General features: G+C 43.8%; 2 protein-coding genes across 2 annotated transcripts; both read left to right on the top strand.

Annotated features, from left to right (window-relative positions):
* Nucleotides 1–14,139: 14,139 nt before the first annotated feature.
* On the top strand, nucleotides 14,140–14,724 carry LOC123042706 (uncharacterized). The gene is made up of 2 exons (XM_044465104.1): nucleotides 14,140–14,504; nucleotides 14,605–14,724. The coding sequence occupies exons 1-2, from the start codon at nucleotides 14,196–14,198 to the stop codon at nucleotides 14,626–14,628; spliced, it is 333 nt and encodes a 110-aa protein (XP_044321039.1). The 5' UTR covers nucleotides 14,140–14,195; the 3' UTR covers nucleotides 14,629–14,724.
* A 23,029-nt stretch (nucleotides 14,725–37,753) lies between these two features.
* Nucleotides 37,754–39,559, top strand: LOC123047377 (chaperone protein dnaJ C76, chloroplastic). The gene is made up of 2 exons (XM_044470914.1): nucleotides 37,754–38,656; nucleotides 38,740–39,559. The coding sequence occupies exons 1-2, from the start codon at nucleotides 37,853–37,855 to the stop codon at nucleotides 39,370–39,372; spliced, it is 1,437 nt and encodes a 478-aa protein (XP_044326849.1). The 5' UTR covers nucleotides 37,754–37,852; the 3' UTR covers nucleotides 39,373–39,559.
* Nucleotides 39,560–72,089: the final 32,530 nt, after the last annotated feature.

The following is a 72,089-nucleotide window of genomic DNA, read 5'->3' as shown; positions in this document are numbered from 1 at the left end:
CCCTTCCGGAGATCAAACACTATTATCCCATATATCAAACTTTATCTCCGGACCATTCCGGAGTTCCTCGTCATGTCCATGATCTCATCCGGGACTGCGAACAACATTCGGTTACCAACATACATAACTCATATAATAATATATCGTCAACGAAACGTTTAAGCGTGCGGACCCTACGGGTTCGAGAACTATGTAGACATGACCGAGACACGTTTCCGGTCAATAACCAATAGCGGGACCTGGATGCCCATATTGGCTCCCACATATTCTACGAAGATCTTTATCGGTCAAACCGCATAACAACATACGTTGTTCCCTTTGTCATCGGTATGTTACTTGCCCGAGATTCGATCGTCGGTATCTCAATACCTAGTTCAATCTCATTACCGACAAGTCTCTTTACTCGTTCCGTAATACATCATCCCGCAACTAACTAATTAGTTGTAATGCTTGCAAGGCTTATAGTGACGTGCATTACCGAGTGGGCCCAGAGATACCTCTCCGACAATCGGAATGACAAATCCTAATCTCGAAATACGCCAACCCAACATGTACCTTCGAAGACACCTGTAGAGCTCCTTTATAATCACCCAGTTACGTTGTGACGTTTGGTAACACACAAAGTGTTCCTCCGGTAAACGGGAGTTGCATAATCTCATAGTCATAGGAACATGTATAAGTCATGAAGAAAGCAATAGCAACATACTAAACGATCAAGTGCTAAGCTAACGGAATGGGTCAAGTCAATCACATCATTCTCTTAATGATGTGATCCCGTTAATCAAATGACAACTCTTTTGTCCATGGCTAGGAAACATAACCATCTTTGATAAACGAGATAGTCAAGTAGAGGCATACTAGTGACACTATGTTTGTCTATGTATTCACACATGCATTATGTTTCTGGTTAATACAATTCTAGCATGAATAATAAACATTTATCATGATATAAGGAAATAAATAATAACTTTATTATTGACTCTAGGGCATATTTCCTTCACCTTGGGGTTAACAGTTTCCTTTTGGGTGATCGCAGGTCAGGGGCCTTTAGCTCGGTCCCTGAGGTGTGCTGGTGGGCAACAACTAGAAAAAATCTATGGGTATTTATATCCACCCTTCTTGTTTCTCCAACCCTAATCTTCTTCTTGAGCTTTCTCCGCCATTTCCAAACACTAAAAGCTTGATTCCACCACTCAAACTTCACCACACTTTGAGCATTGATAGAGAATCACCCGATCTACAGTTCCACCAAACCAATTTGTGATCCCCGTAGTTGTTCATCATTAAACTTATTACTCTTGGATACTTGGGACTCCTAGCAGTAGGCGTCACGCCTAGAAGCTTCCTTGCGTGTGATGTGCTCCAAGAAGTTTGTAAAGGTCTGGCGGTCGCCTTCAGGATTAACCACAAGTGATTTGAAGCTCATCCGCTGGGGGACTCAAAGGAACAAAAGCTGAGCCACTTGGTGGCGCTCCGGAGCTTTGGCTTTTGCATGTCTCCAATGGAGATTACCACTCTCCCAAGAGTGAACTATGGGATACATCGTCATCTCCAACTTGTATGGTTAATTCGTTTCCATACCATTAATTGTTTCGTTTCCTAGCTAGATTACCTAGTTTATTAGCTTGCTTGCCATGTATGTTGTTCTCACCGTAATTGCATATCTAGAGAACTTACTTCATCCACACTATCCCTAAATTGGAAGTTAGTTTAAAAGTTTGTAGTTTCCTATTTACCCCTCTAGTCAGGGTCTCCGATCCTTTCACATGTTCTTATCTATGGTGTCACTAGGGAGGTTGAGTTCAGGAGATCACAATTCTACTTTTTATCATTTCACCAAAGGAAAATAGAAACAGACACGCCCCCTAATTAAATATTTATTGTGCACGCCATGCTAGTGGCATCCGTGATAATCTTGATTGCCACCACGTTGCTACAACAATTGTGACACAAGTGTGTCAACCATCTATGATGGGTCTAATTAGTACGAATTTCTTGATTCTCAGTGTGTTGCACAGAACAAAATATAAATAAACTTGATAAAAAATAATGAAACGTAGTTAGTTTGGTTAACATATTGTTAGCATTGTTGGGTCCTCTTGATCACCATTTTCATCAACAACCTTTGTCAGTTTATTACCGAACCCGTATAACGTATAAGTCACATTTGAGATTTGACTATGAAAAAAAAGTTAATAATTATGTCAACAGTTAAATTTGTACTCTAGAAGTTTGTACACATTTACTTAACTTAATCTAACATTAAAAATGCTATTAACATGTTTGTTGGATCATACACTTTAGAGATCTACCAAGATATTTAGGTATATTAAAAACACACAAAGAAATACATATGCAATATGCAATCTATGCAATTGTAAAAAAATGACTTGATAAGCCATGCTTTATTGTATTATATTTTTCATCACCAAAAATGAGTAAACTAGCACAAAATTTTTTCACAAAATAAAATTCAATTTAGCACAGTGTCAGTGTATTTTTTTAATAATACACGTTAAAATGGTATAACAAAGAACATTATATTAATATTTGGCGGAATTATTGTGTTGTTAATATGCTTACTACATAATATAAAATATGCTCATTAAGTTTGTAATATGATAAGAAAAGTGTAAAAGTTTTGTATAAAGAAGGGGAAAACCCACGCCGCATGACAGGGCAGTAACAAGGACTTTCAGATATATGAGGAATTTCTATATGTTGCTAGCCATCACGACATAATCATGAAGTGGGTCCTCATCATCTTCATCGAGTGGGTCTCATTATCTTCATCATCTTCATCGAGTTGGTCCTCATCATCTTCATCCTCTTCCACCAGATTGATATAAATGACAGCCAACTTGGGTCTTTTTGCTCTGAAGGAGAAGCTGATCAACTCACCACCAGTAAGACGCATGCGGGCGGGGAAACAGACCCATCCATCTCCTCCAATCCGCGACATATTGCGTCCTTTCTCGACCTCCATAGTGTACGCCCCCAGGAGCCTCAAATGTCACAGTGTCTCCTGTCAGCTTGTTGAAGTTCAACCTCACATTGCATGGGATGATCTGTGTAAAATAAGAAAAATGACACAATGCAGTAATGCCAACACTAAAAATAAAATAGTTGTTACATTTCATATAATTTCTTACCACCGCACGACGAAAACTCGGCTGGAAGTATATGCCGAACAACTAGCCAGTTGCAAGGCTGCTGGCGCACCTTGACTTGCACAGTCGACATGGTGGTGGTGGTGGCGGCGCCATTTTCCTAAAGCAATATGAGCAAAGGATTAACGATCCACTTCACAGGAAAGAAAAATAGTAGCATGCGATATTTTTGGTTCTTCTTCAGTTATATTTTCATAGTGGAACCCGATCCCAAAAAGTAAACAACAAGCTCTCAATTTGATGAAGAGATTCTTCCGCGAGAAGCAATTTGATGGACAATTATAATCCTAAGATCTAGTAACATACAAGATGACAAGGTATCACCTACGAAAGCATTTCAGTGGCACCTATTGCCGAAAAAACTATTTCGCCCCTAGCAAAGTGTTGGAAATATGCCCTTGAGGCAATAATAAAAGGATTATTATTATATTTCCTTGTTCATGATAATTGTCTTTTAATCATGCTATAATTGTATTATCCGGAAATCGTAATACACGTGTGAATACATAGACCACAACATGTCCCTAGTGAGCCTCTAGTTGACTAGCTCGTTGATCATCAGATAGTCATGGTTTTCTGACAATGGACATTGGATGTCATTGATAACGAGATCACATCATTAGGAGAATGATGTGATGGACAAGACCCAATCCTAAGCATAGCACAAGATCGTGTAGTTCGTTTGCTAGAGCTTTTCCAATGTCAAGTATCTTTTCCTTAGACCATGAGATTGTGTAACTCCCGGATACCGTAGGAGTGTTTTGGGTGTACCAAACGTCACAACGTAACTGGGTGACTATAAAGGTATACTACGGGTATCTCCGAAAGTGTCTGTTGGGTTGACACGGATCGAGACTGGGATTTGTCACTCCGTATGACGGAGAGGTATCTCTGGGCCCACTCGGTAATGCATCATCATAATGAGCTCAAAGTGACCAAGTGTCTGGTCACGGGATCATGCATTACAGTACGAGTAAAGTGACTTACCGGTAACAAGATTGAACGAGGTATTGGGATACCGACGATCGAATCTCGGGCAAGTAACATACCGATTGACAAAGGGAATTGTATACGGGGTTGCTTGAATCCTCGACATCGTGGTTCATCCGATGAGATCATCGAGGAGCATGTGGGAGCCAACATGGGTATCCAGATCCCGCTGTTGGTTATTGACCGGAGAGCCGTCTCGGTCATGTCTACGTGTCTCCCGAACCCGTAGGGTCTACACACTTAAGGTTCGGTGACGCTAGGGTTGTAGAGATATTAGTATGCAGCAAACCGAAAGTTGTTCGGAGTCCCGGATGAGATCCCGGACATCACGAGGAGTTCCGGAATGGTCCGGAGGTAAAGAATTATATATGGGAAGTCGAGTTTCGGCCATCGGGAAAGTTTCGGGGGTCACCCGTATTGTACCGGGACCACCGGAAGGGTCCCGGGGGGTCCACCGGGTGGGGCCACCTATCCCGGAGGGCCCCATGGGCTGAAGTGGGAGGGGAACCAGCCCCTGGTGGGCTGGTGCGCCCCCCCTACGCCTAGGGTTGGGAACCCTAGGGGAGGGGGCGCCTCCACTTGCCTTGGGGGGCAAGGCACCCCCCCTTGGCCGTCGCCTCCCCTTGGAGATTCAATCTCCTAGGGCCGGCGCCCCCCTGGGGACCCTATATAAAGAGGGGGGGGAGGGCAGCCGCACCCTTGCACTTGGCGCCTCCCTTCCCCCTTGCTACACCCCTCCCTCCCGCAGACGCTTGGCGAAGCCCTGCTGGGATCCCTGCTGCATCCACCACCACGCCGCCGTGCTATTGGATCTTCATCAACCTCTCCTTCCCCCTTGCTGGATCAAGAAGGAGGAGACGTCACGCTGACCGTACGTGTGTTGAACGCGGAGGTGCCGTCCATTCAGCGCTAGGATCTCCGGTGATTTGGATCACAACGAGTACGACTCCCTCAACCCCGTTCTCTTGAACGCTTCTGCTCGATCTACAAGGGTATGTAGATGCACTCCTCTCTCTCGTTGCTAGATGAACTCATAGATTGATCTTGGTGAAACCGTAGAATTTTTTTTATTTTCTGCAACGTTTCTCTAAAGTGGCATCATGAGCTAGGTCTATGTGTAGTTCTCTTTGCATGAGTAGAACACAAATCTGTTATGGGTGTAGATGTTGTCAACTTTCTTGCCACTACTAGTCTTATTTTGCTTCAGCGGTATTGTGGGATGAAGCGGCCCGGACCGACCTTACACGTACGCTTACGTGAGACAGGTTCCACCGACTAACATGCACTAGTTGCATAAGGTGGCTAGCGGGTGTCTGTCTCTCCCATTTTAGTTGGAGCGGATTCGATGAAAAGGGTCCTTATGAAGGGTAAATAGAAGTTGACAAATCACGTTGTGGCTTTTTCGTAGGTAAGAAAACGTTCTTGCTAGAACCCTATTGCAGCCATGTAAAAGATGCAACAACAATTAGAGGACGTCTAACTTGGTTTTGCAGCAATTGCTTTGTGATGTGATATGGCCAAAAGTTGTGATGAATGATGAATGATATATTGTGATGTATGAGATCATGTTCTTGTAATAGGAATCACGACTTGCATGTCGATGAGTATGACAACCGGCAGGAGCCATAGGAGTTGTCTTAATTATTGTATGACCTGCGTGTCAATGATTTAACGCCATGTAATTACTTTACTTTATTGCTAAACCGTTAGCTATAGTAGTAGAAGTAATAGTTGGCGAGCAACTTCATGGAGACACGATGGATGGAGATCATGGTGTCATGCCGGTGACGAAGATGATCATGGAGCCCCGAAGATGGAGATCAAAGGAGCTATATGATATTGGCCATATCATGTCACTACTATTTGATTGCATGTGATGTTTATCATGTTTTTGCATCTTGTTTACTTAGAACGACGGTAGTAAATAAGATGATCCCTCATAATAATTTCAAGAAAGTGTTCCCCCTAACTGTGCGCCGTTGCGACACTTCGTTGTTTCGAAGCACCACGTGATGATCGGGTGTGATAGATTCTAACGTTCACATACAACGGGTGTAAGACAGATTTACACATGCAAAACACTTAGGTTAACTTGACGAGCCTAGCATGTACAGACATGGCCTCGGAACACAGAGACCGAAAGGTCGAACATGAGTCGTATGGAAGATACGATCAACATGGAGATGTTCACCGATGATGACTAGTCCGTCTCACGTGATGATCGGACACGGCATAGTCGACTCAGATCATGTATCACTTAGATGACTAGAGGGATGCCTAATCTGAGTGGGAGTTCATTAAATAATTTGATTAGATGAACTTAATTATCATGAACTTAGTCTAAAATCTTTGCAAAAATGTCTTGTAGATCAAATGGCCAACGCTCATGTCAACATGAACTTCAACGCGTTCCTAGAGAAAACCAAGCTGAAAGATGATGGCAGCAACTATACGGACTGGGTCCGGAACCTGAGGATCATCCTCATAGCTGCCAAGAAAGCATATGTCCTAGAAGGACCGCTAGGTGAAGCACCCATCCCAGAGAACCAAGACGTTATGAACGCTTGGCAGTCACGTGCTGATGATTACTCCCTCGTTCAGTGCGGCATGCTTTACAGCTTAGAACCGGGGCTCCAAAAGCGTTTTGAGCAACACGGAGCATATGAGATGTTCGAGGAGCTGAAAATGGTTTTCCAAGCTCACGCCCGGGTCGAGAGATATGAAGTCTCCGACAAGTTCTATAGTTGTAAGATGGAGGAAAATAGTTCTGTCAGTGAGCACATACTCAAAATGTCTGGGTTGCACAACCGCCTGTCCCAGCTGGACATTAACCTCCCGGACGAGGCGGTCATTGACAGAATCCTTCAGTCGCTCCCACCGAGCTACAAGAGCTTTGTGATGAACTACAATATGCAGGGGATGGTGAAAACTATTCCTGAAGTATTTTCAATGCTGAAGTCAGCAGAGGTAGAAATCAAAAAGGAACATCAAGTGTTGATGGTCAATAAAACCACCAAGTTCAAGAAAGGCAAGGGTAAGAAGAACTTCAAGAAGGACGGCAAGGATGTTGCCGCGCCCGGTAAGCCAGTTGCCGGGAAGAAGTCAAAGAATGGACCCAAGCCTGAGACTGAGTGCTTTTATTGCAAAGGGAAGGGTCACTGGAAGCGGAACTGCCCCAAATACTTAGCGGACAAGAAGGCCGGCAACACTAAAGGTATATGTGATATACATGTAATTGATGTGTACCTTACCAGTGCTCGTAGTAGCTCCTGGGTATTTGATACCGGTGCCGTTGCTCATATTTGTAACTCAAAGCAGGAGCTGCGGAATAAGCGGAGACTGGCGAAGGACGAGGTGACGATGCGCGTCGGGAATGGTTCCAAGGTCGATGTGATCGCCGTCGGCACGCTACCTCTACATTTACCTACGGGATTAGTTTTAAACCTCAATAATTGTTATTTAGTGCCAAGTTTGAGCATGAACATTGTATCTGGATCTCGTTTAATACGAGATGGCTACTCATTTAAATCCGAGAATAATGGTTGTTCTATTTATATGAGAGATATGTTTTATGGTCATGCCCCGATGGTCAATGGTTTATTCTTAATGAATCTCGAACGTAATGTTACACATATTCATAGTGTGAATACCAAAAGATGTAAAGTTGATAACGATAGTCCCACATACTTGTGGCACTGCCGCCTTGGTCACATTGGTGTCAAGCGCATGAAGAAGCTCCATGCTGATGGACTTTTAGAGTCTCTCGATTATGAATCATTTGACACATGCGAACCATGCCTCATGGGCAAAATGACCAAGACTCCGTTCTCCGGAACAATGGAGCGAGCAACCAACTTATTGGAAATCATACATACCGATGTGTGCGGTCCAATGAGCGTTGAGGCTCGCGGAGGATATCGTTATGTTCTCACTCTCACTGATGACTTGAGTAGATATGGGTATGTCTACTTGATGAAACACAAGTCTGAGACCTTTGAAAAGTTCAAGGAATTTCAGAATGAGGTAGAGAATCAACGTGACCGAAAGATAAAGTTCTTACGATCAGATCGTGGAGGAGAATATTTAAGTCACGAATTTGGTACGCACTTAAGGAAATGTGGAATCGTTTCACAACTCACGCCGCCTGGAACACCTCAGCGTAACGGTGTGTCCGAACGTCGTAATCGCACTCTATTGGATATGGTGCGATCTATGATGTCTCTTACCGATTTACCGCTATCATTTTGGGGATACGCTCTAGAGACAGCTACATTCACTTTAAATAGGGCTCCGTCTAAATCCGTTGAGACGACACCGTATGAATTATGGTTTGGGAAGAAACCTAAGCTGTTGTTTCTAAAAGTTTGGGGATGCGATGCTTATGTCAAGAAACTTCAACCTGAAAAGCTCGAACCCAAGTCGGAAAAATGCGTCTTCATAGGATACCCTAAGGAAACCATTGGGTATACCTTCTACCTTAAGATCCGAAGGCAAGATCTTTGTTGCCAAGAACGGATCCTTTCTGGAAAAAGAGTTTCTCTCGAAAGGAGTAAGTGGGAGGAAAGTAGAACTCGATGAAGTACTACCTCTTGAACCGGAAAGTAGTGCAGCTTAGGTAAATGTTCCTGTGGTGCCTACACCGACTGGAGAGGAAATTAATGATGATGATCAAGGTACTTCGGATCAAGTTGCTACTGAACTTCGTAGGTCCACAAGGACATGTTCCACACCAGAGTGGTATGGCAACCCTGTCCTGGAAATCATGTTGTTAGACAACGGTGAACCTTCGAACTATGAAGAAGCGATGGCGGCCCAGATTCCAACAAATGGCTTGAAGCCATGCAATCCGAGATAGAATTCATGTATGAAAACAAAGTATGGACTTTGACAGACTTGCCCGATGATCGGCAAGCGATAGAAATAAATGGATCTTTAAGAAGAAGACGAACGCGGATGGTAATGTTACCATATATAAAGCTCGACTTGTTGCTAAGGGTCATCGACAAGTTCAAGGGGTTGACTACAATGAGACTTTCTCTCCCGTAGCGAAGCTGAAGTCCGTCCGAATCATGTTAGCAATTGCCGCATACTATGATTATGAGATATGGCAGATGGACGTCAAAACGGCATTCCTTAATGGCTATCTTAAGGAAGAACTGTATATGATGCAGCCGGAAGGTTTTGTCGATCCTAAGAATGCTAACAAGGTGTGCAAGCTCCAGCGATCCATTTATGGGCTGGTGCAAGCATCTCGGAGTTGGAACATTCGTTTTGATGAGATGATCAAAGCATTTGGGTTTATGCAGACTTATGGAGAAGCCTGCGTTTACAAGAAAGTGAGTGGGAGCTCTGTAGCATTTCTCATATTATATGTAGATGACATACTTTTGATGGGAAATGATATAGAACTTTTGGACAACATTAAGGCCTACTTGAATAAGTGTTTTTCAATGAAGGACCTTGGAGAAGCTGCTTACATATTAGGCATCAAGATCTATAGGGATAGATCAAGATGCCTCATAGGTCTTTCACAAAGCACATACCTTGATAAGATATTGAAGAAGTTCAATATGGATCAGTCCAAGAAAGGGTTCTTGCCTGTATTGCAAGGTGTGAGATTGATCTCGGCTCAATGCCCGACCATGGCAGAAGATATAGAAGAGATGAGTGTCATCCCATATGCCTCAGCCATAGGATCTATTATGTATGCCATGATGTGTACTAGACCTGATGTAAACCTTGCCGTAAGTTTGGTAGGAAGGTACCAAAGTAATCCCGGCAAGGAACACTGGACAGCGGTCAAGAATATCCTGAAGTACCTGAAAAGGACAAAGGACATGTTTCTCGTTTATGGAGGTGACGAAGAGCTCGTCGTAAAGGGTTACGTCGATGCTAGCTTCGACACAGATCTGGATGACTCTAAGTCACAAACCGGATACGTGTATATGTTGAATCGTGGAGCAGTAAGCTGGTGCAGTTGCAAGCAGAGCGTCGTGGCGGGATCTACATGTGAAATGGAGTACATGGCAGCCTCGGAGGCAGCGCATGAAGCAATATGGATGAAGGAGTTCATCACTGACCTAGGAGTCATACCCAATGCGTCGGGGCCGATCACTCTCTTCTGTGACAACACTGGAGCTATTGCCCTTGCCAAGGAGCCCATGTTTCACAAGAAGACCAGGCACATCAAGCGTCATTTCAACTCCATCCGTGAAAATGTTCAAGATGGAGACATAGATATTTGCAAACTACATAAGGATTTGAATGTGGCAGATCCGTTGACTAAACCTCTTTCGCGAGCAAAACATGATCAACACCAGAACTCTATGGGTGTTCGATTCATCACAATGTAACTAGATTATTGACTCTAGTGCAAGTGGGAGACTGTTGGAAATATGCCCTAGAGGCAATAATAAAGGATTCTTATTATATTTCCTTGTTCATGATAATTGTCTTTTAATCATGCTATAATTGTATTATCCGGAAATCGTAATACACGTGTGAATACATAGACCACAACATGTCCCTAGTGAGCCTCTAGTCGACTAGCTCGTTGATCAACAGATAGTCATGGTTTCCTGACTATGGACATTGGATGTCATTGATAACGAGATCACATCATTAGGAGAATGATGTGATGGACAAGACCCAATCCTAAGCATAGCACAAGATCGTGTAGTTCGTTTGCTAGAGCTTTTCCAATGTCAAGTATCTTTTCCTTAGACCATGAGATTGTGTAACTCCCGGATACCGTAGGAGTGCTTTGGGTGTACCAAACGTCACAACGTAACTGGGTGACTATAAAGGTATACTACGGGTATCTCCGAAAGTGTCTGTTGGGTTGACACGGATCGAGACTGGGATTTGTCACTCCGTATGACGGAGAGGTATCTCTGGGCCCACTCGGTAATGCATCATCATAATGAGCTCAAAGTGACCAAGTGTCTGGTCACGGGATCATGCATTACGGTACGAGTAAAGTGACTTACCGGTAACGAGATTGAACGAGGTATTGGGATACCGACGACCGAATCTCGGGCAAGTAACATACCGATTGACAAAGGGAATTGTATACGGGGTTGCTTGAATCCTCGACATCATGGTTCATCCGATGAGATCATCGAGGAGCATGTGGGAGCCAACATGGGTATCCAGATCCCGTTGTTGGTTATTGGCCGGAGAGCCGTCTCGGTCATGTCTATGTGTCTCCCGAACCCGTAGGGTCTACACACTTAAGGTTCGGTGACGCTAGGGTTGTAGAGATATTAGTATGCAGCAAACCAAAAGTTGTTCGGAGTCCCGGATGAGATCCCGGACGTCACGAGGAGTTCCGGAATGGTCCAGAGATAAAGAATTACATATGGGAAGTCAAGTTTCGGCCATCGGAAAAGTTTTGGGGGTCACCGGTATTGTACCGGGACCACCGGAAGGGTCCCGGGGGTCCACCGGGTGGGGCCACCTATCCCGGAGGGCCCCATGGGCTGAAGTGGGAGGGGAACCAGCCCCTGGTGGGCTGGTGCGCCCCCCCTTGGGCCCCCCTGCGCCTAGGGTTGGGAACCCTAGGGGAGGAGGCGCCTCCACTTGCCTTGGGGGGCAAGGCACCCCCCTTGGCCGCCGCCCCCCTTGGAGATTCAATCTCCTAGGGCCAGCGCCCCCTCCTGGGGACCCTATATAAAGAGGGGGGAAGGAGGGCAGCCGCACCCTTGCACTTGGCGCCTCCCTTCCCCCTTGCTACACCTCTCACTCCCGCAGACGCTTGGCGAAGCCCTGTCGGGATCCCTGCTGCATCCACCACCATGCCGTCGTGCTGCTGGATCTTCATCAACCTCTCATTCGCCCTTGCTGGATCAAGAAGGAGGAGACGTCATGCTGACCGTACGTGTGTTGAACGCGGAGGTGCCGTCCGTTCGGCGCTAGGATCTCCGGTGATTTGGATCACGACGAGTACGGCTCCCTCAACACCGTTCTCTTGAACGCTTCCGCTCGATCTACAAGGGTATGTAGATGCACTCCTCTCTCTCGTTGCTAGATGAACTCATAGATTGATCTTGGTGAAACCGTAGATTTTTTTTCCTGCAACGTTCCCCAACACAAAGGTATAATCCTAAGATCTTAATAAGTTATCTACCAAATCAAGGTACCACCTACCAAGACACATTTCATCTAATTTGGCCCCTATTGCCCAAGATAACTAGTTAAAAAAAACAAGTGGCAAATTTAATTGGGATTAACTTAGCACTTACAAACTAAATACTTGTATCAAAACCAATATCTAGCAGATCACGGTACCACCTACCAAAGCATTTCAACTAAATTGGCACCTACATTTTACAAAAAATAACTTATTACAGAAAAAGAAAAGCATCTAGTTATCCATATGAAATTCGTAAGCCCCCGCTGCATCTAGGTAGGGCACCCTCAGGGGGTGCTGTCGAGGAGGGGGGATGGCATGGTGACCTCGGTCGGGGGTGCTGACGAGGGGAAGGCTGGTGACTTTCCTACGAGAGGGGGCGACGACAGCGGCCTGCGAGGGGATCGAGGGCGGTCGGCCAAAGGCGCCTGGCCAGAGCGCGCGGGCAGCGACATAGTGGGCGACGAGAGGGTGAAGGAGCATCGGAGGTGCGGCAAGAGGGGGAAGGAGCATTACCTGCGGCAGCGGTGGCGGAGGAGAAACCCTAAGCGCAGCTGCCGGCGTTGGGCGGAGGGGGACAATTGAGAGATGAGCGTGCGGGCCGGCCGGGCCGTGTGTTTTGTTTTGCTTTAGCAGTAGCGCGGGTATAGGGAGCGCGCTACTACTAAGACCAATATCAGTAGCGCTTTGTTCAGAAAAAACGCTACTGCTAAGTCTAAGCATGTAAAAACATAAAAAGTATACATTGGTCATCATTGATCTTTTTGTGTAGAATCTAAATAGTCAACATGAATCCTCACCGTACCTGTATAGGTACAGGCGAGGATTCATATTGCAGCCACAAATCCTACACATATAGTTCAATGAAGACCAAGTGCTCGAGATAATTTGAGAAGTAACATATTTAAGATGGTAAACACCTTGTTCACTTAGCAGTATGAGACTAAACTTAATTAGTTGCAAGGGGTGATACTTAGCAGCAGCGAGTTTTGAAGAAAAACACTGCTACTAAGTATTTTAGCAATAGCGTGTCCAGAAAAACGGCGCTACTACTATATCTAGCCTGGTGGCAACGCCGTGGCAATTATAGTAGTAGCACTTGTTTCACCTAGAGCGCTACTGTTACTTCGCTATTAGTAGCGCGGTTTCTTGTAGCCCGCTACTGCTAATTAGCAGTAGCGTTTGTTTTTAAACCACGATGCTGCTAAGATTCTGTGTATAAGGTTTTCCCTAGTAATGATTCTTTGCTCGATGAGCGTGTGTAAATATGAACGCACTAGAAGTCTAGCCCTTGTACAGTACAGCCATTGCGCATTCTACTTTAGTTTAGACTTGGTGCGATGTGACACGATATTGTGATATACTCCTCTATCCGGAAATACTTGTCATCAAAATGGATAAAAGAAGATGTATCTAGATGTGTTTTAGTTGTAGATACATTTTTTTATTCATTTTGATGACAAATATTTTCAGACGGAGAGAGTAGTAATGGTCTTCAGCCTTGTGGGAAAATTCATTCCCGGAGGTTGTAGAAATATGGCTGCGAGGTGCCTAACATTTTCAGGTTTTCTTCAGACTCGTTCGTTGGCTTGCTGCTGAAAGTGTTTGATTTTCTCCTTCCACAGAGTTAATTGCACAAAACCACCACATTAAGGACATCGTTTGCAGAAAACCACGAGGTCACTATTTTTTGCAAAAAAACACCGTACGTTCAGTAAACATTTTGCAAAAAGCATCGATCGAGTGATTTAAGTCGTTTAATCACTTTCTAACACGTGGGACCGAATTGCTACGAGCTGACTTGACAAAACATTTACATATCTCTCCCTAATAATAAAGCACCGGTCGAGCGTGCCGTCGAGGACGTTGATGACGGCAGCACAGGCGAGGCCTGGGAGGAGATCATGGTTGATGCTTTACCGCCTGAAGTTGTTGACCTGGAACAAGAGGGTAAGGTGGATGTGAGAGCGGAAGCGCACGCCGTGGTGCAGGATGTCGTGGTGTCCGAAGCACCTGAGGTGCCGGAACCAGAGGTGAAGAGCGAGGAGGTGGTGGTCCGGGACACAACCAAGGTGCATCCTGCGCATCAACCAGAGACGAAGGCCGATGAGGTGCTGGTCAGGGATACGGACACAGCTGTTGTGGTGCAGGAACCGGAAGCAAAGGGTGAGGTGTCATGGTCTCGTGAGGCAGCTGGTGCGCAGACTACAGAGGTACATAACGTTTCTGCTTGTTTACCATCCATCCCCAACATTTTGAAGTTGTGATGTCTCATTAGGCGGGCTACTTTTGTTGCTGGTGGTACGGGGGCAGGCAGTGGCGGTGGCTGCTGCTTAGATGTCTTTGCTGGTTCAGAGAGATAGATGGAGGTGAGTTTGTTCTGTGCTTATTATGATCGTGTTTGATAATGCCTGTTCAATGAGAGTGCCATTCGGTGTATTGTTTGTATGAATTCTGTAAAAGTTGTGTTACTATGAGTGAACAAAATCTTGTATGCTGCACCTTTGAGTTTGAGATGCAGATTTGTATTCCCCATGAATAACTTAACTCTGACATCATTATACTGTTAACACTGCTTTTCTGCCCCTAATAGTCTGGGGCAGTTAATGATGAGGTTCTCTGTTTAATGAGTTCCCTAAGCAGCAAAAATACCCAGAAGCAGTGAAGCATTACACTGAAGCGCTCAGGAGAAACCTGAAGGATCCGAAGTTAATGATGAAGGCAGTTCTATGTTTAATGAATCACTCGAATATGCCCCGTTGCAACGCACGAGCATCTTTACTAGTACACCTTTAATTAAATCTTAAAAATAAAAGCAATCGATCCCTTCCCCCTCCCCCCGCGGTCACGGCCGTCCTCATCCTCTCCGCTCCGTCAGTCGTCGCATCCGCCTCGTCGGCATCCCGCAACCCCGGCTGGATGAGGAGAACCGTCAGGGCGTCCGGGTGCCCGCGCTGTCGTCGTCCGGCGCCCTGACTCTGCCGGCCGTCGGGATGCCGTGGCGGGGAGCGTGATCCGCGGCAGGGCGGACACGGAGACAAGGAGGAGGTGGAGTAGGGAGGCGATGGGCGGGAGCGACCAGTCAAGTGCGGCGACCGCGTGCCCGCGGCACAGCGCCTCGGCCTCCTGCTCGGCACACCCGTGTCGCGCTTTGAAGCTCCGGCAAGCCATGGACCACACGAGTCGCGCCCTTGTGTACGACCCGACTCGCCTAGGAGCCACACTAGTCAGCGACGGCCATGGCATGGGAGCTGCGCCGAGCAGCCGCAGTGGCGAGGACCGGCGGTGGTGAGCAGCAGCAGCCGCGGGCAGCCGCACCGGCGAGGACCAGCGGTGGCGAGCAGCAGCAGCCGCGGGCAGCCACACCGGCGGGGAGCTGTGGCACCGAGCAACAGCAGGCAGCGGCACGCATCAGCGAGGAGCAGCAACGGCAGGGAGGCAACACGTAGCAGTCGTGCTTAGCTGCTAGTCTGTATGCGCCGTCCGACGACAACCAGCCATGAACAAGGGCTGGATTGCTTTTCTGTTTTTAGATTGAGGGATGTATGTGTAATTTTTTTGTTCAGTCAGCTCCCGACAATTCGGCCCTACTTGTCAGAAGTGATTAAACGATCTAAATCACTTGATCAGTGTTTTTTGCAAAATGTTTACTGAATGTGCGGTGTTTTTTGCAAAAAAATAATGACCTCGTTGGTTTTCTATAAACGATGCCACAAATGTGATGGTTTTGTGCAATTAACTCCTTCCCACAACTAACTCATAAAAACCTCGTTTATTTCCGTCTGACTACATGAAAAGTCTTGTTGCCTTATTTCTGGCGCCTAGCCACGCTCGCCAGTCCAAAATATCAGGGCCCAGCCGCCGTACGTGGGCAGACGGGGAAAAATGCAAAGCAAAAAGTTCCAAAGACGGGGAAAAATGCCCAGCCGCCGTACGTGGGCAGGGAGAAAAATCTCGTTCACAAAAAAAAAAGTAGCAACACACATCAGAAAATAAATATTAACGATTCATCCATCTACCCCTATAAATAAAAGGAACTTAAAATCTGGAGCGTCTAATCACAAATCTAATGGTCTAAAATCTACTAACGAAACGCTAATCCCGCCCATCAACCCATAGAAAAATTCCCACCGATGCAAACAGCCCTCGCTACCGTTTCGTCTCTCACGGTCTCACCCCACTCCGCACGATATGTCGCCGCTGCCGATCGTTCGGCCGCAAGAGACGCCGACCGCAGCTCCTTCTCTCCCCCGTTCACGACCGCGAAGCCAGCGGAAAGCGCAGGCCCCCGCGCACGCCCCGATTCTGCGGACCTAAAAGTACGTATATTAGGATTGTAGATGCATGCATCATCCCTGAAGAATGGAGATGAATGAGGAAGTACTGAGATTGTGAGAGATGAATTCGAACCTGGTAAGGCCACACATATCATTATTTATTTTGTTCATAAAATTGTATATATTGGTTTCTGATCATTTTTGGTTCTGATTGGTTCGAAAAGGGTCCTGGTCCAAGAAAGATGTTACGAAGTGGTACGTCAAAACAAAAGCTAATGCTTCCATTTAGATTATGCAGTTTAGAAGGTATTACGAATTAAGTACAAACTATTGACTTCAAACTATCCCCTTTTAGCCTTGAATTATCGAGTTTGTCTTATTTTAATTATTTTGTCCTTTTACATTCCATTACCAAAATCAGGGAGGACCTTGGCGGGGATGGAATCAAGGAGGAGTATAGCTGCTGGTGGGTTAGGACCACTAGTAGAAAAGAGGGCTTTGGTTCAGTCCGGATCAGCCCATTAGTCCCGGGACCCATGGGGGCATTGGTCCCGGTTCATGAGCCCAGGAGGCCGGCCGGGCCACGTGGGCCATTGTTCCCGGTTCATCTGAACCTTTTGGTCCCGGTTGGTGGGACGAACCGGGACCAATGGGCCTGGCTCCTGGCTCACCACCATTGGTTTCGGTTGGTGGCTTGAATCGGGACAACAGGCTGCCCTTTAGTCCCGGTTCGTGCCACGAACCGGGACCATTGAGGTGCCTATATATACCCCTCGCCTGCGAGCAGAGCACTCCACTGCTCTGTTTTTCTCTGGCCGGGGAGGGGAGGGCTTTGTGGTGCTCTAGCTCACCTCCTATGCACATGAGGTGTTCGATGAAATGCCCGAGCCACACTAGTTAAGCTTTCTTCTCTCAAAGCACAACCTCCGAACTCTATTTTTCCCGAGATTTGTCTAGGTTTATATTAGCGGCCCGTCACGCCCCGTCCCCGTCTTCACTGTCGTCGATCGCCCGCGCCGATCTCGTCGCCGGCACCACCGTGGTGAGCCTCTTGTTCTTATCTTCTTTCTGAAAGAAAAAAATTCTTGCTTTAGATAGATACTTGTCTAATTTTTTTACTGTTTTATTGCTTGTTATTATATAGTGCGATGGTTTTGGTATCCGCCCCCATCGGCCCTCGTCTTGTCTATGATTCGGATGTGGTATATATTATCTTTATAACTATTGCTTCATTTATTGTTTATGAAAATTATGCCGACCAATGTGACATAGATTTTATTTATCTAGGAGGTATGTGAGCCGGAAATTCCAACCGACCCTATTGTCGAGAGGTTAAATTTAGTTGAAGAAGAAAACAATTTCTTGAAGGAAAAAATAAAATAATTGAGGAGGAGAAGATGATATTGGAGTTGCATGTTGTGGATGTCATCGATGATCACAAGATCAAGATGGATGCAATGCGCTTGAAGATTAGAAAGATTAGAAAATATGCCATTCATACCGAGGCTTGGTATCATTATGCCGTTGGATCAATTGTTACCTTGGTTGCGATTATGATCGCATTTGTTTTCGCATTGAAATGTTTTACATAGTTTCAATGTATAGTTTAATTAATTTAGATGCTCTGGAGAGCTTTATGTTGTTAGATGAGAACTATGTATGTACTTTGGTTTTAATGTGATGATGAACTTCTACTAATTTGGTCACTTAATTATCTATTTATGATGTTCTGTAATGGTTTTTGACACAGCCAATGATGTGGCACAGATTATCTATGTGAAGGACATGTCTACCAAACCGAGAAAAAGAAAAGATAAGGAAGCGAATACATCATACGATGAGCCAAAGCGCCACATAGTTCTTTCAGGAAAAAGGGACATCGTGGAAGTGGAGGGCAAGATAGACATGTCTGAAGATTATGAAAAGTTTCATGAAATTCCTCCCTTCAAAGTCAAGGCTGACCCAAGCATCCTGATAAACGATGAAGGTTATCCATGGTTACGGCGCAATAAGCAAATGACACAAGTGAAGAAAAAGTGAAGACTTTCTCCCGCAACTATTATGATGATACCATGCCAACTTTATAACAGACGAGTATGATACCATTGTCCGTTTTGTACATGCACATGCTATGTGGGTGAAATTATGATACCATGTCAACTTTCAACTTTTTCAGAGTTCATTTGAAATGCTTTAATGTCTTATGGTTCGGCCCTCGTAATACCATTACGCCCGGTTCGCTCCTTGTCAACCATGTTCTCACCAAGAACACTCAAGAGGGCAGCCACGTGGGTCATTGGTCCCGGTTTGTCTGGACCTTTTGGTCCCGGTTCCACGCACGAACCGGGACCAATGCGCCTCGCCCCAGGCCCATGACCATTAGTCCCGGTTTGTGCCACAATCCGGGACTAAAGGGTTGGTCCTCGTTGCGGTCAGAGTTTAGTCCCACCTCGCCAATCGAAGGGCGCTCACACCGGTTTATAAGCCCCTCCCTCTCTGCCTTGTTGAGCTCCTCTCAAAGTGAAAATAGATGCCCTTATACAGGGAATTTGACCTAAATTCATACTGAATTTCTCTGAAATTCATAGAAATTTATTATGAATTTAGGTTGAATTTTCTCTATAGACGCATCTATGCTCATTTTTTTAGTAAAGTTAATCACAAACTTGTGATTCACACAAAATTCAAAGAATTCAAATTTTAACTATTCAAATTTGAAAACTAATGGCACTAACAGAAAGTTTATAATTTTTGTGACTTAAAAGAAAAATAATTAAAAATAAACTTTAATAAAATAAATAAAAATACGAACAATAAGTATTTTGTTGTAAGTAGAAACAAAATAAAATAAATAAAGCAACAAATAAAACAAAAAAACAAAATAATTTTTCTAAAACTAATGGCACTAACAGAAAGTTTATAATTTTGCTGACCTAAAAGCAAAAAGAATTAAAAATAAAGCAAAAAACAAAACAAAATAAATAATGCAAAAAACAAAACAAAAAAACTGGAAAAAAAACTTTGAATTTTAAACACAATAATTTTAACTATTCAAATTTGAAAACTAATGGCACTAACAGAAAGTTTATAATTTTTGTGACCTAAAAGAAAAATAATTAAAAATAAACTTTAATAAAATAAATAAAAATAGCAACAATAAGTATTTTGTTGTAAGTAGAAACAAAATAAAATAAATAAAGCAACAAAGAAAACAAAAAAACAAAAAAATGCCACCTACTGGGCCTCCACGGCCTGAATACGACTAGAAACCCTACCATGGGCCAGGATTCAGGCCCGCAGAAGGCCCAGTAGGCCCACAGGCACACATCGTACGGTTAGGCCCGAAAGCCTACAATTGAGAGGAGCTCGAGAGGGTGGGCGCAGGAGCGCTTATAAACCACTCTCGAGCTCTCTCAGCTAGCGAGGTGGTACTAAACTTTTGATGCGGGGCAGCACAAGGCCTTTGGTCCGGGTTGGTGGCACCAACGGGACTAAAGGGGGGCATTGGTACCGGTTCGTGGCACCAACCGGAACCAATGCCCCCCTTTAGTCCCGGTTGGTGCCACCAACCGGGACCAAAGGCCTCTATTTCCCGCCCTTTGAGCTGCTGAAAAGAGACCTTTGGTCCCGATTGGTGGCAGAACCGGGACCAAAGGGGGCATTCGTCCTGGTTTGTGCCATGAACCGGGACCAGTGCGCTGTGTATATAAGCAGGACTTAGCAGTTTCTCCAAAATAAATCACTTTCTCCGCCCGACGCCCCCTGCTCCTCGTCGCCGTTGCCGCCGAGCCTGCCCCGACGCCGTCAGGCTGGTCCGCGCCACCGTCACCGCCGCCGCCCGACACCGTCAGGCTGCTCAAGTTCGCCGCCGCCGACGCCCTCGACGCCATCTGCCCCGACGCCGGCACCACTCCCCATGCCGCTACGCCTGCCCCGACGCCGCTCGCCGTGCCCCGCCACCCCCTGTGAGCACCTGCCTCGCGCCCCTGCCCTGCCTCGCGCACCTGCGCCCCTGCCCTGCCCCGCCCCTAGCTTTCTTTTTTTGTTATATATATATATATATATATATATATGCTATTTGTTTAGATGTTTTTAGATGTTCTTATATGCTGTTTTCAGATGTTTTTAGTTGTTCATAAAAGAAATTTAGATGTAGGTATGTATGTGTGAGGGATCATATATGTATTTTTTAGGTGTTCTTATATGCTGTTTTCTGATGTTTTTTGTATGTATGTATGTATGTATGAGGAATCATATATGTATTTTTAGATGTATTTTTTGTATGTATGTATGTATGAGGGATCATAGATGTATTTTTTCAGAATTTTCTATCGTGCATAGACCGAGAAGGAGAAAGGAAAATAAGAAGAGGAAGGAAGAAGAAGAAGAGGAGAGGAAGAAGAGGAGAAATAAATAAGAAGAGGAAAAAAGAAGAAAAAGAAGAGGAGAAGAAGAAAGGAATAGAAGAGAAGAAAAAAATAGAAACATTCTATTTTCTTCTTCTCCTATTCTATTCCTTTCTTCTTCTCCTATTCTATTTTTTTCTTCTTCTTTTTTTCTTCGATCTTCTCCTCTATTCCTTTCTTCTTCTCCTATTTTTATTTCTTCTTCATTTTCTTATGTTTTATCGGGTCTGTCGTCGTCGATATACCCCTTCCGATAACTTCAACACGAGGGGGGGGGTCGATATACCCCCTCCCTGATAATATTATTTTCCCATGTACGTATGTCGTCGTTGTCGATATAACCCCCTCCCGATAACTTCAACACATGGGGGGGGGGGACAAGCAAAGAAATCGTGCCCCCCGCTCAATGTGTCTAGCGACATCGTCGCTAATGCTCGGGGGACGGTGCCCGGTTATAGCAATCTTAGAGATTACCTGCCTGACGATGTACATTTTGATTTCTTGGAGGTGGACGAACACAGATACGAGTACGGGAAGCCTCTCGTCAAAGATGAAAAATCTCTAACAATGATGATGCGAAGATTCCATAATTGGTACATGAAAACCTGCAGAGAGTCTGGGGGGACAAATACTTTGTATCTGAGAACTAAAGTGGAGCACGACCTCGTTGGAACTGATCTGTTGCCTGTTCCATTTGAGGAATTCTTCGAGTTCTTCAATCAAAAGGCCCTCGATAAATTAACGGTCTTTTGCTACTGTCTATAAGTACTATTTCTGTCATTAAGTCTCTATATATAGCTCAGCTCTTTCATTGCATGTATTTATAATTAATTATCCTCACTATATTATGCAGATTGAAAATCGTCGAGTGCAGAAAACAAGAAATGTATGATATTGGGTTCATTAACACAAATATCATAGATGAATTTCTGGATACAAAGGACGCCGAAGAGGCCGAGGCCTACTTGCTACAATCGTTGATCAAAAATCAAAACAAAGATTTAATACTCTTTCCTTACAACTTCGAGTGAGTGTTACTGTCGTGTGCATATTTGGTTTCCCTTATTACTCGAGCAAGGTTATAGTAATGTAACTGATGAGTTATGCATGCGTGCGCAACTTCTACTATGTTCTTCTGGAGATTAAGCTTGAGCGGGGACTAGTAACCATCTTAGACTCGAGACGAAAAGATACCGAAACCTATGCGGACATGATTAAAATGCTCAACAAGTAAGTTCAATCAATCATTATCGCACCATATTGGCAACTTTTTGTTTATTTTCTGATATCTCAAGTAATAATAATTATTTTCTTTGTCTTGCAGGGTTTGGAAACAGTTCACCGCAGAAGCTCCGGGACTGCCGAAGAAGCTGCGATATACATACCCGAAAGTAAGTACTACTAGCTGGCTAGTTGCGTGCATCTCCCGTTGATTCTATAGCTATACTTTTATCAATGCCATTTATAATGCTTCATTATCAGTTTGATTGACCTCTATTTCTCGTAAAGTGCTTGTGGCAGGAACAAGGGAATGATTATTGTGGATACTACGTGTGCGAGTTCATCTACAACGCGACTTTGAAAATAAGCGGGGCTACTCTAAAAGACAATCTGAAGTGCGTAAGAAATAATATTCACAATTTCATTTTATTACACCATCATTTCCATAGAGTTTCATTCATATATATGTATTAACCCCTTCTTCAAATTAGACGTGGCAGATGCGGAATGAACTCCTACCACAAGATCGCATGAAAGCAATTCAAGAGGAATTGACGGGATTCTTTCTTGACCACGTCATCAATAAAGCCGGAGAATACCATGTGGAAGTTGATTTTAAATGCTAGGGGATTGTAAGAGATCTTACATATTGTATATGTATGTAGCAGCGTGAGATAGATAATACGAAAACTTGTTGTTCGACCAATCTCTCGGAGAAGGAGAAGTCGATCGATCACTTCTCTCGGTATGCATGACGAACTTCTGTACTTAATGGTTTCCTTCATTTTCTTACTAGCTAGCGTGTCGAGGGCCTCTCTATGTATAGTATGTAGCGTCGACCAAGCACGGACATAAGAGAGAACACTTCTCTCTATTAATTAGCTAGCTAACACAATATATGAAACACCTAAATTAACCCCCCAAAACCCCCAACCCCCCCCCCCCCCCTAAAAAACAAAAACTCCAGCCCCTGAAATGCTGACGTGTGGATGCCTTTTGGTCCTGGTTGGTGCCACCAACCGGGACCAAAGGCCCTCCTGCCTGGGCTCGGCGCACCGGCCACGTGGAGGCCCATCTGTCTCGGTTCGTGTTACAACCGGGACTAAAGGTCTAGGGCATTGTTAACGACCCTTTAGTCCAGGTTCAAGAACCGGAACAAAAGGCCCTAACCAACTGGGACGAATGGGGGTTTTTCTACTAGTGGACCTATGAAGCACCGATACATGCAAAATCGGTGTATCCCCGTCCTGTACGTCGTTGATGTGAAAGCCACTGGGAGTTGACGTAGAGCGGTCATCACCGCACACGGAAGCCGTGAGAGGAGTCTTTCGACGGTATTCCGTATATTGATCCCGTCTTGCATAGTTGCTATTCCTAACAGTCGATATGGCTAATACGGCCGCAATATACATACCGCCAGAGTATTGCGTTTTGATTTTATTTTTTAAGAAAAAATGCGGATGCGTACTATTCACCGTCCACGACACGACTAGGATATGACCAGCCCAGTACAAGCCCAATACTAACCATAACTTCTGCCCATAGCTCCTTTGTGCATGGGTTGACTATGGATCTTCCTATTTATGATGTTACCTTAGTGAACTTTTGCTTTATTTGTCTATGGCCATTGAGAATTCAGAACTGAAACTTGTTGGAACAAGGAACTATATATTCATACGGTATGCTACAAGCCAACTTGTTTACTGCTTTCCACTTTTCTTGCTTGTCTATCTCGTATTATCAAGTCTAATATCATGTGATGTATTTTCTATTTTGTATACACCATGAGGAGTTGATGGCATGGATGATCATTGAAGACTAGAAAAGAAAAGAGGCATGGAGGCAATCAGGCAGCCAATGGGGTGGTATTTTGATCTCATCTCACATATTTTTTCATGTTAGTTTTCTATTACACGTCATTTAATATTATTATTTATATATACTTGCCGTATTGCCATATTGCTGTTTCTAGAAATTGGTGTTATCCCGTATTGCCGCGCCCGTATCGCTGTATCAGTGCTTCATAGGTTAGGACGGTGTCAGTCGTTGTTTTCATGTGCTCTGCCTTCAGGTCCTCTCCCGGCAATGTTCTGCACCACCAGGAACCATCATTCTCTCATAGCAATTGTTGGGTTTGTTTAGCTTTTTGCATGATGATTTTTGATTACTTATACATGCAGTATTAGGTTGCGTTTTCTGCAAAGATGTTTATATGAAAGCCTTTTTTCTGGTAGATGTGGTTCATTCCGCTTTTAAGATCTTATAAAGAATTCTTGCATTTTATCCTAATGATTAACCAACTATTGAGGAGTTAGGCATATCTTTATAAAACATAAATTTGCGATCACATTCATCATATGTTCTACCATGTTCTATTATATGCATCAAACGTTGACTAGCACAGTCTCATCTGCTTCCACGTATCCCTTTTGTTACCTTCTCCCAGTTAGGTTGATCCTCAATTCTCTATTCCGGTTTATCCCCTCAACTGTTAAGTTAGTAGTTGTGCTTTGCTCTAAGTTCTTATAAGGTTACAGAATGTAGGTTCATTTAGTCGGCGAGGTAGATTCAGGAAACAAGTATCTAATCCATTTGTTTATATCATTGCTTAGAAAATTGTCCTAGCCAACCTGAATTTCCACCAACCATTTAGATATTGGAGTGCTGTCTCCTGAGGTATATCATGGTTCCTTTGCTTAATATCTCTGTGTGAGCCATTACTCCATTTTCCTACTGAAAGATCTTGTAGTCATGGTCATATTATGCTTTTCGCAGCCACCAAAACTGGAAAGAACGGCAAGAATTGTTTCTGACCTTGAGTGCTTCCGGCCATGGTGTGGAATCTTCTTGTTGTATATTTTCTATAAAACTCTCTCCCATTGCATTTGAGAAATAGGCTCAAGCATAGCCATCGGCACCCACTCCACTGCAATCCAGCCGTGACCGATCAGTTCGTGTCCTACACGGCGCTGCACTAGGAGAGTCCAGAAGAGAAACAAGAGGAGAAGCTACTCGGCATCCCTACAGATTTTGTAACCTAGCTTAGAAAAGAAGATAACATTAGGGAGGAGAAAAACTGAAAGCGTATTTTGATTTTTAGGATACTTTCTCATCGGCTATGCATTTATTGTCTTCATGTGTTGTTTGTTTTCTTCCATAAGTTAAATAGTTTATTGGTGTTATTTTTTTATTATTATGAAGTGGGTATGACAGAGTAGCCAAGTAGTTAATCATTTATCTTGTCTTGGAAGAAATATATGTACTATGTCAATGGTTTATATGATTGACCCAGTCCCAAACTTGTATTTGAATTCAATATGGTTTGTTAGATACTATATTTTCTAAAAAGGTGTCAGACAAAGAATTGGCTTTATTTTGTTAAGCTAGCTCCGTTACATGTGCAATGTTCATGTCACCTCATGCCATTACAGTCACTATTTTTTTAAATGGGGTGATACGGTTGCCCAAAACGGCACGACCAACATCATGGGACAGTGTGTCATTTAGTTTGCCAAAGTGCAGGGGTTCGCACCTTAAACATCATGTGGCACATGTACAAATGCAACTTGAAATTGTCAATACTGCCAGCGTCTTAGGTTGCTGCATGATCATGATCGTTTTCTTAGTATGGTGTTGTCCTTTCAAATAACATCTTTTTCATCTCAATATTTACTGTAAATGAACTGTTGTTAACCTGGGTTGGAGAAGCAAAAAGAGAAACTTAAATAGCATGTGCAAATGCGCTTACAGAAAGAAGAATGTCAACCTGTATTTCACACCTTATCGTCGATCTTCTGTCTACTTGCCAATCCATTCATGTCATATACTCATTTAGGAAGGCAATTATTTACCATAATTTCAATGTTTTGCATCTTAATTTAGTTGCATAATTTTTTACCATCTATTGGAAAAATTGACAGGCACGGATGGTGTGAAAGGCAGTGCCGCCCTGTTCCCAGGCTCGATTTTTCCCTCGTCGATCTGAAAGTGGATGTCCTCCGGGTTAGTTTGTTTGTTTGATGCCCCGCAAATGTTCAATGAATTGCTTCTGAGAGGGGATGCTGTCATTTGTCTTACAGGCATGAGATGGAGAAACATAGAAGGACGAGCAATTTCTGCATGGGTAGCAGGAGACCTTTCACCTGGACGCCCTTCCCTTCACCCAAGTAACATCATTGAATCCCATGGTCTACAAAAATTTGGTCTTTTTCTTACTTCTTCTAAATTTGGGTCACTCTTGGGAGTTTTTGTTCTAATCAGACCTGTATCCACTGGAATAGAAAGTGATCATGCTAACATGCCGCATATTCAGGGTAGTGTGTTGGATTTCCAGTAGAAGAGTAGCTTCAAAGATGGCTCTTGGCGCCGCTATCTCTGGGGTGGACGCCCTTGCCGCTACCTCTTATGTGGACGTGCTTGTCGAGCACACGTCAGTGCAAGATGTAATGCATGAGACTAACTTTATCGGGCACTCCACATTGACTGGTTATTAACAACCATGTTTTATTTATTTATTCCTAAATAAATTAGAAAGTGTGTTGTCTAAATTTGGCTCATGCCATACAAAAGAGTATTTAGACTGGTTTCTCGAGAAAAGAGAGTGTTCAAATTGGTTAGGTGGAAACATATTATTAAATTTATCTGAGCTTTTTTTTTGTTCCTTTTAGGCTTCAATCTTGAAATAAATTGTTCAAAAAAGGATTCACATTGTGGTCAATCTTGAAACAAATAGTATTACTCGAGATGTGCGTTGCACGTGCACGCTTACTAGTCCATGTTGAAAGTGCACCTAGACCGCAAATGTATTTTTTGTGTTGATAATGGTATGATTAGTGAGAGAATGCCGGTTATCAAGTTTATCTCAGAACAATGGTCTCTGGCGAAACATTATGGAAATGGTTGACCACATTACAAAAAGCGAAAAAGTCAATTTTCTGAAGGCTCAAATGTTTTTTGATTTTATTTGAGTCGTAGGAAAACCACACTACAAAGAGCGTCGAGGAGATTGCACCAATTTTGGAAAGTCCTTGGAAACTCTGATCCCGGAGTGGAGGTTTTCCTCTTTGTATAGACGGGGTCCCAGAGTCCCTGACCCCTGGGTCCCCGGGGTTAAGAGTTTCCTTTTGGGTGACCGCAGGTTAACCCTTTAGCTCAGGTCCCCGAGGTGTGCTGGTGGGCAACAACTAGAACAAAGCGAGGAGACATTTATACCCACCCTTCTTATTCCTCCAACCCTAATCTTCTTCTTGAGCTTTCTCCACCATTGCCAAATCCTAAAAGCTTGATTCCTCCACTAAAACTCCACCAAACTTTGAGGATTGAAAGGGAATCACCCAATCTACACTTTGACCAAACCAATTTGTGATCCCCATAGTTGTTCGTCACCAAATTTGTCACTCTTGGGTACTCAGGACTCCTAGGCGGTGGTGTCCTCCAGGAAGTTTGTAAAGGTCTGGTGGTCGCCTTTAAGATCAACCACAAGTGATTTGAGACTCATCCGAGTAGTGACTCAAAGGAAGAAAAGGATGAGCCACTTGGTGGCGCCCGAGAGCTTTGGCTTGGCACCTCTCCATCTGAGATTACCACTCCCCCAATAGTGCGAACTTTGGGATACATCCTCATCTCCAACTTGTATGGTTAATTCATTTTCATACCTTTACTTGTTGCGCTTCCTAGCTAGATTGTTGCTATTGCTTGCCATATAGGTTGTTGTCGCCGTAGACTGCATATCCGCACTATCCCTAAAATTGGAAGTTAGGATAAAAGTTTTAGTCTCCTATCCACTCCCTCTAGTCAACATCTTTGATCCTTTCACATGTTCTTATCTACGGTGCCGCAAGGAAGGGCAAGCTCGGGTCATCATGTCACGAAAGTAAAATAAATAACAATAAAACATTCAAACATAATAATTCGGAGCTTGTTCTAGAATTACGATACCCCCCCCCCCTTTGTTGTGCACGCCATGCTGACGACATCCGTGATAATCTTGATTCAACCACGTTGGTACGGCAACTATGACACGAGTGTATCAACCATCTATGGTGGGTCTAATTAGTATGAATTTCTTGATTCTCAGTGTGTTGCACGGAACAAAATATAAATAAATTTGATCAAAAATAATGAAATGTAGTTGACTAGGTTAATGTATTATTAGGATTGTTGGGTCATCTAGATCACCATTTTCACCAACAATCATTGTCAGTTTATCACCTAACCCGTGTACGCAGAGCAGGTTTGATAAAGGATTTTAGAATATCTAGGGTTGGGCCAGGAGGGTCTCTTAATGCCTTCCTGTAAGTCATATTTGACCTTGAAAAACAAGTAAATAATTATGTCAACAGTTCAATTTATGCTCTAGAAGTTTCTACACATTTACTTTACATAATCAAACATTACAAAACACTATGAACATATCTGTTAGATCATACCATTTAGAGATCTTACCAAGATATTTAGGGATATTAAAAAAAGCACACACAAATACATACATATATGCAATTTATGCAACTGTAAAACATTGATTCAATAAGCCATGCTTTTTTTTGTATTATATATCTTTTGTGTCACAAAAAGGAGCAAACTAGCATAAAGTTTTTCTCAAAATAAAATTTAATTTAGCATAGTGTAAGTGTAATTTTTAATAATACACATTAAATTTGTATAACAAATAATATTATACTCCCACCGATCTATATTACTTGTCGCTGGTTTAGTACAAAGTTGTGTTGTTATTATGACATTTGTTGTGTTGTCATGGAAAATGATCCATATTAAATTTGTACTAACTTTGCATAAACCAGTGACAAGTATTATGGATTTGCGGAGGGAGTATTAATATTTAGCGTGCGTTCTTAGGAAAAATCAAGACTTCAAAAATATTTCTGTGTGTTTTTCTGAATTCTTCATTCGCTCTAGAAAAATATTTTGAAATTGCTAAAAAGACTTTCTTCCACTTATCTTTTGTTTCTTTTATTTGCTTCTTTTGCTTCTTTTTCTTTATCTCTTATTGAGTCCTGTTTTAAAAGGAGAAGATAACAAAAAGAATTCCAGTTGGCTCTTATGTGCTTTATCTCTTAACTAATAAGAAGATCAGATATTATTTATATGTCTTCTCCTTCGTATACATTTATTTGCGGATTTCAACTTAGTCCACAGCGATGCTTTCACCGTGTTATTTATTTTCCACACCATTTGATCATGTAAGTGAAAGGCAATAATGACGATAATTAGATGAAGTGATCGTGGTAAAGAAAGCTGGTATGAACTCAGCTTGTTTTTTGTACAGACATTTGTCCGAGTGATTTACTTATAGCCAAGGTTGAGAAAAATGCTAGGCATAAGCGAGGCGGTTAGCCATGGCCTAGCGCCTAGGCAACGCTTGAGCACTAGTAGAAAAAGGGCCTAATGTGAAGCACATTAGTCCCGGTTTGTAACAAAACCGGCACTAATGTGATCATTAGTGCCGGTCCCAACGGCTAGGGGGGGGGGCGGAGATCATTTAGTACCGGTTCGTGGCGAACCTTTAGTACCGGTTCGAGCCACGAACCGGTACTAAAGAGGGTGTGGCAGATTGTGGTCAGGCTGGGGCCCCACCAGTACCTTTAGTACCGGTTCGAGGCATGAACCGATATTAGAAGTCTCTAGTAGATTCATTCTGTAGCGGTTTTTTAGTCCCACCTCTCTTCGCTAACAGAGCTTTTACCACCTTAAATATGTTACTTCTCAAACTATCATAAGCACTTGGTCTTCATTGAACTCTATGTGTAGAATTTGTGGCCACAATATGAGTCTTCTCCGGTTTCTAAACCGGTGAGGACTCATATTGACAATTCAGATTGTACACACAAAGATCATTGATGATCAATATATTTTTGATGTATTTCTCTGTAGTAGTAGCGCGTTTTGGCTGAAAGGCGGTACTGATCAATGTATTTTTGCTATTTTCGATGCATTTACTGATTTGTTTTGAGATCTAAATGACCGTGAAATTAAAAAGCACTACAAAATGAACTTTGAAAAGGTTGAAACTTGGGAAGGTATCATCATTTCACCTGCATAGCATGTGCAAACAAGTAGAGAGGGTTACGGCAAAAACTGGATGCACTTCGTGTACAAACCGGACAATCTCTTTCGAAGTATCATGGTTTCAGACGAAAACTCATCTGTTACACCGGCTATTAAATATTTTAATAACTTAATACAACTTCGGACTTTTTCTGCGTTCAGATGCACAATTCAAATCCACGTCATCAACTTTCAACCCTTTCTGACATAATTTGCTATTTTCGATGCATTTACTGATTTTTTAGATCTAAATGACCGTGAAATTGAAAAGCACTACAAAATGAACTCTGAAAAGGTTGAAACTTGGCAAGGTATCATCATTTCACCCGCATAGCATGTGCAAAAAAGTTGAGAGGGTTACAGCAAAAACTGGATGCACTTCGTGTACAAACCGGACAATCTCTTTCGAATTATCAGGGTTTCGGACGAAAACTCATCTGTTACACCAGCTATTCAATATTTTAATAACTTAATACAACTCCGGACTTTTTCTACGTTCACATGCACAATTCAAATCCACGTCATCAACTTTCAACCCTTTCTGACATAATTTGCTATTTTCGATGTAGTTACTGATTTGTTTTGAGATCTAAATGACCGTCAAATTGAAAAGCACTACAAAATAAACTCTGAAAAGGTTGAAACTTGGCAAGGTATCACTATTTCACCTGCATAGCATGTGCAAAAAAGTAGAGAGGGTTACATCAAAAACTGGATGCACTTCGTGTACAAACCGGACAAACTATTTCGTAGTATCAAGGTTTCGGATGAAAACTCATCTGTTACACCGGATATTCAATATTTTAATAACTTAATACAACTCCGGACTTTTTCTGCGTTCAGATGCACAATTCAAACTATTCAAATTTAAATACAGCAAAAAAACTACTCAAAAGTAAATAGAAGAAAATATATAAACCACAAAAGAAAAAAACTATATAAAAAATTATTTCCGCGCTGCCCAGTGGGCCTGCTCGGCCTTGGGCATGCTTATGCAGGCCCATAAGGCCCAACAGGCTCACAGGGCAGCGCGACAAAGTTAGGCCCAGAGGCCTGCATTAGAGAGGAGTTCGAAGGAGCAGCCGCAGCTGGGTTTATAAACCAGTGCGGCTGCCCTTCGCTCGGCGAGGTGGGACTAAACATTGTGCACGGCGGAACTGGAGCGCACCCCCTTAATACCGGTTCCTGGCTCCAACCGGTAATAAGGGGGTCGCTTCCCGCCGCTTGGGCTGGCCAAATTTGACCTTTAGTACCGGTTGCTGGATCCAGCCGGTACTAAAGGCCCCTCCTATATATAGCACTTACGAAAATTTCAGTTAGTTTCTCATTTGCTTCATCGTCACGCCCGTCCCCGTGCCGCCCCTGTCGCCGTCGTCGTCGGTCCCGTCCGTGCGCCTCCCCCGTCGCCTTCGTCGCTGCTCCCGTCGCCTTCGTCGTCGCCCCCGTCGCCGCCCCTCGGCCCCGTCGCTGGCCCCGCGCCGCCCCCGTCGCCGTCGTCGCCGCCCCCGTCAAGCTCGTCCCGTCGTCGCCCCGCTATAAGATCGATCCACCGCGCGCCCCGGCCAGGCACATGCACATACGCACACACACAAACACACACAAACACACACACACACACAAAATGTTTAATGTCAAAATGTTAGATCAGTTAGTTTTTTATACTTTTAGTTATAGATGAATTTATATTAATGTTAGATGAATTAGATATATATTAAATTTAGGTATATGAGATTTGATCATTTAATTAAAATTTTAGTATATAGAACTAGCTACTTTATTTTTAGTAAGAAATTTAATTGAACTAGTTTAGTTGAATTAGTTGAACTAGTTAGTTAAATTAGTTGAATTAGGAACTACTTTATTTATTAGGTATATTTTTAGTAAGTGCTTAGTTGAATTAATTAGTTGAACTAGCTAGTTGAATTAATAGAACTAGTTTAATTAGTTGAATTAATATAACTAATAGGTGTTTAATGTTTCACCTATGAACATAGGAAATGTCATTTGACAACAAAAACAATTTCATTTTGTGCGAAAACTGTGAAGACCAACGCGTCCTGTGCGACAAAAATTTCCTAGTGGATGATAGGTGCTTCAGCATCAAGCTGGATGAGACCTTCGAAGTGGATACATTAAGTCACAACGACAAGTATTTTTTCGTAATTAAGCATGACTTATATATGCTTCATTTGCTTCAACTTATTATTTTAAATTTTTACTATTCTACTAGCGTATCCCCTGCCATGCAAGAAATTTTGTCTTAGATAAGATAGGTTTTAGTCCTAACAAAACTATGAAGGTAAAGAGAGTTTACTTGAAGACTGAGCATGGTTATACCTTCAACGTCAAATTATATAATCAAGACACCTACACCCATTTTGAATGCAAAACTTGGCAAGCACTATGCAAGGCTTATGCATTTGAGCCTGATATGTTTATCACCTTTGATATTCGTCCTGAAGATGATATTCAAGGTAACAGAGATATTTGGGTCGATGTGCAGATGCCTCCAGTTCTACCATTATGTGAGTTTCTCAACCATATTTATGTCTTCGATATTGTTTTTTCAAAAATAATTGACAACTAATTTCTATTGACAACTTATTTCCATTCAAGCAAACATGTCCAGCGCTTGGTAGACAGGACCATCCACTGTCCCGGGGCTGAACTAAACCGCAAGGAGATAAGTCATTGTGTTTCATGGCTTGATGATCTTGATGCTGTCAAGAGAAATTATTTTCCTGAATTTGAAAATCTTAGTACTCAAAACGTGCAACCAATAGTTATCGTATTGAACTACAGTCAAATCTATTTAGGAAAGATGGTAAGATTTTTTTACTATTTTTCCTCAGTGCATCTTTTGCATGCATTATTTTTTAAGCTAAACTTCATGCTAAGTATGTTACTATACGATGTTCTTCAACAGGGACTCCCGATGAATGTTCTGCCTCAGTGGATCGAGACTAAAGGTCGCATGAGAATGGTTAGCTTACGGCCAAGACATCCTACAATGCACTTTAGTGCATTCAGGATTTCTAATAGCGAGGAATGCTTAATAGTGAAAGACTGGAGCAAAATTGTCCACGATCATAGAGAAGTACTAGGGGGCAGCAATCAGAAGCGCAACCCACGATTAGGAGACAAGTTCATATGCATGCTCCAATATGATGAATCAGGAGAGCTATACATGTTCTATGCTATTTTACCTGAGAGAGAGCAACAAGAGTGATTAGCATGCTCTTTGTACTTGTCCTCTCATGTCCGTGTTCTTCGTCCTGAACTTAATCTCAAAGAGTGATTTGCTTTTGTGGTCTTATATATGAACGCTTATAATCATGACCATGTTGAACTCGATGATATCTTTCCTTCTGGTACAAGTGAATGTTTCTTCTTTAAGCTAGTATTGGTGGTGATTAGATAGCAGTAATGACTATGATGATTAAATAGTGGTAATGACGACTATAATGATTTTTAGCTAGCTAGCTAGTATATCGTTAACTTGTTGGTGATGATATATGATGCAATAGTTTTTATATTAATATGATGATATGATGAGTTATTATATCATTTATGAAAGAAACCGCAGATTAGTTTCAACTGGATATAGATCCTAGCTAGATAAGTGATCAAGTATATTCAATATCCATATTACTTGCTCACCTAATATATATATAAGTGATCAAGTAATATGGATATGGCATATATACATTGATCACTTAGCTAGGATCCATGCATGCATCCAGTTGAAACTAATTTGCGGTACTTTAACCTAATGATTTAACAACTCATTATAATGTAAAAACAATCTCTAAATTAAATTGAAAACCCAAAACTAAAGGAAAAATAAAAAATAAAACCAAAACCCCCCAAGCATTTAGTACCGGTTGGTGCTACCAACCGGTACTAAAGGTCTCCCCGCACCAGACCCTGGCTCGTGCCACGTGGTGACACTTTAGTGGCGGTTCGTGCCGAGCTGGTACTAAAGGGGGGACCTTTAGTCCCCACCCTTTAGTGCCGGTTGGAAAACCGGCACTAAAGGCCATTACGAACCCGTGCTAAAGCCAGGTTCTGCACTAGTGGAGCACCGTAAGTGTGGCCTAGGAAGTTTGTATTTCCTAGACTACTTCTTATGTCCTAGGCGAGGCATTTGGCCATCGCCTAGCGACTAAGCGTGCCTAAGCACCTCCTAGGGATCGCCTTTTCCAACAGAGGTTATAGCACATTAAGGATAAACTTGTGTATGATGATGATTAGTGGTTGTGTTTTCTTATGACGGTCTTAATTAGCTAGGAGTGCATAATATGTTATCTTGAATGTCAACATTAGTTAAATTGGTCATAATGTAGTATGTTAGAGTGGTATCCTCCTATGAAGAATTCAAGTGGCTTGACTTGGTACATGTTCATGCATGTAATTGATTCAAATCCAATCTTGCCTCGATGAAATTTAAGTTTAGTGTGTCTATATCCTCCTCATGCTACCATTCAATGTTGATTATTCAAACTGCATGATTATGACTATTGTCACTTCTCTGTCTATTGCTAGCATTCGCCTATACTAAGAGGAAATGATGCTTGTGCATGCAATTCTTTTAAATCAAGTATATCCATACAGAGTCCAATATATCTACCTACATATGGCACTTCTCTATCATTCCAAGTAAATTTGTACATGTCATCTCAAAACTAGTTTGTGAACTGAATTGATTGAGGACAAACAATGGGTTAAGCTTGAGGGAGCTGATACGTCTCAAACGTATCTACTTTTCCAAACTCTTGTGCCATCTAATTTGCATGATTTGAATAAAACTAACCCGGACTGATATTGTTTTCAGCAGAACTGTCATGGTGTTATTTTTTATGCAGAAATAAAAGTTCTCGAAATTGGATGATGACTTTTGGAGAATTACTGTAGATTATTCAATCACTTATGGAGCAAAGATGTGCCGGATGGGAGTCACGAGTCCTTCATACGAGCAGGCGGTGCGCCCCCTAGGGCGCTCCATGGGGGTGTTTGGGCGCCTCAGCCACCGCCTTGCAACAAACCCACCGCCATAAATTCACATATATACCAGAAAAAGCCTAAAAATATCATGGAATCTTTCTACGATACGGAGACACTGCCACCTCCTATTTTTTTTCCTCTGAAGATCTGATCTGGAGTCCATTTTCTGGCTCTAGAGAGGGAGATTCGTTGACGCCGTCATCATCAACCCTTCTCCAACAACAATCTTATGATGCTTCCACCCATGTGTGAGTAATTCCCTTGTAGGCACATGAAGGTAGTTGGGACTTGGATGAAATTTCTGATGTAGTTGCAGACATATTTGTTAGAGCTTGATGCCTAGTATTCACTATGTTCTGAGTTTGATGTTGCCATGACTTTGCTATGCTTAATGCTTGTCACTAGGGCCCGAGTGTCATGATTTCTGATTTGAACTCTCTACATTTTCATGAATATATTTGTGTTCTAAATATTATCTGCAATTTGTATGCACATGTTATTGTTCTGGATCCTAGACCCCAAGATGACAATAATTAGGATATCGACGGTGATGACTTTACCTTGAGGATTTCATGTATTCACTGTGTGTTAATGTTGTTTCTCTTCTCTATCAAAAGGAGTGCCGTAACTATCCTTGATTTTCTTTAGTGTCTCGCTGCGACGATAGGTAGTACAAAATACGTTGTGCAAGTTTTCATCGCAAGCACACACAATTAAATATGGAACGAATGCCTACATATGATTGATGAATTGAAGCTAGTTTGTTGTCGCTCTATGTTATGCCCGTTGCATATTGAATCTCATCTGAACAAACCCATCACATACTCCATGCCTACACTTTACACTACTGTTGCTACTGCTGCAATCTGCTACTACTTTGCAAATCATGTTACTGCTACTGTTACTTTACCACTAGTGCTAGCATATATTTGTGTTACTGATATTATTGTAAACAAGTTATCTATTATGGTGTGATTTAATTCACAACTCAACCGCTAAGACTTATAAATATTCTTTGGCTCCCCTTGGACCGAATCAATAATTTTGGATTAAAATACTTCCCTTGAAGACCGCCGCGATTCCCTATACTTATGGGTCATCAGAGCCTGCTGGCAGGCGCCAACGTTAGTGAGAGCTTGCTGGCCGTCGTCACTCGCGAGCGCTTTCAAATTGATTCGACACGATTAACTATCTGTCTAATTAATTATTTGATTACAAACATAATTAAATGTTCACCTAATTACCCATAGACCTAATTAACTATCTATTTAATTAATAAATTACCTTCCTAATTAAACAAAATCCCTACCCCCATTTCTATAAACGTAAGTCTTTCTGGAGATTCCACTATGAACTACTTACAGACGTATGTAGTCTTATTTTAGGGCGTGTTTTGGAACCTCCCAGCTTCTCTAAAACTTCTCAGATCTGGCTTCTCGTGTGGCTTCTCACTTCATGTAGCGACTGGGAAATCATTCGGCACGACAACTTCTTGATTTAGTCGTTGTACCAGGCCGGAGGCCCATTTAACCGCATGTGGCTCAGTTTGTCTGGGAAATCATTCAGCCAGTTGGCTCCGAGCATCATCTCCCCGTGCATCTGCTCGCGCAGGAGAGAAAAATATCAGGGGAGAGAAACAGAATGAGTGAACCAGTATGCACGGGACTCACTTAGCGGTGGCATCTAGTTGTAATATGTGTCAACTCCTGCTTCAATTTTCAGAGCTGGAAAAGGCCAGCTTCTCAACTTCTTCGTTTTTACACTACGCGGGCAGCTGGCTTCTCGATTTTCAACTCCGAGGGATCTTGCTTCATTTTAGGTCTTTTCGTGAGTTTGTTTATGGTTCGTGTTCTCTTTAGGAAGACGACGCGGTAACGACTCGTTTAATATGAAATAAGGTTCTTTCGCTTAGCCTTCATTTCGATGATGCGTCTAGCATCGTTGGAGGACGTGTGAAGATGTATCTTCATGGATCTGCTTAGATCTAGTCTTTGTTCGTCTTCATTCATGTGTCTACAGTTTGGATCCTTTTAATCTTACTTCCCTTCATCGGTGACAATTATATCTAACATGATGACTTTTTAACTGTCTACTACAATAGTTTGACCCGGCTCCGGCAAGGGATGGACGTTGACGACGACCCGACTTCGACTTGCTCGAGTGATTGTGGTCGTCGCTAAGATGGAACAGATCAAAAGTTTCCTCAAAGAAAAATCTAGCTGATGAAAGCGTTTGATTTTTCCTTCCAACCAAGTACCGGAAACCTCCTTTTCTTACCGATGAAATCACGGAGCAGTCACCCCCTCATGTTTATTTCGATTTGTTTACACAAGAAAATCCCTACTATTTACCTTATTTCTGGAGCCTAGCGACGCTTGTCCAAAATATCAGTGCCCAGCCGCCGTACGTGGGCACGCCGGTAAAAAGGCAAAGCAAAAAAATTCCAAAGCAGCAGCGAGGAAAAATCTCGCTCACACACAAGAGACAAGACACGACACACCACGACGTGTAGTGAGTGATCGGCTTCTCCCACCAGCCGGGAAGCAGAGGAGCAAATTCAATCAAGCAACGGAAGCAGAGCGCGCAGCCATGCCCGCGCTTCTCCTCAACACCGCCGCCCCCCTCGCCAATCCTAGCAGCCTCAGGCCGTCCTTCGGTTCCTCCCGCCACCAGCACCGATGCCGAGCCGCCGCCTCCTCGTCGTCGTCGTCGTCCAGCTCTAGCGGCCGCGCGGGATCGTCGTGGGCGACGGACTACGACCTGTACGAGCTGCTCGGGGTGGAGCCCTCGTCGCCGCAGGCCGACATCAAGGCCGCCTACCGGGCGCTGCAGAAGCGCTGCCACCCGGACGTCGCCGCCAACGGCGGCAACGGCCCCTCCGCCCACGACATGGCCGTGGTGCTCAACGAGGTGTACGCGCTGCTGTCCGACCCGGCGCAGCGCCGGGCCTACGACCGGGAGCACGCGCGCCGGTCCGAGTTCCAGGGCTACACGGGCCGCCCGCTCTACTCGTCGTGGCGCGGCGGGGACGCCGAGACGCGCGCCGTGTTCGTCGACGAGGTCGCCTGCGTGGGGTGCCTCAAGTGCGCGCTCCACGCCGGCCGCACCTTCGCCATCGAGTCCGTGCACGGCCGCGCCCGCGTCGTCGCCCAGTGGGCCGACCCCGAGGACCGCATCGCCGACGCCGTCCAGACCTGCCCCGTCGACTGCATCTCCTACGTCGACCGCTCCGACCTGGCGGCGCTCGAGTTCCTCATGTCCAAGCTGCCGCGTCGCAGGGTCCGCGTCTCCGAGGCCAATGCCGCCGGCTCGCCCGACATCTTCGCCGAGGTCGCCAAGTTCAAGGCCAGGTTCGACAAGATGGAGAACAAGTCCGCCACCAGGCAATCCGAGGTAGTACTAATTTCATCCAACCCAGCTGCCTCGTGAACATGCTCTGCTCGGCCAATCTCATCAATGGTGAATGGTGAACGCAGGAGTCGGAGGCGACGTGGCAGTCGAGGAGCTCGGCGGTCCAGACCATCATGTCCATGTCCAACTGGTGGTACTGGCGGCCGTTCAGAGCCCCAGCCGGCGCCGCCACCGCCGCCGTCCCTGCCCCTCTCCGCCTGCTGCCACCGCCACAGTCACCGCCGCCTCCTTCAGCTGCTGCCGACCCCGTGACGGAGAGGCTCAAGGAGGCAGCCGCGCGACGCAAGGCGGAGGGCGCGACGGCGTCGGCGGTGTACGCCCGCCAGCGCGACGAGTACTGGACCCCGCAGCGGAACCTTCCGTCCACGGCCTCGTTTCCGTCGCCGGAGGCCCAGAGCGCCGCGCCGCCGCGGAGACGGGTGCGAAGAGCGTCCGGTGGCGAGAGGCCGACCGAGAGGAGGGCGAGGATCGACCTGACGGTGCCGATGCTGATGGCGATCGTCGCGGCGGGGATCGCCGGGTACAACAGGGAGGAGATGGGCGGTGGCGTGATCGAGGACCACATCGGCGGTGAGGCTGCTCTCGGAGTCGTGAATAGCTCTGAGCTCCAGGTTGTCTTGGCCGGCGTGACGTGGTTCGTCATCGGAGCCGCTGTCGCCGGCTTCCTTCAGGTGGTGCTTGGAAGAAGAAACGAGTAGAGATCCAGCGAATGAAATGTGCACGCGCCGTGGTTAGAGAATAGAGATAGAACAAAGCTGTAATTTTTAGTACTACATTAATCCGTCCATACAATAGGATGAATAGAAATTTGTTAGGATATACTCCCTCCGTGCCATAATATGCTACTCTCTTCGTCCTAAATTATAAAAGTGTTTCTTTACACTAGCATAGTAGTGTGAAAAATATAGTACATATGTCATAGTAGTAATTAAATTGTACTACTAGTGTCGTGGATTTGTCACGGTAGGTGTCCTAGCGAAAGGACTTAGTCGTGGAGCCATCGCTACGAGTTACTTGAAGGGATTAAAGCGGACACAAAGACACGAGGGTTTTATACTAGTTCGGCCCCTTCGATGAAGGTAACAGGCTACGTCTAGTTGTGGTGGAATTGATATGATCTCGATGGCTAGGGAGCAAACAAGCTTTGCCTAGGTTCGAGTTGTTGTTGTCCTCCTGAACCGCCACCGGGTCGCCCCCTTATATACACGGGTGGCGCCCGTCGGTTCATAGAGTCCTAACCGGATCATACTCGTACTCCGGTTGCTATCTTTCTATTCCTTACTTACAATACAAGCCATACATGCGGCCGGTTTACGGCTATATGCTCTAACCGTCTACAGGCCTTGGGCCTTCATCTGTTTACACCACTAATGAAGTTAACCCGGCCCAAGTAAGCCGGTTTATACCTAGTGGTAATATCCCCAACAACTAGCTTACAATCTATTTGCTCTCGAGGATATAACTTACATATGTCACAGTAGTACATTAGTGATCTAAACGTTTTTTTTTTTTCGAAATGAATAAATTTGACAACAGGATAGAAGGCCAATAGTATGAGATTGATAAAGGAGGTGAAACAAGGGATGCGGATTTGTGGCACATAGGTGCTCCACCCACTGAAATCGCTGCCTCACGTTACCTTAGCCAGATCAGGTCATTAAATGATGGAATCATTTTACATTTCGCATATACGTTGGGGATACACCTCCTCAATACAACAGGGGGTGGGCCCTTCTTTAAATGATTTGTTGTACCCTCGAACACCTAAGAACAGCAACAGTGACCGCTAATCAATGTCAAACATATAAATTGATGCGACAGTCCAACCCTACATACCCCCAAGATTGGCAACTAAATTATCTAGCGTTACATAAATCCGATTACACGTGATTTGAAGAAAGTTTAGTAAGTTACATGAGATAAACTGAAGATTAAGAAGCCAAATTGTTAACTACGGCAACAATCACGCATACAGGAGGGCAAACACATGCCAGAAATGATCAAATACATAGGTCATCCTGACCATGCTAATACCTAAGACCAAACACATGATCTTCCTGGGGGATTAGTTAACTAATAATTAAGGATAGCTTCAGCATGCCGCCACCTGCTCGTCAGATGTTCTTGAGGCAGAGATGCATAACCCCTGCTAGGTTTAGGATGCAGATGAGGATGATCCACTTGAGAGCGCCTCCGGTGTTGGTAGGCTGATTGGTTGCGGGGATGAACAACCTAGGCCACTTCGCACGAAGGACCTCGAGGTAGACAGGCTCCCACTTCCAGAAACCGCACTTCCCAGCCTAGATCGGGGATTCAGCATGAAGAAGCAGATTTGTCAAGCAACATGGATGGACAGAAAAAATCCTATGCAAGGAGAGTTTCCCAGAGATGAACATACTTAATCAGTGACAGGAAACATATTTACTAAACCATTGATGCTCGCACTTGTAGAAGTGTTTCCCGGGGTTCTTGGGAGTCCGGGAAACCCACCACTCTGATGCCGCCATTGTTGCACCAGGGGCAACGGATGAGAGGAAGAGGAGGCTGCTCCTGGAGGAAGAGGAAGTGAGCCCAGCGTGTAGAAACCCACACGGATATACGAGTTGTTTCGGTTCAATTACTTCATGGATACAAAAGTTTATACAGCGCATTGATTTCGACAGGCGCGAATCTATATGAGATCCAATGGTACATTTATGCATGTGTGGAGCACCTGAGTGCTCCTCTGTAGTTTCCGTGAAACAAGCTGACAAACACATGTATAGATGGTACTCACCTTGTGCATGAGGGTTTGGCGAAAACCCCTTGCTGAATCTCTGGTAGTGACACAGCCATGTCACACAGTGCAGTGGCAGACCTAGAGCTTGACCATGGGGCGTGCCAAACTTATCACTCACAATATAAATGCCTTTTATGACCATAAAAAGATTTCAGTTTATCATTCTAACCCTATAATACACATAATATATATGTATACTTTGCATGTTTGGGGGGCACCCACGTCATTGGGCCACTTGAGACCATCTATTGGGGCCCTGCATCTGATAGAAAATATTTGCAAGGTCTTTTTTATGAAAAGGAATTCTGGGATCGGTGGTCTAAATGTGTGTTACATGAGACCCATACTCGTTGTGACAAGCCAAATTAAGTTCAATTTAGCTATATGTAAGTCGTCTGAAATTTACTTTTAGGTCAGACTTTTTTTGGCCGTTAATTCCTGCTTTGAGATTCGTGCTCATTTTCTTTCCTGGTTTTTTAGGGGTTCTTTTCTTTTCTTGGTTGTTCTGTGAGCTGGTTTGGACTGTTTCTTTTTTAACTGACCACATACTTAGATCAGTCGATTTGCTACTGGGCTGAAGCCCATTAACTACACTGCCCAGCCCTCCCCTCTCCTTCGTGTTTTTTAGTTTTTCAGTTTTTATGCATTTCTCCTTTTGTTTCAGTTTTTTTTCTTTTTCCTCCGAGGTATTTTTGTGATGTTGGGTGAGTGTAAATGTATATACACAAATACAATGTAGTATGTGCAAAAGTTACACTATTACATGATTGTTTTTGTATAATACAAAAAGTGCAAAGTTATATGCAAGTTTTTAAGTCTTTCCATTATATTTTTCTTAAAGAATAATACCAAGGCACCAATTCATTTTTTCTTAAAGAATAATACCAATGCAACGTCGCCCCCTTCATGAAGGCATCGTCGCGGCTACTCTCTTCCTTCGGATAGCTCCGGGTGAAAACCATGATCCTTTGGATCGAGTGGCGGCGACGTTTTGGTGTCGTTACCTTCCTGAAGGTGCAGTTTTGGAGAACACCTATTGGAGTTGCTCTTATGTTGCGCAATCAGCATGCATGAGTTGTGTAGCAGATCTAATGGTGGCAAGTATCCCTTCACAGGCAGGCACCTCCACCAGGCTCGCCCAACCGTCCCACTGCGGCAATTCGTCTATGTCTCGCTTAAAGTGAGCACAAAGAAAAACATTTCAATGTGGGGCGAACATTCTTTTTGGTCACGATGAGTATTTTTTAATATGCGCTAAACATTTTTGAATATGTGATAGGCTTTTTTAATACACGATGATCATTCGTAAATACATGATTCAAAATTTTGAAATACAAGAATATTTTAAATACACTTGGAATTTTTTAATACACGATGGACATATTTTAATATACGCAATATAATTTGTTTGGATAATGTATTTTCAAATGAATATTGTTAAATACGCAGAACATACTTTTCAAATCAAAATGATGGGAAGTTTTTTCAATGTGTGTTTGGACAAATTTTAAAATTGACTATTTATAATTTGCAAATACGCAACAGAATTTGTTTTGGAAAATACACTATGCACATTTTAAATGGGCGATAAATATTTTTGAAAATATACACCATACACATTTAAAATGCATGATGATCATTTAAAAAAGTACAAGATGAACATGTTTTACATTATAAAATATGTGATGATTATTTATTGAAACACTTAATTCCCATTTTGATGTGCATGATATTTTCTTTAACTAATACAATGAACATTTCTAAAATACAAAGTACATGAGGAATTAAAAAATAAACAACAAAGGAAGTAGAAACAATAATGAAAAGTAAAATAAGAAATTATACAAAAAATATATGAAAGGCTGCATACAAGATTGGGGCCAGACGTCCAGTAGGCGGTCTACATGAAAGAAAAGAACACCAACTTTTTTTTTGAGGGAAAAAAGAAAAGAACACCAACTTACATGCAAGCCGAGCACGAGTGCAAAGGGAAACACGTTTTGTGGGCTGGCCTGGTTGCATATAAGGCACCTCTTGGAGCAAGATTTTGGCCCAAAAATTAGTTCTGGCTTATGCTACAACACTTATCGGAGATGCTCCTATGTTGCGCAATCAGCATCCATGAGTTGTGTAGCAGATCTAATGGTGACAAGCATCACTTCACAGATAGGCACCTCTACCAGGCTCGCCCAACCGTTCTGTTGCGGCAATGCGTCTATGTCTCGCTTAAAGTGAGCACAAAGCACAACATTTCAATATGTGGCGAACATTCTTTTTGGTCATGATGAGTATTTTTTTAATATGCTTTAAACATTTTTAAATATGTGATAGGCATTTTTAATACACGATGATCATTCGTTAATACATGATTCAAAATTTTGAAATACAAGAATATTTTAAATACACGTGGAATTATTTCACACATGATGAACATATTTTAATATACACAATTGATTTTGTTTGGATAATATATTTTCAAATGAATATTGGTAAATACACAACATAATTTTCAAATAAAAATGATGGAAAAAATTTAAATACGTGTTTGGACAAATTTTAAAATTGACTATTTATAATTTTCATATATGCAACAGAATTTGTTTTGAAAATACACTATGCACATTTTAAATGCACGATAAATATTTTTGAAATATACACAATGCACTTTTAAAATTCGTGATAAATACTTTTGAAAAATGCATGATGATCATTTCTAAAAGTATAAGATGAACATGTTTTAAATTATAAAATATGTGATGATTGTTGATTGAAATAGTTAATTCACATTTTTTTATGGACGTGATACTTTTTTAGAACATTTCTAAAATACAAAGTAAATGATGAATTTAAAAAAGAGCAAAGGAAGTAGAAATAATAATTGAAAGGAAAAAATAGAAATTAAACAAAGAAAACGAAAAAGGCTGCATACAAGATTGGGGTTCAGACGTTCAGTAGGCAGCTTTACATGCGAGCAGAGAGCACGAGCGCAAAGGGAAACCTGTTTTGTGGGCTGGCCCAGTTGCGGGAATAGACGTCTATTTCTATTTCTCTCCAGAAATAAGAAAAAAAATTGGATACATCATCAGTTTTATTTTCATGTTGTGTATATAGATTTTTTCTATAATATAGTGCATATAAATTTTTTTCAAAATTCAAACATTACAAATTTAACCCCATTACAAATTTAACCCCATTCATAATATAGTGCATATAGATTTTTTCAAAACTCAAACATTACAAATTTAACCCCATTCATACAGAAAATATACATATTTAAAATACTAAATGCATATCATTGGATACATCATCAGTTTTATTTTCATGTTGTGTATGTTCGACACCGTATATATATAAACAGTTTTCTCTATAAATCTGGTCCAAGTTTGCTTAGTTTGACCTTTTGAAAAATCTATATGCTCTATATTATAAACAGAGGTAGTTTAATCTCTTGGATCCCGGTTTCAGTTATTGTGCTACAGCCCGGCCCAAACAAATATACTTGGCGTGTTCCTTTGGCACCAGTGAACTTGACATTTTTGTTTGAACACTTGATATTTTGTTTCTAGAGTTGTTATTGATTGTCTATTTAGTTTTAGGGGGATCCCGCCAGTGATGTCGGACACTCCTGGCAAGAGGCCAGAACCGTTTGGTGGGCGACACTCGATAAGGGTCGGCTAAATGTGACGATCGGACCGGCATAGTGGATGATAAAGACGTCACGTAGATAGCGGCTTCGTGTTGCGATGAGGCCGGCGGGCAAACATGGTACGGGGACGCGGCCGGGTAGATCAAAGTGTGAAAGCATCCATAGACAATACGCTCGGTGCTGTCAAAAGTGTGAATCATTGACGATCCCCGACGAGAGTCAGTCAAGAAACAGAGAGAGGGCCTCTTTCTCTTTGTCTTTTTTTTTTGAGAAAGAACATCGCGCTTTATTTCATGTGTCAAAATTCAAAGGGATGCAAAGGTGATCCGGAGGATCAATGAGCCACACATGTCGACCACTATCAAGAGTAGTAGCCATTCTAGCTAGTCTATGTGCCTCACCATTATTCGCGCGATGCTCGTGGATGAGCTCACAGCTCTGGAAATTCCGCTTCTTGTCGTTGATCTCCTGCACAATCATGCAATACTCCCCGAGATGGCCTGGATTCTTCAGGTCGTTGATGACTCTCAGACAGTCCGATGCAATGCGAACTTTGTTCACGACCAAATCCTCGGCGAGGGCGAGGGCCTCCCTGCATGCATACGCTTCGAGTATCGAGGGCTCAGTGATACCCTTAAAAACTACGGCTGAGGCACCAATAAAATGACCAACCTCGTTGCGGCAAACAACGCCCACCGCCGCGGTGTTGGATGATTTAGCTACTGCCCCGTCAACGTTCAACTTCACCTCGCCTGCTTCCGGCGGTATCCAGGCTGTACTATTCCTCGGTGCCGGATGCCTTGTAGACCTGATAACTGAAGGTCTCGCTGGGAGCTCCTCGAGCTCGTGTAGATACTTCTCAATGAACTGATGTGTAGATAACAGGCTGTGGAATTCTTGCTCATGGATGGCCTTTCTGCGTGCCCACCATATTGCCCATAATGTCACAAGAACCGAAACAAATTTATCCTTGCTGAGTGTGTTACACAAATTAAAAAGCCATAGCTTGGGATCAGAACTCTCATCACCATAAACAGGGAGCAGAGAGTCATCATCGTGTAGAGACCACACACTCTTGGCCATGTTGCAATCCAGCAGCGCATGTCGCCACGAGTCAACTGCTGCCTTGCAGATCGGACATAATGCTTCGTCGGTCATGTGCCTTCTCTCCTTTTCCTGCCCTGTAGGCAGCGACGCCCGTGCCAGCCGCCAAGCAAACACACGAATCTTGGCTGGAACCTTGACGCCCCAAAGCTGCTTCCAGCTTCTCTCTTGCTGAGCCGTATCCGAGTTGCTCGACTCGCCGTTGAGCCAGGCTTCCCTCCTATACTTAGTTTCTACCACTAGCCGGTAGCATGAGCGGACAGAGAAGGAGCCGCTTCTCTCATATTGCCAAGCATAAAAGTCTTGCTGTGCCTTGTAGCTTAATGGGATTTGCCTTACAATTTCTATATCAATGGGCAGAAGGTGCTCCTCAAGTGCTTGCTCGTTCCATGACTTGGTTGCATGCACTATGAGCTCCGAAACTTGTGAAGGAGGATTAGCAGATATGGTACATATTGGCCTCATATTAAAGTTCCTTGGTAACCAATTATCATTCCATATGTTGGTGTCTGCACCATCCCCTATTCGCTTGATCAGCCCTGTACGGAGTATATCACGTCCTTCACAGATTGACCGCCATATTTGGGACGGGCGCGATCCTACATCAGCTGATAGAATGTCGGAGTAGGGGAAGTAGACCGACTTAAGAATACGAGCACTTAGGGTATCTGGTTCCTTTAGTAATCTCCACGCCTGACGCGCGAGAAGAGCAGGGCCGGTCCTGAGGTTTCGGGGGCCCGGGGCGAAACTAGAATATGGGGGCCCTTAAGACAAACATAAAAGTAATTATATATATAATAATATAATTTCTTGGTGACTTTCGACATACGACTTAGCCCCTCGCCTCTCGGTGACAGGGTGTGGTCATCCAAATATCAGTTGTGACCGGTGACACGTAAGTCCTGAGGGCGTTCAGGACTCAGGAGAAGCATCGCATGAGGCAGTAACATATCGTCCTGCGTGCATGTCCAGTCTCATGTGGCGTCATGTTGCTTCCCGCTTGAACAGCAACACTCTGCGCTACTACTTTGGTTGTACTAGCTCGTATTAACTAACATGTATACGATGCATATTTTCTGAATATTATGCCTAATGCATTTTAATAAACTCACAGTAATTAAAGATCTCAGTTACCTATGTAGGGCAGCCCGGTGCATGTAGCTCCTGCTTGCGCAGGGTCGGGGAAGGGGTCCGACCACTTTGGGTCAGACCTATGTATCACAAAAAATATGTTCAGAAAAGTACATACCTCTCTACTTTTCTTGGCACCTCGTTCATCTTCAGGAAGTGACATCTCAAATCCTTACACGGAATTGAGCTGAGATTTCGTGCTGTATTATATTGTTATTACCTGCGAAATCAGCAAGAGTTCTTAGGATTAGGACTGTAGTACTCAATGAAAATAGTAATACAGTAATACAAATAAAATTAGAAGAGAAACTAATCTGATATAATTATACCATTTGTTTGAATTGTGATGGGGGTGACATGAATCCCCTAGCCATAATTCTGTCGTCCACACAATCGCCGATCTAAACCTTGGGTCGATCCAAAAAACTGAAACATCTATAAACCCTAAGATAAATAAGAGAATTTTGATATGAGACGTACTTATATATCTCCTTCAGATCCATTAGACGGATGGATTGGCTGGGACGGTTTCGTAAAGATCAGAGCTGTAGAGGAATAATCAATTTTAGAGACGAGGCAAGTGGCGGCGGATGACTGTTTTCGGCGGCGGCGGCTGCGAGCCTCAAAGCGAATCGATCAGCACGATCCGCCGGCGTGTATGTGCGTGAGGAAGGACTATAGCAGTGCGCCTGTGTGCTACTACTCGGGCCAGGCCTTGTTTCATTTTTTTCCTGCGCATGCGTAGCCCAGTACGAAGTAGAGCACCCTGGTGGGGGCCCCTTCCCTTTGCGGGGCCCGGGGCGGCCGCCCCGCTCGCCCCCCCTCAGGGCCGGGCCTGGAGAAGAGCAAGGTTAAAAATTTCCATATCACGGAACCCTAAACCACCCTTGTATTTTGGCATGCACATAGTTTCCCATGACACCCATGCCGTCTTCCTCTCGCCCGCTTTACTCCCCCACCAAAACTTGCGAATCATTGTTGTAATATGCTGACATAGACCTCTCGGTAACTTGAATAGAGCCATGGAGTACGTTGGTATTGCTTGTACCACTGACTTTATAAGAATCTCCTTGCCACTTCCCGCAAGGCACCGTTCCATCCATCCTTGCACATTCTTCCACACTCTATCTTTCAAATAAGCGAACCCACCATTCTTTGTGCGCCCCACATCCGAAGGAAGCCCCAAATATCTCTCACACAACGATTCTTTCTGGATATCCAAAATACCCTTTACCATATCTCTACAAGAAGCGGGACAACCTTTCCCGAAATAAATGGATGACTTGTCATGGTTTATGCGATGCCCAGAAGCTTGACAATATGCAATCAGAATGTTGTTCAAAGTCTCTGAATGTTCCGCCGTCGCCCTACTAAAGAGCAGACAATCGTCAGCAAAAAGGAGGTGATTGACTTTGGGCGCCAAGGGTGCAATTTTGATGCCCTCAAAAGATCCATCCTTGCTTGCTTTCTTCATCATACATGATAGTCCCTCAGCTGCCAATAAGAACAGGTAGGGTGAGATGGGATCCCCCTGCCTAATGCCTCGTGTCGGAGAAAACTCCTGGCTGCGACTTCCATTAAATAATAAAGAAAAGGTAACGGAGGACACCCCTCTCATAACTTGCTTGACAAAGTGGTTACAAAAACCAAGTTTTTTCATAATAGCCTCCAAATATACCCACTCCACACGGTCATACGCTTTCATCATATCTAGCTTTAATGCAAAATGACCATTTTTCTTGCTTCTGCTATTCTTTCTCTTTGGTTTGTGGGGTGCAGGCGCAGGCGGTGGAGCCCAGCCCAGTGCTACTATGATGCTGTAGCTATGCCGTGTGTCACGTGCAGACCCGACCCAGGGGAGTGAAAAACGCAACGCGCTCACTCTCCGGCTCCGCTCACTATCACACTGGGGAGTGAAAAGGAGGAGAAACCACCGAGCGAAGCAAGGTATCCTAGCCTCCTAGCACCTTTTGGTTGGGTCGAGGACGACGAGCAGGGAGGAGCGGCCCGAGACGATGCTGCATTTCAGCCATCCGGTGGTGCACCCCTCCCCGCCGGTGGTGGGACAGGGGCAGGCGGAGGTGGAGATGGTGCCGCCGGCGCAGGGGCAGGCGGTGCAGGTGGAGGGGCCGAACGGGGATGGGAACGCGCCTGCTGGGGTGATCATGAGGGACCCCTGGACGCGGTGCGGCCTCGTGTTCCGACTCCTGCAGGCCGCCTTCAGGATTTCAGAAGTATGCTTCGTCCTACTTGAGACGAGAGAAGACATCTTTAGACATTTCCACACATTTGATAGGGCGAGTAATCTCAGCTTGACTATCTTGCATTTGTCCAATGATCTCCTGTTCACAAGCCTAGTTGTATTACATTTCCATGCAGATCAGGAAAAGGATACCATCATCATTTCTCTGAAGACTATCTTGCATTTTGATGGTCATGGTTTAAGAAGTATGCTTCGTCCTACCTAAACTGAAACAGTTACCAAGTAGGAGAACAAGAAAGTTCTGTAAAAACAGCTGCAATATCCGCTAGTTCTTCATAACATTTTCTTCATCTCTTCTTCCCGTATGCATTTAATATTTTTCACAGCGAGTGACGTGGTAGATTTTCTCAATCCCTCCCAACTCCGGCAAGAAACCACCAGCGACCTATTTCCTTTATTCCTCCCCGACCACCAGGAAATCTTCAGAAAAATAACCCGAAAGAACTTCAGGTGTTGCACCATCGATGCGTCCTCTCGGAATGCTTCCGTCGCTACTCCTCGGTGCGATATCTGCAGCGAGACATTTTCCTTTGAAATGTTGTCTAACTTGGGCAGGCGTTCTGCAAACGTCGGAAAAAATATCTAAGTAACAAAGCTTCTCCTGGTTCGCCTCTATATCTATAGCTGGCTGACTGCGGTGTTCTGAAGTTGCATCGTCTGTAATGAGTTTAATTACTTCAGAATTACCATGGCTTTCAAAAAGAAAATAGATTAAAATGCACTTAGATATAATTATACTGATTTGAGCTTCAGTAATAATTGACCAACAATGTGAATAAAGTTGGATAAGATTTCAAGTCAAATATAACAAAAAATAAAAACAAGCCCTATTTAGGAGTAAACTACAAAAAACCACCATATTGTAGGCTAGGTTTGCGAAAAACACTAGGATACATTTTCTCTGCAGAAAACACCACATCTTGCGTAATGGTTTTGTAAAAAACCACTCATCGGTGGATCTGGCTCTGTTAAGTGAGTTTATGACAGGTGGGGCCCGCCAATCAGGCTGATGTGGCACCGCTTAACATCTCACATGTAACGATGGTGTTTGGTAGTATTATCATCCTGTGCGGCCCTACAGGTGTCATTGGAAGAAAAAAGTGTTCATCTTATCTTCACTACACCGTCGCCCGTCACGAGCCGTGGCAGAGGCACGCCATCGCCAGTCCCGCCCGCGGTTGCCGGCCGTCTCGACCTTGCCGCCGCCTAGTTCATCCAGATCCCCGCTGGTTGCACACCCGAAGCCTGGACTCAGCCCCTGCCCATAGCTGGCGAAGGTGCGGCTCGCACGCAAGCGTCCACAGGAAGGAGCACACCTGCGTCTCCCGCGGCGGGTGGGGCCGCACCTCGAACTCCGGCGGGCGGCCAAGGTGCATGGCCGCATGTAGCGGCCAAGGTGCCCCCGCATGCAGCGCACCCCTGCCACCCGCGCCCCTGTACTTCAACATCATCACGGCCCGCTCCAGCGTCACTGGAGACCGCCTCCGCGAACCTCCCGCGCCCCACAACAGCTGCATGCCACCTGCTCGATAAAATGACCCAAAGAGTAAGTGCTTTGAAAGAGAGGGAGGAGTGTTTTGCTGACAAGCATGTCCCGCGTCTAGCAAAACGTTCCGATGTAACAGTATGAGAGATTGATGCCATGTCAGCTAGTTTGGCGGGCCTCGCCTGTCATAAACTCACTTAACATGGCCAGATCCGCCGATCAGTGGATTTTGCAAAACCATTATGCGAGATGTGGTGTTTTCAAAATGTGTCCTAGTGTTTTTTGCAAACCTAGCTCTCAAAGTGGTGGAATTCTGCAATTTACTCCCGTATTTAGCTGTCATAGCCTTAGCTCAGTCCCTGTTGTCTTGTTTGATCCTCATGTTGCTTCATATTTAAATTTTTGAAACTTGAAATGGGGATGACAAACCCTAGCACCAAAATCAAATCAAATAGGGACAACCATAAATAATTTCAATGAACTCAGAATGCTCTTGAGAAAAGTTCATCATTTTTGAATTGGTCCAGAACCTCTGCAAAAAAATGATGCACACTTTTCCAGGTCACTCTGGATTTTTGAATTAAACCATTAAGTATTTGCATTTGGGCATTTAATTCATGTAAATATTTTAATTGCCCAAATAATACTGATAATGGTTGAGGGCTGCTAAAAATTATTTCAACAGTGCCCACAATTTATCTCAGTATTTGTAGGAAAGATTTAGTATTTTTAGCAAATCAAAAACAATAGCAGAAATAGAAAAGAATAGAAATAAGAGAGAGAGAGAGAGAGAGAGAGAGAGAGAAGAAACTTACCTGACACCCAGCCGGCCCAGCACTGTAGGCCCAGCCCGCCTCCTCCTCTGTCTTCTTCCTCGCGCCTATTGGCACTGTGTGTGTCATGCGCGCGTTCACCCCCGGCTACCTCCTGCTTCGCGCTGGCTAGCCTCCTCCGAGCCGTCTCGACGCCCAGGAGATGCTTGGATCCCCCTCTGCCTCTCCCCGTTACTCTCTGCTCTCGCCCCTTACTCTAACCCTTTCTCACGCGCCCGAGCAGAGCTCGCCGCCGCCGTCCAAAGAAACCACGGCCACAACCACCTCCTCGCGTCTCCCCCCGTGTCTGGAAGGCCTCCGCGACTTCTTCTTCCTCTTCACCGAGCCACACAAGCCGAGGACCACCACGTCGTCTTCGAACTCGTCACCACCGCATCTGCTCGCTGGACTTCGCCGGTCGATTCGACGCCACTAGGACCTCCACGAGCCCGCTAAGACCACCGTACGACTCGCCGTGAGCTTCTGCTCCCAACCCCTCTCTCCCTTCTGTTGATTCCGACCCGTAACCGCACTAGCCACCGAGCCTGAGAGCTCGCTACCGCCGGCCATGTCACCACCACGACCACTGGTGTCGTCGCTCGCTTTGGAGCACTTCATCGCACTCTCAATGACCCCAGTAAGCCATAGAACCCCTGGGTTGGGCTCCCCGTGCACCGCAGCGTCGACTGCTTCGAACACCGAACTCCGGTCGCCGCCGTTGTGCTCGCTGCCATCGCTCCGATGAACCTCCGACGAGTGAGTTGATATGTACAAGGCCTGATGTTGGACTTATTATTATGACCCTACACTACTAGGGAAAACCTTATACACAGCATCTTAGCAGTAGCGCCGGATAAAAATGGGCGCTACCGCTACTTAGTAGCAGCGTGTTTAAATAAACCGCGCTACTGCTACTACTTTAGCAGTAGCGCGTGCTATGACAACGTGCCGCCGCTATATTTGTACTGGGCGCAGATGGCTAGCCCCACTTAGCAGTAGCGTGTATCTCTAGCCAGCGCTACTGCTATGTCCCATAGCAGTAGCGCGTGCCAGGAAAACGGGCTACTACTTACTTACCTTATCCTACACGCGCCCGAACCTCTCACTTGTTGGGTTTCGTAGTAATTTCAAAAATTTTCCTACGCACACACAGGATCATGTGATGCATAGCAACGAGGGAAGAGTATTGTCTACGTACCCAACGCAGACCGACTGCGGAAGCGGTGACACGACGTAGAGGAAGTAGTCGTACGTCTTCTCGATCCAACCGATCAAGCACCGAAACTACGGCACCTCCGAGTTCGAGCACACGTTCAGCTCGATGACGATCCCCGGACTCCGATCCAGCAAAGTGTCGGGGAAGAGTTCCGTCAGCACGACGGCGTGGTGACGATCTTGATGAACTACAGCAGCAGGGCTTCGCCTAAACTCCGCTACAATATTATCGAGGAATATAGTGGCTGGGGCGCCGCACACGGCTAAGGAATTGATCACGTGGATCAACTTATGTGTCTTTGGTGCTAGCCCTGCCCCTCTATTTATATGTTGAGCCCCGGGGTCGAAACTTGGAGCAAAAGCCTCCTCAAAGTCGGTTTTGCCCGAAAGGCAAGAGTCCCACTCGGACTCCAGGACCAAACGCCACAATCCTTGGCGTCTGGCCCAGACGCCATGGGCCTCGGCGTCTGGCCCAGGGCCAGACGCCAGGGTCTCCGGCGTTTGGCCCCCTGGCCTCCGCAAAACTCCTTTTGCACCGACCTAAAGCCTCATGGGCTTGACCCCTTGGCCTAACCATATCATCCAATATATGAATCTTTACGTCTCGACCATTTCGAGACTCCTCGTCATATCCCCGATCTCATCCGGGACTCCGAACTCCTTCGGTACATCAAAACATGTAAACTCATAATATAACTGTCATCGTAACCTTAAGCGTGCGGACCCTACGGGTTCGAGAACAATGTAGACATGACCGAGACACGTCTCCGGTCAATAACCAATAGCGGGACCTGGATGCCCATATTGGCTCCTACATATTCTACGAAGATCTTTATCGGTCAGACCGCATAACAACATACGTTGTTCCCTTTGTCATCGGTATGTTACTTGCCCGAGATTCGATCGTCGGTATCCAATACCTAGTTCAATCTCGTTACCGGCAAGTCTCTTTACTCGTTCCGTAATACATCATCTCACAACTAACATATTAGTTGTAATGCTTGCAAGGCTTATGTGATGTGTATTACCGAGAGGGCCCAGAGATACCTCTCCGACAATCGGAGTGACAAATCCTAATCTCGAAATACGCCAACCCAACATCGACCATTGGAGACACCTGTAGTACTCCTTTATAATCACCCAGTTACGTTGTGACGTTTGGTAGTACCCAAAGTGTTCCTCAGGTAAACGGGAGTTGCATAATCTCATAGTCATAGGAACATGTATAAGTCATGAAGAAAGCAATAGCAACATACTAAACGATCGGGTGCTAAGCTAATGGAATGGGTCATGTCAATCAGATCATTCTGCTAATGATGTGACCTCGTTAATCGAATAACAACTCATTGTTCATGGTTAGGAAACATAACCATCTTTGATTAACGAGCTAGTCAAGTAGAGGCATACTAGTGACACTTTGTTTGTCTATGTATTCACACATGTATTATGTTTTCGGTAAATACAATTCTAGCATGAATAATAAACATTTATCATGATTATAAGGAAATAAATAATAACTTTATTATTGCCTCTAGGGCATATTTCCTTCAGTCTCCCACTTGCACTAGAGTCAATAATCTAGATTACACTGTAATGATTCTAACACCCATGGAGCCTTGGTGCTGATCATGTTTTGCTCGTGGAAGAGGCTTAGTCAATGGGTCTGCAACATTCAGATCCATATGTATCTTGCAAATCTCTATGTCTCCCACCTGGACTAGATCCCGGATGGAGTTGAAGCGTCTCTTGATGTGTTTGGTCCTTTTGTGAAATCTGGATTCCTTTGCCAAGGCAATTGCACCAGTATTGTCACAAAAGATTTTCATTGGACCCGATGCACTAGGTATGACACCTAGATCGGATATGAACTCCTTCATCCAGACTCCTTCATTTGTTGCTTCCGAAGCAGCTATGTATTCCGCTTCACATGTAGATCCCGCTACAACGCTTTGTTTAGAATTGCACCAACTGACAGCTCCACCGTTTAATGTAAACACGTATCCGGTTTGCGATTTAGAATCGTCCGGATCAGTGTCAAAGCTTGCATCAACGTAACCTTTTACGGTGAGCTCTTTGTCACCTCCATATACGAGAAACATATCCTTAGTCCTTTTCAGGTATTTCAGGATGTTCTTGACCGCTGTCCAGTGATCCACTCCTGGATTACTTTGGTACCTCCCTGCTAAACTTATAGCAAGGCACACATCAGGTCTGGTACACAGCATTGCATACATGATAGAGCCTATGGCTGATGCATAGGGAACATCTTTCATATTCTCTCTATCTTCTGCAGTGGTCGGGCATTGAGTCTTACTCAATTTCACACCTTGTAATACAGGCAAGAATCCTTTCTTTGCTTGATCCATTTTGAATTTCTTCAAAATCTTGTCAAGGTATGTGCTTTGTGAAAGTCCAATTAAGCGTCTTGATCTACCTCTATAGATCTTAATACCTAATATGTAAGCAGCTTCACCGAGGTCTTTCATTGAAAAACTTTTATTCAAGTATCCCTTTATGCTATCCAGAAATTCTATATCATTTCCAATCAGTAATATGTCATCCACATATAATATCAGAAATGCTACAGAGCTCCCACTCACTTTCTTGTAAATACAGGCTTCTCCGAAAGTCTGTATAAAACCAAATGCTTTGATCACACTATCAAAACATTTATTCCAACTCCGAGAGGCTTGCACCAGTCCATAAATGGATCGCTGGAGCTTGCACACTTTGTTAGCTTCCTTTGGATCGACAAAACCTTCTGGTTGCATCATATACAACTCTTCTTCCAGAAATCCATTCAGGAATGCAGTTTTGACATCCATCTGCCAAATTTCATAATCATAAAATGCGGCAATTGCTAACATGATTCGGACAGACTTAAGCATCGCTACGGGTGAGAAGGTCTCATCGTAGTCAATCCCTTGAACTTGCCGAAAACCTTTTGCGACAAGTTGAGCTTTGTAGACAGTAACATTACCATCAGCGTCAGTCTTCTTCTTGAAGATCCATTTATTCTCAATTGCTTGCCGATCATCGGGCAAGTCAACCAAAGTCCACACTTTGTTCTCATACATGGATCTCATCTCAGATTTCATGGCTTCAAGCCACTTTGCGGAATCTGGGCTCACCATCGCTTCTTCATAGTTCGTAGGTTCATCATGATCTAGTAGCATGACCTCCAGAACAGGATTACCGTACCACTCTGGTGCGGATCTTACTCTGGTTGATCTACGAGGTTCAGTAGTATCTTGATCTGAAGTTTCATGATCATTATCATTGGCTTCCTCACTAACTGGTGTACGTGTCACTGAAACAGTTTTCTGTGATGAACTACTTTCCAGTAAGGGAGCAGGTACAGTTACCTCGTCAAGTTCTACTTTCCTCCCACTCACTTCTTTCGAGAGAAACTCCTTCTCTAGAAATGATCCATTCTTAGCAACGAATGTTTTGCCTTCGGATTTGTGATAGAAGGTGTACCCAACAGTTTCCTTTGGGTATCCTATGAAGACACATTTCTCCGATTTGGGTTCGAGCTTATCAGGTTGAAGCTTTTTCACATAAGCATCGCAGCCCCAAACTTTAAGAAACGACAACTTTGGTTTCTTGCCAAACCACAGTTCATAAGGCGTCGTCTCAACGGATTTTGATGGTGCCCTATTTAACGTGAATGCGGCCGTCTCTAAAGCATATCCCCAAAATGATAGCGGTAAATCAGTAAGAGACATCATAGATCGCACCATATCTAGTAAAGTACGATTACGACGTTCGGACACACCATTACGCTGTGGTGTTCCGGGTGGCGTGAGTTGCGAAACTATTCCACAGTTTTTCAAATGTACACCAAACTCGTAACTCAAATATTCTCCTCCACGATCAGATCGTAGAAACTTTATTTTCTTGTTACGATGATTTTCAACTTCACTCTGAAATTCTTTGAACTTTTCAAATGTTTCAGACTTATGTTTCATTAAGTAGATATACCCATATCTGCTTAAATCATCTGTGAAGGTGAGAAAATAACGATATCCGCCACGAGCCTCAATATTCATCGGGCCACATACATCGGTATGTATGATTTCCAACAAATCTGTTGCTCTCTCCATAGTACCGGAGAACGGTGTTTTAGTCATCTTGCCCATGAGGCACGGTTCGCAAGTACCAAGTGATTCATAATCAAGTGGTTCCAAAAGTCCAACAGTATGGAGTTTCTTCATGCGCTTTATACCGATATGACCTAAACGACAGTGCCACAAATAAGTTGCACTTTCATTATCAACTCTGCATCTTTTGGTTTCAACATTATGAATATGTGTATTACTACTATCGAGATTTAATAAGAATAGACCACTCTTCAAGGGTGCATGACCATAAAAGATATTACTCATATAAATAGAACAACCATTATTCTCTGATTTAAATGAATAACCGTCTCGCATTAAACAAGATCCAGATATAATGTTCATGCTCAACGCTGGCACCAAATAACAATTATTTAGGTCTAATATTAATCCCGAAGGTAGATGTAGAGGTAGCGTGCCGACTGCGATCACATCGACTTTGGAACTATTTCCCACGCGCATCGTTACCTCGTCCTTTGCCAGTGCCCGCTTATTCTGTAGTCCCTGTTTCGAGTTGCAAATATTAGCAACGGAACCAGTATCAAATACCCAGGTGCTACTGCGAGCTCTAGTAAGGTACACATCAATAACATGTATATCACATATACCTTTGTTCACCTTGCCATCCTTCTTATCCGCCAAATACTTGGGGCAGTTCCGCTTCCAGTGACCAGTCTGCTTGCAGTAGAAGCACTCTGTTTCAGGCTTAGGTCCAGACTTGGGTTTCTTCTCTTGAGCAGCAACTTGCTTGCCGTTCTTCTTGAAGTTCCCCTTTTTCTTCCCTTTGCCCTTTTTCTTGAAACTAGTGGTCTTGTTAACCATCAACACTTGATGCTCCTTCTTGATTTCTACCTCCGCAGCTTTCAGCATTGCGAAGAGCTCGGGAATAGTCTTGTTCATCCCTTGCATATTATAGTTCATCATGAAGCTCTTGTAGCTTGGTGGTAGTGATTGGAGAATTCTGTCAATAACGCAATCATCCGGAAGATTAACTCCCAATTGAATCAAGTGATTATTATACCCAGACATTTTGAGTATATGCTCACTGACAGAACTGTTCTCCTCCATCTTGCAGCTATAGAACTTATTGGAGACTTCATATCTCTCAATTCGGGCATTTGCTTGAAATATTAACTTCAACTCCTGGAACATCTCATATGCTCCATGACGTTCAAAACGTCGTTGAAGTCCCGATTCTAAGCCGTAAAGCATGGCGCACTGAACTATCGAGTAGTCATCAGCTTTGCTCTGCCAGACGTTCATAACATCTGGTGTTGCTCCAGCAGCAGGCCTGGCACCCAGTGGTGCTTCCAGGACGTAATTTTTCTGTGCAGCAATGAGGATAATCCTCAAGTTACGGACCCAGTCCGTGTAATTGCTACCATCATCTTTCAACTTTGCTTTCTCAAGGAACGCATTAAAATTCAACGGAACAACAGCATGAGCCATCTATCTACAATCAACATAAACAAGCAAGATACTATCAGGTACTAAGTTCATGATAAATTTAAGTTCAATTAATCATATTATTTAAGAACTCCCACTTAGATAGACATCCCTCTAATCCTCTAAGTGATTACGTGATCCAAATCAACTAAACCATGACCGATCATCACGTGAGATGGAGTAGTTTTCAATGGTGAACATCGTTATGTTGATCATATCTACTATATGATTCACGCTCGACCTTTCGGTCTCCGTGTTCCGAGGCCATATCTGCATATGCTAGGCTCGTCAAGTTTAACCTGAGTATTCCGCGTGTGCAAAACTGGCTTGCACCCGTTGTAGATGGACGTAGAGCTTATCACACCCGATCATCACGTGGTGTCTGGGCACGACGAACTTTGGCAACGGTGCATACTCAGGGAGAACACTTCTTGATAATTTAGTGAGAGATCATCTTATAATGCTACCGTCAATCAAAGCAAGATAAGATGCATAAAAAGATAAACATCACATGCAATCAATATAAGTGATATGATATGGTCATCATCATCTTGTGCTTTGTGATCTCCATCTTCGAAGCACCGTCATGATCACCATCGTCACCGGCGCGACACCTTGATCTCCATCGTAGCATCGTTGTCGTCTCGCCAATCTTATGCTTCCACGACTATCACTACCGTTTAGTAATAAAGTAAAGCATTACATCCTGATTGCATTGCATACAATAAAGCGACAACCATATGGCTCCTGCCAGTTGCCGATAACTCAGTTACAAAACATGATCATCTCATACAATAAAATTCAGCATCATGCTTTGACCATATCACATCACAACATGCCCTGCAAAAACAAGTTAGACGTCCTCTACTTTGTTGTTGCATGTTTTACGTGGCTGCTACGGGCTTAAGTAAGAACCAATCTCACCTACGCATCAAAACCACAACGATAGTTTGTCAAATAGACTCCGTTTTAACCTTCGCAAGGACCGGGCGTAGCCATACTTGGTTCAACTAAAGTTGGAGAGACAGTCGCCCGCAAGCCATCTCTGTGCAAAGCACGTCGAGGGAACCGGTCTCGCGTAAGCGTACGCGTAAGGTTGGTCCGGGTCGTCTCGTCCAACAATACCGCCGAACCAAAGTATGACATGCTGGTAGGCAGTATGACTTGTATCGTCCACAACTCACTTGTGTTCTACTCGTGCATATAACATCAACATAAATAACCTAGGCTCGGATGCCACTGTTGGGTTTCGTAGTAATTTCAAAAATTTTCCTACGCACACACAGGATCATGTGATGCATAGCAACGAGGGAAGAGTATTGTCTACGTACCCAACGCAGACCGACTGCGGAAGCGGTGACACGACGTAGAGGAAGTAGTCGTACGTCTTCTCGATCCAACCGATCAAGCACCGAAACTACGGCACCTCCGAGTTCGAGCACACGTTCAGCTAGATGACGATCCCCGGACTCCGATCCAGCAAAGTGTCGGGGAAGAGTTCCGTCAGCACGACGGCGTGGTGACGATCTTGATGAACTACAGCAGCAGGGCTTCGCCTAAATTCCGCTACAGTATTATCGAGGAATATAGTGGCTGGGGCGCCGCACACGGCTAAGGAATTGATCACGTGGATCAACTTATGTGTCTTTGGTGCTAGCCCTGCCCCTCTATTTATATGTTGAGCCCCGGGGTCGAAACTTGGAGCAAAAGCCTCCTCAAAGTCGGTTTTGCCCGAAAGGCAAGAGTCCCACTCGGACTCCAGGACCAAACGCCACAATCCTTGGCGTCTGGCCCAGACGCCATGGGCCTCGGCGTCTGGCCCAGGGCCAGACGCCAGGGTCTCCGGCGTTTGGCCCCCTGGCCTCCGCAAAACTCCTTTTGCACCGACCTAAAGCCTCATGGGCTTGACCCCTTGGCCTAACCATATCATCCAATATATGAATCTTTACGTCTCGACCATTTCGAGACTCCTCGTCATGTCCCCGATCTCATCCGGGACTCCGAACTCCTTCGGTACATCAAAACATGTAAACTCATAATATAACTGTCATCGTAACCTTAAGCGTGCGGACCCTACGGGTTCGAGAACAATGTAGACATGACCGAGACACGTCTCCGGTCAATAACTAATAGCGGGACCTGGATGCCCATATTGGCTCCTACATATTCTACGAAGATCTTTATCGGTCAGACCGCATAACAACATACGTTGTTCCCTTTGTGATCGGTATGTTACTTGCCCGAGATTCGATCGTCGGTATCCAATACCTAGTTCAATCTCGTTACCGGCAAGTCTCTTTACTCGTTCCGTAATACATCATCTCACAACTAACATATTAGTTGTAATGCTTGCAAGGCTTATGTGATGTGTATTACCGAGAGGGCCCAGAGATACCTCTCCGACAATTGGAGTGACAAATCCTAATCTCGAAATACGCCAACCCAACATCGACCATTGGAGACACCTGTAGTACTCCTTTATAATCACCCAGTTACGTTGTGACGTTTGGTAGTACCCAAAGTGTTCCTCCGGTAAACGGGAGTTGCATAATCTCATAGTCATAGGAACATGTATAAGTCATGAAGAAAGCAATAGCAACATACTAAACGATCGGGTGCTAAGCTAATGGAATGGGTCATGTCAATCAGATCATTCTGCTAATGATGTGACCTCGTTAATCAAACAACAACTCATTGTTCATGGTTAGGAAACATAACCATCTTTGATTAACGAGCTAGTCAAGTAGAGGCATACTAGTGACACTTTGTTTGTCTATGTATTCACACATGTATTATGTTTCCGGTAAATACAATTCTAGCATGAATAATAAACATTTATCATGATTATAAGGAAATAAATAATAACTTTATTATTGCCTCTAGGGCATATTTCCTTCATCACTCACTCTCCCTCTCACTCTCACTCTCGCCCCCGCCGGTTCCGTCGTCCGCCGCTGCCGCGCTGCTCCTCTCCACCGAGGTCCTCCCTCTTTCCCGCCTCCTCCCTTCGGTCGCCCTCCTCCTACCGCCCCTCCCTCCTCCTAGTCCAGCCGCCCCCTCCCTCCCCCTCCTCCGGCCGCCCCCTCCCCCTCCCCCCGCCCCCTCCCTCCTTCTACTCCGGCTGCCCCCTCCCCCTCCTCCCCCCGCCCCTCCCTCCTCTGATCCCACCGGCCTCCTCCACCTCCTCCTCTCTCCTTCCTCCTCCCTTCCCCTCCTCCCTCCATCTCTTTTTTTCTGTTTTTACTGTAGTTTTTTTACTATTGTATAATGTAGTTTTTTTTACTATTTTTAGTAAGTGTTTAAAATAATTAGTAAGTAAATTAATAAAACTAGTTGAACTAGTTTATTTTTAGTAAGAACTAGTTGAATTAATAGAACTAATGTATTTTTAGTAAGAAAATTAATATAACTAGTGTATTTTTAGAAAGAACTAGTTTATTTTTATTTATAGTAAGTTTACTTTTAGTAAGAACTAGTTGAACATGTCCCATGTCACATAGAACTAGTTGTATTGGTGATCGATGTTATATGTATGATACTATTCAGGATGTATTAGTGATAACTAATAGGGTATTTTTTTGTAGAAATCTAGGAGCCCCTCCATCATCCCCGCCATCGTCCCCGTCACCGACTCCCTCCGACCTCGAGGTGAGACTAGACAAATATCCATGTCAATATGAGTCCTATAAGATATGATGTAGATAAAAACATGTCAAATAGGATATGTGTTTGCCCAAGTGGCCGGTAATATTTGCAGGTTACACCTCCGAGTGGCCTATGTTTTGCCGGAGTGTTGATTAATTTTTGTTCCGGCAAATTTCAGGCGCTCGATATGTCCTTTTTTAGCATAGGTCATGCCGGGAATTTCTATGAATTTTGGCATGACTTGTGCTAGAATATGTAGGAAATATCAAGTGGCCTGGATTTTCTAGAAAGATAATTAAATGATATTTCGGGTTGACTTTAAGTGTGTCGAGGCTGAAGAATCCCTACTGTTGTTGTGGGGGTCGTTTCTCCTTCTTCTCCTTGTGCTAGACCTTTTTTATGCACTAGGGGAAGGAGGAGTAACGACCATCACCGATGGTCAAAAAACCAGTGAGGGAGTGTGTCCACCATATATGAGAGAACGAAGAAGAATGTCGACTGTTGTCGTGGGGGTCACTTCTCCTTCGTTCCCGTGTGCTATACATTTTGGTTTAATGCACTCGGGGATGAAGGGAGGAGCGACCATCACCAACGGTCGAATATATACACCACGTGAGCTGAGAGTTTTCAAAAAAAAAACTCGACAGACCGATAGTCAACCCATGCTGAATAATAATGATCTAATTTAGTTTTTGTAGTACATATATTTAATTGTACAAGTTTAATCTTTGAATTACGAACATAGGAAATGTCGTCGGATGAAGAAGGTCCCGGGGAGTGCTCCTGGTGCGGCGATAACCTGGGTTTCTACGACAGGCCTCACCTGGATGAAGGTCGGCGCTTCAGCATTAAGCTCGAGGAGGCCTTCGATTGTGATATGGTAAGCTACAACGCAAAGTGTTTTTTTCGTAATTAAGCTCAACTTCTACTACTTCAATGTGTAATTTTCGTCTTTTACAATTCGACTAGCTTATCCCATGCCATGCAAGATGCTATGTCTTGGAGAGGATTGGTTTTGAAGATCATGAGAGGAATGAAACAAAGAAAATTAACCTAAGGACCCATCATGGTATGGATTTTGAGGAAAATCTATACAATTCTCAGAGCGTATCCCATTTTGGTTGCTCGGGTTGGGAAGCACTTTGCAAGATGTATGATTTTCAAGAGGGTATGTTTGTCACTATGGATCTTGGGGATCCTAACATCGACCAAGACAATTTGGACATTTGGGTCCTTGTTGATACGCTTCCAATTCTACCGCTATGTGAGTTCCTCAAACATAGTTATTAAGTAATTTATATTGTTTTTTCAAAATAGTTGACAGCTTATTTTCATAGCTTATTTTCATTCTTCAAAGAATGTGCGGAAGATGGTAGACATAACCAACTACATCGATGGCTTTGAGTTAACTTATCAGGAGAAAAATCATCTAGTCGCATATTGTACTGAAATTGAGAATTACAATGCCTTTTATCGAACTCCTCCAAATTATGGTCAATATGTGCCACTAGTGCACGTGTTGAACCACGATAACTTCCATGGAGATATCTTGGTAAGATTTTTTACTATTATGATATCCGTGCAACTTTTGCATACTTCTAAAACTGAACTACATTGCTAACTACGAAGTTATTACTATGTTTTTCAACAGAAAATCCCGATGGATTGTGTGCCTCATTTGATGTATCGGAATGGTCGCCTTGATGTTTTGAACATACAGCCAGGTCGTCCTATGAATCTCACCTGTCCATACCGGATTTCTAAAAACGATGAACACATGATAATCAAAGAATGGAAAAAATGTATGGACAGTCGTAAGGAAGTTCTTGGAAGCAACATTGTGTGAAAGGCAATAATTGGAGACAGGATACTCTCCATAATGGAGAGTCAGGGGCTATCTTGTTTTATGCTATTTTACCTAAGATAATATAGTAGGTCCTAAGAGAATGTCATAGGTCCTATGAGGTACAATATGTTTATGAGAGTTGATGATGAGGAGTAGTTGTGATTATGTCTAGTGACCAACTTGTATGTGATGTCTCATTGATGAAAACGATGATCATGAGGAGGTGTTATATGACAATGATGTATTATGACGATAAGTTGTTAAGGATATGATTATGATGATGATGATGATATTTATTATATCATTGGGTGAAAGAAACGCAGATTAGTTTCAAGTGGATGTCCATCCACTTGAAAGTAGTCCACGGTTCTTTCTCCCAGTGATGTAATAACTCATTATGATATAAAAACATTCTCTAAATTGCTTTGGTATGAAAACATGTATAAAGGTGTATGAATACAACATGAAATAAAAAAGAAATACGGAATAATAGTAGTAGCGCGTGCTAAGAGAAGCGCTACTCCTAATTACCAGTAGCGCTTATAGTGTAAAGTGCTGCTACTAAGTCGATATAGCAGTAGCGTGGTCCAACCCACGCTACTGCTAACCTTTAGTTGTAGCGCCTTACTAGTAGCGCAGTCCCAAGTGCTACTTATAGGCTTTAAACACGCGCTACTGCTAGGGTTTTCCCTAGTAGTGCTAGGTGATTTAGGGGATCACCTAGTAAACTAGCCATGTTTTGTGTTCCCAGTGTGATAACTCTGGCCGTCATTCTCGAAAGCATCCCGTGATGCCACTTAATAGTAGGTATTCTATTCCTGGGTTCTTGAACCCGAGATTCTCCTACTTACCTCGTGTTGATAGTGTTTGCTCGTTCCTTTAGGATATTAGTAACCTTTGTGTAGCCTTCGAGGTTCGTGGTATATCGTTCTTCCAAAACCATGAACCGATATGACAGAAGTTCTTTTGAACCAAAAGATCACGACAAGAGTGCTCTCGATGCATTCTGCATTCTATATAGTGACTCTGTCAATTCTACCTTTCTGCATGGGTTGTCCCGAAGGAACATGTTGAACTTGTTCGACATACTAATCTATGCATCCACAAGTCACAAAATTATATGTTCTTTTGAGTTGTCCCTCTTTAGTTGTATCCTGACCTTCGTCTATCAGTTGATAGTCATGAGTAGTTGTGCAGCGTGTCATAGATGCCTAGTATTCTTATGGTCCGTCAAGCCATTCTATTTCGGAATGACTAGGAGAAGCAAACTCCAGTACCTTATCCATTTCTAGGATTTGGTTAACGCAGTTGTATTCCGCAGATCAAAATGTCAATCCAACTTTTGTTCTGTTCTACCTCAGAGTATCACCCTCTTTCATAACAAGAGTATCATGAGAATTGCACACCCTCTTATGAATTCTTGATGCAGTGATACTTCTCTCAATCATCTTTATTCCTCGGTTCCTGTCTTGTTGTAACTAGAATGCCGACAAGTGAACCATGATGTGTGAAATCAATACTCCTAGCAACCGTGTTGCTTGGTAGTTAAAGGACAGTAATTTCATTCTTAGCGTTTTGGTTATCAAATAACCATTCTAAGATTAATCGTGCTACCTAGTCCTTATTTCTGGTGCACCCCTCAATCAATGAGTTAGGATTGTAACAATCCTCTGCTCTTTTGGTCATATCGTCTTACCCTGAAAAGCAAGAGTTATCACGAGCTTAATAACATATTGGTGGTTCATAATTTTACGTATATCTTCACGGAAGTATTACCAGGTTGTCCCCTGACTGTTATGGTGAGCTCGTGATCAAGTTGGTTTTATTATAAACCACCTCTTCTCCAAGAAACAGTGTTGGATACCCCTGAGCTAGTTGGTTAAGCTAAACAACAACTTGGAGAGTTAGAAGATAAAAGATTTGCCAAGTTTAGTTCATTTTAAGGGATTTCTGGTATGTGTGTTGAAGAAAGATGATATCTTCATCGACTGGTCCCGGTGATCAACTATTGGATCTATTGTCTTGTCAAAACCTTGATATGAGTATGGGCTATCGTCAAATCAAATTAGAACCAACGATATTCGTAATGTTGTCTTACTTGTGGTTGACCCCTCGAGCATGCACCATTATATCTTTGAGTCTGACCAATGCTATCACCTTATTCACATCATTGTCCAATTCCATTGTATGGAAACCTAGACGAGTTGTTGTTGAACCCATCGACACCACTTTTATCTTCTCCATGATTCATGTTGAACATACAGCTCATATTGGAAACTTTCATAAGCATCATCTTCATGTCCCATTCATGAAGCATATGTTGGATGAAAGCAGTGACTCCCTCTGAATCACGTGCATGCGGTGTAAGTTGCCACCGTGAATTTGAGAAGTTTGTTTCTGCTTCCTTCGGAATTGTCCCAAGTCAGTCATGCATGTGCAAAGTATACTGTGGTTTGGTAGATTAATTACCTCCACTCCATATGTATTCTGTAGCACACCAAGCCACTAATTGATTTTTTCAAGGAAGAGAAGTCTATGCTTGGGATCTAATCCATGGACTTGCGTAAAGTCTTCGATATCCTCGACGAGTGTTCCCCACCTGAACTCGGTAGTGTTTTATTATAAGACTACCACGTGGTCATGCTTGTCTGGAACAGCGTGTTCACATGTATGTAGCAGAACAAGCTCATGTTTCGGAGCTTACTATTGTAGTTCATTCCCCAAGAATCTCGCAATGCCATCTCGTCGATTTGTGTTGCAAACTTTCATTTTTCTTCTAGACTTGATGAGTCTAGAATAATCCTGACGCCAACCAGATCTGAATCTCAGGCAGATATGATGGTTGGAATGTTTTCCAAGAACTATAGTATCGGTCTCTCTGTAACCCGGTAAAGTGGATGTTGTGGCCAACACACCCAGCCGAAAGACCTATTATAGTAGTATCTTGATTGAGAAAGTTGGCCACCTCCCCGTAAGGATTTCGTAGGATTTACTTACGTAGTTATTCCTTATGGATTCTTGATCTCCCAAAGTCCGACCTTTTACTTGATGTTCAAGATACCAAACCATATCTATAAACGGGTTACGCTAGTACATCAAGGAGAACATTAGAAGCGGAGTGCTAAATGTCCCTTGGTCGTTCATCCGGATTTTGTCTCCTTGGTTTCGCTAAGGTGAAATCTGAGAAGGTGTTATCCTCCTTTGCATCTGTTTTCTCCACCAATATTCATCATGGTAGTATGTTGTGTTGCCAGGATCCTTGACACGGATATTGGTAAAACCTTGATGAATACGGAAATGCTCAAGTTCTTGAGAGCACGCGCAAGTACTAGGTTTTATCGCTAGAATTAATTGGGATTTGCTCCCGGTTTTCTTTGGTTATGCTATAACCATTCAAACAGTGGAATCACTCTCTATTGTTGAGCTTTCCCCAGTTACTAGAATCATTCCCAGCATTTGCATTTTGTTCCAATCTTGCACCCGCCTTTGTGCAATTTTATTATGGTCTGCCTTCTTAGTAATTGTTATCCAGGATCATCTTCAAAAGTGGACTTACCATGGGTCCCATCCATTTGCTATGATAAGCAAAATCATCCATTGCGTTATCTTCAACAAGGTAGTCCACATCACCCATCCTAGTCCGAATATGTCATTCTTTCAGACTCCTTCAATTGATCGATTGTGATTTGCCTAGGCCGGTATAGATAGTTTCAACGATCTATGTATGAAAAATAATTCTTTTTGCCACTTAAGGGATAAATTCTACGAGTCACCTTCCCTGAGGTGCCCTGTTATGGAACCATGGCAATTAACTCCTAGCTACGTTGACAATCGTTCACCACCTTCTTAAGTGTGGAATTGTTGTCTACCTAGTGAACCTTCTTCATCTATTTCACTCCATCCCTCTGGATGTATGCTTCGTGTCTCAGCTCGAGAGATGTCCTTACGTCTCACTCCAAGAGTTGATCTTGAGGGCTCAATCACCGAGAAGATCGATTCCATAGAATTTCCTTCTATCATCATCATGTTGAATGAAGATCTCAAAAGCAAGTCATCAAGATCAATTGGAGCAATGAATCAACATCTTTGAGAAGGGCAGTTGGATCGTGAATTTGTGCCAGCTTTGTGGCCCCCTCTGTCTTCCTACCTCGTGTCTGGAATCTCGGGACGAGATTCTTGTTTAGTGGGGGTGAGTTGTCACAACCCTAGCTCAGTCCCTATTGTCTTGTTTGATCCTCATGTTGCTTCATGTTTAAATTTTTGAATCTTAAAATGGGCATGACGAACCCTAGCGCCAAAATTAAATCAAATAGGATCAACCATAAATATTTTCAATGAACTCAGAATGCTCTTTAGAAAAGTTCATCATTTTTGAATTGGTCTAGAACCTCTGCAAAAAAATGGTGCACATTTTTCTGGGTCACTCTAGATTTTTGAATCAAACCATTAAGTATTTGCATTTGGGAATTTCATTCCTATAAATATTTTAATTGCCCAAATAATACTAATAATGGTTGAGGGCTGCTGACAAATATTTCAACAGTGTCGATAATTTATCTCAGTATTTTTAGGAAATGTCGTGGAATTATCACGTCAGATGTCCTAGGGAAAGGACTTAGTCGTGGAGCCATCGCGGTCGGGTTAGCTTAGAAGGGTTAAACCGGACAAAGGACACACGGAGTTTATACTGGTTCGGCCCCTTGCGGTGAAGGTAAAAGCCTACGATCCAATTGTGGTGTTCTTGATGTGGTCTCGATTACCAGGGAGCAAATATGCTTTGCCTAGCTCTCGAGTTGTTGTTTCCTCGCCTGAACTGCCACCGGGTCGTCCCTATATATACACAGGTTGACACCCGGGCAGGTCTACAGAATCCCGAGGCCGGCTCATACAAGTGTCCGGCTCGGTTTCTCCTTTCCCTGACTTACAATACAAGTTATACATCTATGGCGGTTTATTACTATGGGCCCTAATCTGCCATCGGGCTCTGGGCCTCTAAGCCTTCATAGTTAAAGCACCACAGCCTTTGTCTTCATGGGCTTTTATATAGATGACTACTTATGAGTGTAATCCGACCCCTCCTGGGCGGTTTAACTCAGTAGTCATATCACCAACATTAGGCCCAGATTGGTTTGAACTTGTTCATGTCAATCTTCAACTTTGACAAATTCCAATTTGAACATCTTCATGTTGTCCTTGTAAACCGCCGTGACGTCATCTGCTAGAATCACCTTAAACCGCCATGACATCATCTGCGTAAAAAACTTATAAACATTTCCCTTTATTAATTGATCTCCGGATATCGAGGCGACAACTGTATCAGATATCCGATTTTTGGCTCCTCGATTCTCGCGCATGTCTCTTATCCCTTTGCCTTTATAAATAAGACCGGGGGTCCTTTCCATTCTCCCCCTTGCCTCTTCACATCTTCTTCTTCCTCGCGACTCCGAAGAGCTCGAGCTTCGCCGCCGCCGTCGACTTTTGCATCTGCACTGACAAGGCCGCTGCATCAACCTGTTCTTGACCAGAAATACTGCGACGCACCTCCGCTGCCCCGCAGCACCTGTAAGTGCTCCTCTTTCCGACTACTAGATCTGCATTAGGGTTTCACTGTTCTTCGGTGTTCATCAGCGTTCATCGGTGCTCGTATGCTTTCCCTTACTGTCTCATTGAGTCTAGATAAACCCGATATTTTCTTTTTGCGACCAAAGTTGTAGCTTTAGTCTGCCTCGCCATAGTATCTCTTCATTCCTGAATAGATCCCATCTGGACCTTTGATGTTGTAGCTTTAGTCTGCCTCGCCATAGTATCTCTTCGTTCCTGAATAGATCGCCATTTTAGGGTTCAGAAAATTTTCTTTACTGAACCGCGGTAGATCCAAAATTATAACACCATCTTGTGAAACATGTTTCTACAGCACTAGTAATTTTTTGGATCTGCTTCATCCACTGTAGGCGGTTTAACGTTTAGAAAATGATAATCCGCCAGGTACCATTAGCCCTCACTTAAACCCCCAACTTTACCTGAACATAAGTATTCGGTTTAACGTGCACATATGCTCTGACTGAATCCTCCGGTTTGACACCAGTTTATACATATCAATATTGAACCGTAAACCAGCGTTTTGAACTTCTTTTACAGCTTGTCATCAACAATGGCCAAACAGTTCTCTACTTGCAATTGGGTCTGTTCCCGGGTCACTAAAGAGCAGCTGACTGGGTACATTGTGACTGACGCTTTAGAAAAAGAGGAAATTATTCATTGGAGAGTCCCAGGTACTGAATGTCCTCCTGAACCTCAAGATGGAGAGGTGATTGTGTTTGTACATCATCTGGACCGGGGGTTTAGCCCTCCCGGATCAAAAAAATTCCATGATGTACTTGCCAGCTTTCAACTCCACCCTCAAAACATTGGACCAAACTCTGTGTCTAACCTTTGCAACTTTCAAGTGTTTTGTGAGGTTTATCTGCAAGAGGAACCGACTATTGAGTTATTCAGAGATTTCTTTCACTTGAACCGCCGTACTGAGTTTACTGACGGCCCCAATACTGAACTCGGCGGGGTATCAATTCAAAAGAGGAAAGAAGTCAAGTTTCCTCATGCCAAACATCACAGCCACCCCAAGGATTGGAACCAAACTTGGTTCTACTGCCGAAACACTGCTCCTGAAGATGAAAATCCTCTGCCGGGTTATCGTGCTCACCGGCTCAGCAATGAACACCCACTGCCTCAACAGCTGACCGCTAAGGAGCGAATGAAGTATGCCACGCAGATCTCTAAGATCTGGGCTTTTATGGCCAACGGTTTAACCGGTGTCGATCTTGTCCGTTGCTGGGTTTCATGGAGTATATTGCCTTTAAGCCATCGTTCCCGTTTAATGTGCGAGTACACAGGGGATGTGAAAGATCCTCAATGTTATATTGACATTCAATTGACTGATGATGAGATTACTGAATCCGTCAAGAAGATGTTGGATGAACCGGTAGCTGAATGCAGCAAAACTGGGTTGCGTCCGTTCTGTGCTCTCCACAAACCGCCAGCTGTAAGAATTGCATTTTTTCTGTTTTAATCCACCCTTTTTGACACATTCTGACAACCTTTATGTTTACCTTTGCAGAGCAATGATCCGTTTTAGAAGAGGAAAACGCAGGACAAACCAGCAAAAGCTCAAGACAAACCGGTGAGAGTGCCTCGGGCTAAGTCCAAGGTTACCAAGAAGTCTGCCAAGAAGAGAACTGCCGAGTCCCGTGATCCGGCCGAAGATGTTGATGACTCAGATGCAGAGGTAGAACTTGATTCACTTGGTTCACTTTTCGTGCACCTTATTGACAATGACCATTATCAGGATGATGCGGAGGCCAGCCGTGCTGACAATATAGAGGTAATTTCCCTTTCCTCCAATTCAGATCATGTGCCGGTACAAAAACTCCGTCGCGTAATCTGGAAAGTAAAACATTCACATCCTCGCGCTCATTTCGATCCGCACTTTTCTTTGAAGACATAGCAACATGAAGCCTGTCACACAACCCGGCATAGTGGCCAACAAGTTACTTCCTTTGGTTTACCAGATACTCTGTTTCAAAAACGCCGACCAGAGGTCTCTTGTACTTCCAATACATCTTATCCCAAGGCGGGTTGCTTTCGATATCCTCTTAATCCGTCTGATTCGAATTATCATGGAACTTCCAATTCCTCCTCTGGCGATTCATCAACCACACAGATGCCTCCACTCAAGACCGTTCCTGGGTAAGAGTAACAGACTTACTTTTATATGATGATCCAGTTTACTGTACTATTGCATGTACTTTACTCTTTTCAGTGCCAAAGGTAGGCTTAGCAAGAAAGCCAAATTCACTATTCCAACTGATGATAATCAGACCCTTGAATTGGAGAAGACCCCTGAACCTCATGACCTGGATGCCGA

The sequence above is a fragment of the Triticum aestivum genome, chromosome 2B, assembly GCF_018294505.1.
Source record: "Triticum aestivum cultivar Chinese Spring chromosome 2B, IWGSC CS RefSeq v2.1, whole genome shotgun sequence".
NCBI lineage: Eukaryota > Viridiplantae > Streptophyta > Magnoliopsida > Poales > Poaceae > Triticum > Triticum aestivum.
This window is presented reverse-complemented; position numbering and strand designations above follow the sequence as displayed.

Bases quoted from the DNA above. Each gene is read 5' to 3' on its own strand.
- LOC123042706 (XM_044465104.1), top strand. From the start codon at position 14,196: ATGGTTGATGCTTTACCGCCTGAAGTTGTTGACCTGGAACAAGAGGGT. The intron at 14,505-14,604 runs GTACATAACGTT...GTACGGGGGCAG, and splicing joins CTGGTGCGCAGACTACAGAG to GCAGTGGCGGTGGCTGCTGC.
- LOC123047377 (XM_044470914.1), top strand. From the start codon at position 37,853: ATGCCCGCGCTTCTCCTCAACACCGCCGCCCCCCTCGCCAATCCTAGC. The intron at 38,657-38,739 runs GTAGTACTAATT...TGGTGAACGCAG, and splicing joins CCGCCACCAGGCAATCCGAG to GAGTCGGAGGCGACGTGGCA.